Here is a 70,962-nt window from a genome sequence, read left to right as displayed (position 1 = left end):
TCTGATAGAAAGTCAGATGTGAAAAAAAAAACTTTGTTGTTGCAATCAAAGTAATGTTGACGTAAATGGTTTGGAAATGTCACTGATCCGCCGTAGTCCTGGAACAAGATTTTCAAGGAAAGCAGAAGACAATGCAAATAATTACAGTGCTATGACCTCTGGCTCAGGAAATTTAGTAATTTATAGAATTTATTGTTTAAATAAATGCTTCTTGAACCTGCAAGCAACTAAATAAAGTGTATGTTGATCAGTCTACAGGGAAATGCTGTGAAATGGGAGGGATATCGAGCTGCTGGGTATCTCTCTGAGAACACGGCTGAGTTAGAAAAGCATAAGGCTCAAAGAATAAAATAAATTCCCAACGATCGGTGTCCAAACCTACACATTTAGTAAAGCCCAGCCTTTCAGAGCTTCCTCTTTGGGATGCTGGATACCTACTCTCACAATAAAGCTTTGGAATATTCTTGCAAGTGCAAGTTAAGACACCTCATCAAAAAGTGGTCTCATGACTTGTCTTAAGATCCCAAGATTTTTCAAAAATTAAAAATGGCATTACCTACCATGACTAATTTTTTTTTCCCACCAGATCCGAATGATTTTACACCTGTTTGCAAACATAAACCCCACCCTTCGAGAACAAATCCTTGTCACTCTTGAGGAAAATCAACATTGTGAGACACCAGCCTTGAGCCATCCGGTTACATAATTAGATAGGGCTGGACAGCTGGAGTGAAGCCTCGGTCCAGTCCCCTGAAGAGCCCACTCCTGGCAAGACAACATTGGTTTTTGGTGTGAGGGCAGTGTGTTTTCCATACTTCAGCTCTGTGGCCTCTGTTTACACCTGTGTGCTATGTGGTCCACACCCTGAACAGGGCTCTCCCCTCATGTGGGGTTTCTGGAATCTGATCAAGCGAAGGGCAGAAGGCCCTTGAATCTGGACAAAAGGCAGACGTATCTTGCTTCACCCAAGCCATACTTAGCCCTTGTCCCAAGGTCATTTAGAGCCACTGCCCCAAGGTCATATGGAGTCATTCAAGGGGATTCTACTGATCGTGTCTTTCCCCTGAAAGGCGTTCAGGTCACAGGGCCCTGATTCTGGCAGCTCAGGAAGGCCCTTTGGCATCACCAAGGGAAGCAGGGGAGAGAGTCCAGAGGGACCACAAGACAACTGAGCATGACCTTGTGTTTTAAGAACTTCTCAAGGAGCGGGAGCCCTTGAGAAACCCTCCAATTGAAATACCCTTCTGTATTTCAGAAAGACAGGAAGTGTAAGGCAGCTCTGGTTTTTGGCTCAAGGTTAGATTCAGTTCAAGACCCTAATCAGAATAGCTTTTTATTGGGGCAGCTCCATCGGTTAAGCGACCAACTTTTGGTTTCTTTTGGCTCAGGTCATGATCTCAGGGTGGTGGGGTCGAGCCCCAAATTGGGCTCTGCTCCCTGTGCTCGGCTGGTATGAGTCTGCCTGGGATTCTTTCCTTCTTCCTCCCCCTCTGCATTTCCCCCTCTCTAAAATAAATAAGGAAAACTTTAAAAAAAAATAACAACTTTTAATTTACCTTAGATATCTCAATCCAATGCATAAACAACAAAATGACATACGTTTCAACTTAGAAGCCATTCACTTTTTGTGAAGAATCCTCACTCGGAAATAGCTTCTCTTGCCATCGCTCCAAGAATTGACATTTCAGAATGCTTTGCAATGTGTTCCAATGTGGTTAAGGCATAGGCCCATTTGGGATTTTACACTTATTTTTACAAAGAGAAAAGAGGGAGTCCCTTCAGCAGGTGAGTGGGGTGGCAGGAGCAGGGGACAGGGCAGAAACACAGGCGATCAGTCACGCCTCATAGGCCGTTGTCGTTATGATGCCTTGTAACTCACCCATATTTCACATTACCTGTTCTACGCGTTAATAGTGTTTCCAAAGATAATAAAGAGAAAAAAGTAAACATCTTCAATGGCTAAGAAGAAAACACTGAAACACACACACTGAAAATTATTCATCCGTAAAAAAGAAGGCAATCCTGCCATTTGTGACTCCAGGGGTGGAATTTCAGGGCATTACACTGATTGAAATAAGACAGAGAAAGACAAATACCATATGATCTCACTGATATGTGGAATTTTCAACAACAACAACAACATCAATCGCCTGAAGTTAGAGGTACAGAGGTGGTTGTACAGAGGTACAGGCTGGTGGTTGCCAGCGACAAAGGATTGGGGTTGGGCAAAATGAGTGATGTTTAGTCAAAAGTTACAACTTCCGAGTGAGAGAACAAATTAAGTCCCAGGGATATTACAAACAGCATGGAACTGTAGCTAATAATACTGTGTTGCATATTTGAAAGTGGCTGAGAGGGCCAATCCTGGATGTTCTTGTCACGAGAGAAACATTTGTAACTATACATGGTGATGGGTGACAAATGTTAGAAAAAAATTCTTTTTAATTTTAAATAAAAATTGTCATTTTGTGGGGGCACCTGCGTGGCTCAGTGGGTTAAGCCTCTGCCTTCGGCTCAGGTCATGATCTCAGGGTCCTGGGATGGAGCCCCGCATCCGACTTTCTGTTTTGCAGGAAGACTGCTTCCCCCTCTCTCTCTGCCTGCCTCTCTGCCTACTCATGATCTCTCTTTCTCTGTCTCTCTCTCAAATAAATAAATAAAATATTAAAAAAAAAATTTGTCACTTCATGAGAGTCCATTTCACCAGTCACATGATCACCAAGGCCACCTCTGTCCTGCATCGGCAGGTGCTAGCTTCCTGTTGCACAGATGCGGGAACAGAGGCTGGTGTTGAACAAGGCACACAGCTGAGAAAGGTCTAAGGGGAGACTGAGGCTAAGTAGTGTGTGACCCAAAGCCGGCATACTGGCCACCCTCTGTGCCCGCTTTGAGCTGGACCATGTGTGGGAAAAACAGGCTATCAGTGACATGGTTCTGATGTTCTTTGTTGTTATTTTTATGCCCTAGTTGCTGAGCAGTTTTAAAAAGTAAATAACTCTCCCAACACATGCTGTAAACTAAACAGAATTATGAACCAAACTTGGGACAAACCTAGTAATGAAAAAAAAAAGATTTTAAAACAAAAAAGGTAATTAGAATACATGAATAAGATAACTGCACCCATAACTCCTGGTGGTTCTGATTTTTGCATATACTTATACTCCTTTACAGACACTTACACAATTGTGATCACATGTATGTATAATTTTATTGTCTTCTCTTTCAAAAAAGGCCATAGCATGTCTAGCATTTACATAACTTTAATTGCTAAATACCATACTATAAATTTAATATATATATATTTTATATATATATATATTATTTTTAGCTTTTCTGCTACTATATAATATACTATAATGAACACCTTCACATACATGGTATTTTGTTGTTGTCCTTGTTATCTTAAGATAAATTTCCAAGGGGGATGTCAGTCAGCAGCACGGAATATTTCATAGCACCAAGCTACCTTCTCAAAATTATAGGGTCAACCCACAGGGCCATCAGAGCACCACCATGAGCGACGCTCTTTTTATTACAAACTTGCCAACACAGGTGGGCAAACCTTCCGGACAACACCAACAGATTGGCGTGATCGTTAGCTATTCAAGATGCCATGTATTTTCTGAAATGATTACAGTGGAAAACAGTAAAGCATCAAAAGACATATAAAACAGAATTTAGGTATGATTCTGATTACCGAATTTTAGAGCTCACAAAGACCCCAGGAGGAAGGAAAGGCTGGAGACACTTCACTCTCACCCTTTATCTAGCACACGAAAATCTGAGCCTCATTTGCCCGAAGTCACAAATCAGGTCAGTCACAAAACGGGATGGACACCTCGACAGACCTACTGAGGCTTTTGATGCGAAGTCCAGAGCAAAGGGGAGACTGACTCCACCTCTTCCACCCCCTTCTCAGGCCAAAGTCCCAGAAGGAGTCCACCACTGCCTCGGAAAGGGAAGTCCAAACATGTCCCTGTGATTTCTGGGGACTGGAATCCGAGTGTCAGAGCAATTCCAAAGTCACCGCGACAAGCAACGTGTCCCAGACCACTTACCCACTCCGATCCTTCCAACCCTCCTTCCTCCACTCTCCTGCCTTCTGTTTTTAATTAGGCCCTTGGAACTCACTAGGTCAGATCCGAGCAATTTAAAGAATGACTTTCAAGTCGTATCTTTTAAGGCAAATGACTCTTGGTCGCCAGCCTCTATCAGTCAGTACACCCTCAGGGAAATTAGCAACCTGACTCTTCCCCCGGCTATCATTTAAAATAAAAAGCTTTCTTATTTGCCATTCAAGAAAAAGTACAGTAAACCTGGCAGCAGGCGGATAGGGGTAATGAAACATAATTAACCGTATTCAGCAGGTTCCCAGGATCATATGTACCTGCATGTTTCTCGGTGATGCACCGTGGGGACGGTGGGTAGTGACCATTTGCAATCATGCTGCCCCCGCAAGTGTGGAGTTTGCGTGTGACAGAGAGAACAGTGTGTCCCACAAGATGCACTCCGTGTTCCCAGGGCTGTTCCCACTGCCCTGAGGCTGGATACACAGAACCAGCATCTGTGTTCAACACCAAGCCTTCAGCCTTCAGGGTACCCCGCTGCGTCTCTCCTGGGCTCTCTTCACAGAGGCTGTTTGAATGGCACTTATACCTTCTGATGATTGAGTTTCTCTGGCTAAATACAGGGTTTTCCAACCCCTCATTAACCCGTGCTCACTGTGTGCCACACAGTCTTGGGCACTTTCCTGGTGTCCGTGGGGTGAGTCCTCTCAACAAAGTTACAGGAAGATTCTACTACTCTCCTCAGATAAGGAAACTGAGGCACAGAGTGCTAGGTAACCCACCCCAAGTTGGGCAGGAGCCACGGTTTGAAGCCAGGCAATTGGGCTTCTGAGGCTACATCCTCTTCCAAGCCTGGGCCACCTCTTTTTAAAAATATTTATTGATTTATTTGAGAGAGAGAAGGAGAGAGAGAAAGCAGGTGGGGGGCAGAGGGAGAGAGAATCCAGAGCAGACTCCCTGCTGAGCCAAGAGCTGGAGGCGGGGCTTGATCTTCCTACCGGGAGACCAGGACCTGAGCTGAAATCAGGAGTCAGACACAGCCCACTGAGCCACCAAGGGGCCCCCTGGGCCACCTCTTCTACTGGACAGTGTCCGGGCTGAGCCTCTCAGGTAGCTAGCTATGAGTGCCTTCCAGAGAACAGTGGGTACACAGCCTCACCTGGGGGACATGCCCTGCCAGTAATATGCAACCTCTGTCAAAGCCAACCTTTATATGGAATTCTAGAAGCGCAAGTCAAAGAGAGCCACCGGGAAACAGGACGTTCTGTTTAAGCAAAGCATTAAACCTGATCTCTCTCTTTTTTAAAAAAGATTTTTATTTATATATTTATTTGACAGAAAGAGAGAGATCACAAGTAGGCAGAAAGGTAGGCAGGGGCAGGGGGGAGGGAAGCAGACTCCCTGCTGAGCAGAGACATCCCCCCACCATGCGGGGCTCGATCCCAGGACCCTGAGATCATGACCTGAGCCAAAGGCAGAGGCTTTAACCCACTGAGCCACCCAGGTGCCCTAAACCTGATCTCTTAAACACACACACACAGACGCCCATCCCAATGCCATGAGGAAAGAGCAAAAAGCAAGCAGAGGCAAGATGGCTGTTTGAGATGAAAAGGAACTAAGGAGACAGCATGTGTCTTCCCAGATGAAGTTACAGCATCACAGGTACTATAGTTATATGATATCTCAGTCTTGCTCATTCTCTGAGGGGCGATTACAGTGTCGTGTCGTGCAGAAGGGACTTATTTCTAGGAAATGCTTGCTGAGGTCTTTAGGCAGGAAGCATCACGAGGTCTGCAACTTACTTTCAAATGGTTTACAAGGACACACGTACACAGAGACGAGGCAGAAAAGGCAAATACTTGTTAATAACTGTGGGATTCTGGGGCACCTCGGTGGCCCAGTGGTTAAGCATCTTCCTTTAGCTCAGGTCATGATCTCAGGGTCCTGGGATCAAGCCCTGGGAGGAAGCCTGCTTATCCCTCTCCCACTCCCCTACCTGTATTCCTTCTCTTGCTGTCTCTGTCAAATAAATAAATAAAATCTTGAAAAAAATAAAAGTAACTATGGGATCCTGGTGGTAAGTTCATAGTTTTTCATCACACTGCTCTTTCATTCTTTCTGTGTATTGAAAACTTTTCATAATGTATGTTGGAAAAAAAAATAGATCTGGCTAGACTTATTTTGGAGTGTGCTGCCTAAAAGGACAGCCACAACCCAAATCTTCGAACATAAAGTTACAATGGAGAAGGAACCTGAGATAACGCACAGTTCCTCTCATCTTAAAGATGAGAAAGGTGACCACATTGAATAGTCAAAAGCTATTTAAGATACAGTGTTATCAATATTTCCATCAAGTGTTTGTTTATCCTTTTAACCATTTTCACAACGTTAAGGTGGAAAAAATTAAAATGTAAATAAACCATGTTAATTTTGCTAATGATGTTTTTTGTTAACAATTTTTTAAAATGTCTAACATTTTAATAAATTAATATTGCTGGAAAATCATGCACGTAAAGGGCAGTGACTTGCATATCTGGCTCATGTCGCAAATGAAAGTAAAGACTAGAAAGACCCGGGACTTGACCAGACGGGAAAGTGGGGCAGGCAGACCCGGGTTTGGTTCTAGACAACTAGAGTGGAAGAAAAAGGAACGTCTTGAAACCTGGGGAGAAGGGTGGAGAGAGGGTGTAATGTGACGATGTTACAAGTACTTCTACTTTGTTTATACCCACCAGGCAACATGTGGTACAATAAATAACCCTAGAAAGCCAAGTCCAATGTGAAGGGACCAAAGCACATCTGAGGAGCATAAGCCAGGTTTTTCCAGATGACAGCTTCGTGATGGGACCACTGCTGCCTTATTGGACCAGGGCATACGCGTCTGCCTCCAGTAGGGAGTGTGCCCAGCAGGAGGTCCAGGGTTGAGGTGGGAAACCAAGAGCATGGATCTGGAAGTTATCAATAACTCTGTCCCCACATTCATGGTGTTCACCCTCTTCTTCTGCCCTTTTGTTCGCCATCCCCAACCTCAACTGTCTTCCTCCATCCCCCAAATCAGTGACTGCAAGACACCAGGAAGGTCCACCACTCATCTTCTCTTGTTTCCCAACACATGGACTAAAAAAAAAAATTAAAAAAACACACAATCATTAGAACTGTTGGTTTACTAGAATACCTGTCACCCAGGTGTTTCAAAAATTCTCCAAATTGCTCTGTACCTGAGGAACGGGCCACGGGCCCTTGTTGGAATGGGGAGCAAGGGTAAACCTGAGGGCTTCCGGAGCTGCTCCAGAAAGGTTTCTCCTCCTTCGGCATTTTGCTGCCTGGCCCTGGACAGCAAGAACCAACCTCTTAAGCACGCTTAAACAAATACATCATCGGGTCTGGGAACGGATCAAAATCTTCATCTGATTTCCATCACATGATACGCATGTATTTCTTCATGCTCTCGATCTCGGATAAAATATGTTCCAATAAATTAGATTTTAAGCCACTCATACATGTCATGAATTAAATATCCAATTATTTCCATTTCATCTTTGTTAATTGATATGAATCTTTTAAAATTTATACTAACTTGCAGATTTATTTAATTGATCCAGTAGTCCTAGAAATAAACATTCCTGGAAGGTACACATTCGTATAACAGGTTTAGAAAAATTTGTGGCTATTGTTTCAAGTCACCTTGGGTGCTTGATAAAATCCTGTTCTCTGGGTACTGAGTACTAGAGCACCCCAGCAAATTTGTAGCAATTGACTTTTGACACGTCTACCCATTGGACTCAGTTCTGTGGCATTACGCTATTTGCTTGGGCCGTAGAGCATATTAACAATCACTAGAAAGATGAAGTCAGAGGGAATAATGCGGGTCATGGAAACTGCTTGGGATGTTGTACTAAGAGCAACGCCAGCAAAACTTCGTGACCCTGACCTTGAAAGGTGGCTGGGGACCTGGCAACCTATTGTACAAGGTTTGGCTCGGAGGGTAAAACTCTGACCCCGCTGAACGCTGCATTAATGATCTGGGATCTCCTCCCCACCCCCCCCCAGCTCCCAGCTCCCTGCTTAGAGTTTTCCCAGTTACTACATGAATCAAATTACGGGCACCTCTGCTGGGTTTCCTGTGAAATAACCGATCTTACTGTAACCAAATATTACCATCTCGGAAAAACTTTATGCAACTAGCGAGGACTCTTCATTCTCAGGCAACAGATAAAAGCTTCTTTGTTTTGAGCTTGAACACCTGGAACAAGTTATCTGGTGTGGGGGGGCGCTCCCTGGACCCACAGTGGAGAGGGGATTCCAAGACCCAATCACATCCCTGCTTGCTGAAGGCCGGCCGCCGGAATCTTCCTGCCGGCTCCGTGTGGCCCAATTTCATTGGAACTTGCAGTTGGCTGGAACCCCGTGGCAGAGGGACCCCAGCATCCATATGGGAGGATGACAAAGTTAAGGACCACAGAACTCCAAGACAACATGCCACAAGACAGAGAGGAGGAAAGAGCTTAGGATTCGGAGATGGGAAGCATGCAACCTCTCCTCCTGCCCCCAGACCGGTCTGCGGTCCCCTCCCACCCCCCAAAGCAATTACCAACTAAGAATCCCAGCTATGCCTCAGAGAGAGCAGGCAGACATCTGGCACGGGATCGGTCAGCCTGCACATCTGTGCGTGGCTGCCCTTGGAAACCAGCGAAACTCAGCATTTCCACCTTGGCCTCCAACAATTTACTTTCCAGAATAAAATCTAGGGCTGCTTCTTTTATCTTTACACCATGGCTGGTCCAGCAGCCACAGAAGGGGATCCAACTCGGGCCAGTACAGAGGCAGGAGGAAGGGCTGGTATGGTAGGGGTCGGGATAGAAAACCGTGACCTCACCTGCTGTGAGAACGGGATCGCTCCTCAGTGTGGAGAACCCAGGCGACCGTAGGCAAGCCCCCATCCACACGCTAACGTGACTCTTGGAAGATAATATTCCATCTTGGTTCACACCTTTTAGTCTTAATAAAATGTCAGGTCCTTGCGGGAAGGGACTGGCTCTTACCCATCTCGGGGCCACTCACCGAAGACGCCAGGATGAGGTGTGCGGTGATCAACACACGTTACGAGAACTGGTCTTTCAAACCATTATGGGAACAGCAGTGCCCTGGGGACTGGGGCGATGCAGAGTCTGAGTCAGTGGCAGGGTCCGGCCTGACTTGGCGAATTTTTGACTGAGTTCCCATGAGATGCTGGGGCTACTGGCTTCAGGTGACACTGAGTTAAGGGACATCCTGATGACAGTTATTTGCCTACCGAACAGGCAACTTCCCACATCTGGTGAAATTACCATCTTTGACTGTGTATCTAAGATGGTTGTATGAACATAGCTTCTCCCCCAACCAAATAACAACAACGTGTAATTGTGTCTCTGTATTAATTCCTGTGTCATTAATTCAGCCATACGAATGGCGAGAACGTATCTAAGCAACTCACAACACTTTCTTTACTTATTTCTAGAGAGAGTGGGGGGTAAGCCAGAGGAGGGGGAGAGAGAGAATCTTAAGCAGGCTCTGTGCCCAGTGTGGAGCCCAACACAGGATTCTATCTCACGACCCTGAGATCATGACCAACCCACTGGGCCACCCAGGGGCTCCCTAACTCACAGCACTTCACATGAGGATTCAGGAAAACAAAGCTGAGACTTTTTTACGGAGTGGTGGGAACTGTATTACTGTTAAGCTGTTGCTATTTTTAATAATTTAAAATAAATTTTAATCAAAATCATTTAAGAATAAAACCCTGCTAAAGACACAGGTGTGTTTGGACAGGGACAGAAAACCAGTGAAAGCTTCTCTGAAGGCTTTATCCTTTGCACAAAAGTCACTGGGAGTCTATACCTGGTTGATGCTTTAAAAACTCATTCCTTTACTTCTGAACTGTTGATAAAGGACTCGTAGCAGACAATTTCCCTTAAAATGGTAGGGCGACTGTTAATTATTTCCCTCCCAGGGTTCTGTTTCAAGGGACCCGGTGTGCTTTTACTCATCCAAGCTGGTCCTTCCAGCAAAATGCAATTCGGCTGCTCCTTCTGGCTTTAAAGCAAGTTTAATTTACTCGATTAAAAGTACGCCTACGTTCGTCGTGTCTCCAAAGAGCCAGGGGAGACATTCATGAAGACTTTCCCTTTGAAATAAAATATACAGATTTTGTTTCCCGTTGTTTCCATGTTGATCTTCCTTGCTTTGTTAGTTTTCATGTAGTATCCAATATCACAGAGGCTGGCAGCAAAATGACATGGAAAGGCTTCTGATGAGGGCCCATTCTCTAGGCTTGTAGGCATAACATATATTTTACAAGAACAATGAGAAATCAGTGAAGGATCCACTTTGCACGTCCCCATAGAAGGAATGTTCTCCGCGCTAGAGTTGGGGGGGAGGGGTGTTTAAGTGACTCTGAAATAAAGCCCTGGCCAGAAAGACAAGCATCCCCCCATTTCTTGGGATTTTTCTATCACTACATTCTCTTCTACAAAGTTCCCCTGTCTAGGCTGTTCACACAAACCATAGAAATTTATAAAAGAAAAAAGGAACTCTATTAACCAGAATGAATTACCCATTTTTTTTTAAATTTAGTGTTTTATATTTATTTGTATATTTTTATCTTTCAGAGGAAAGTATGTGACATACCTTATTTTTACCATCATGTGCAGAAATTCCTTAAGCAAATATGTGATTAGACCATTTAAAATGGAAGGCGTATTTATTCATAGCTCATACCCACACATTTATTTTTATTTATCCAAAAGATTGAAACTGCACTTTCCTGGCCCTTTCTTTGGTTTCCTGTTAAAATATATAATTAGGTCGATTTTTTAATATACTTAATAGTCCTGAGGAAACTAAGCAGTGATCTTTTTTGAAACTTTAAAAATATCGGTAGGAAGCGGTTCTCTTTTCATTTTTCCCCCAAGTTCAATAGCTCAGCTATCCGTTTCCTGTTTCCAATAGCCAAGGTAATTAGACCATAATGAGAACTCTTTGCTTGGAAGATGACATCTGAAAATTGAAACTATTTGCCGCGCCAACCTTGACACAAGGGGGAGGGGGCAAGGATCGCCTCCTTAGAGAGAGAAAATTCTGCCACTAGAATGTCAATCCTCCAAAATTATTTCTTCCTGGAAAGACTCTGAAGTCTGGGAGGTAAAGTGACAGGCATACTGTGTTTTGTTGATTTGTTCATTTGTTTTTTATGGAGTGATCACTTCTTCATTGTTAAGGAAACATCTCTAAAATCTTCAGAAAGAGCCAGAACATGCAGGAAACCTGTTCACTACATTAACCGCTTTTCTTTCTAGGCACAGCACCTGTAACGGAAAGTGCATGTGTCTTGAAAGTGTATCTTTTTTTTTAATATTTTATTTATTTATTTGACAGACAGAGATCACAAGTAGGCCGAGAGGCAGGCAGAGAGAGAGGAAAGGAAGCAGGCTCCCTGCTGGGCAGAGAGCCCGATGTGGGGTTTGATCCCAGGACCCTGGGATCATGACCTGAGCTGAAGGCAGAGGCTTTAACTCACTGAGCCACCCAGGCGCCCCTTGAGAGTGTATCTTGATGGCACAGCAGAGGGAATACAGTCAATGGTGTTGTAATTGTTGTAATAGTTGTTGTAATAGTTTAACAGTTGTTGTAATAGTGTTGTGATAGTGTATGAGGTATGGTGACAGGTAACAGCTACACTTGTGAGCACAGCCTAAGGTATAGACTTGTCCAATGAGTACACCTAAAACAATGCAAATGTGATTCAACTATATTTCAATAAGAAAAGTGTATCTTGATGAAGTTTTCATCTTCCCTGACACACCTGTGCACCTACTACCAGCATCAACAACTGGAAAATATCCAGCCCCTGAAGGCTCTTAACCCCTTCCTGCCAATACCTACTCCCCAAGGGATCCCCCATCCATCCTGATTCCTATCCCCCGGATCGGTTTTGCCTGGCCCTGGATTTCATGTAAATGCAGCCACGAAGTTCATACCCTTTCTGTCTGGTTTCTTTCTTTCCATTTTGTGTCAGATTCAGCCCCCTGGATCTGCATGCGTGGGGTTCCTGCATTTTCATTGCAGTGTGGTGTTTTCTTCGTGTGGATACGCACACTTTAATTGATTCTACCTTTCACGGACATTTGGGGGTGTCCCGGTGCAATGAACATGGGCCACGTCTCTAAGAGGGGATACACACTTGTCCCCTTGCGGAGGAGAAGAACTCCTGGGGCATCGAGGGTGTACAGCGTCGGCAGGTTCTGTCCAACTGCCTTCCAAGGAGGTTCTAGCCGTCCTCCCTCCCAGTGGGTGCCCACTGAGCACTTTGGGAATGGCAACAGGGGTCTGGTCTTCCTGTTGAAATCAAAGTCCCAACTGTTCCCTAAAGGGATGTCCTAAAGGGAGTCCACTGGGAGTGAGCAAGAGGAGAGGAAGGAAAAAACAATTCACAAAATGAAAACTACTCCCCAGGGAGGAAGCTGGTCCCGGCGATGTGGGCTCTGGTCAGTGTCCTAGGGCCTCTCTGGATGAACCATTTCCCACCCACGCTGGTGGGGTAGTGGGGACCCGTGGCACCAGTCGGGCAGCTCACATCCCCAGGGCTTTGGGTCACATGCACACGGCCAAGGCTCTTCCTGGACAAGTAAGACTGTCTCAGGGAAAGGCTGCCTCTAGCCCCGGCCAGCCTGGTTCCCAGCCCTGGAGAGGGATACTGAGCCTTTCTCAATTCGACCAAATTCCTTATGTTCTCTTTTTCCAGTAATCTTTCTAATGATTGACCAAAGAGTGACTAGTGGGACTATCTAAGGAATAGTCCTTGTGGCCAGTAATCCCCCAACCCGTGGGGGGCCTGCTGCCTTCTATGGGTCCTGCCTGCCTTCTGGGGACAGCACCTCATCCTCTCCCCTTATACACCTTCAGCAGCCCCAGAAGGGAGACTTCATGCTCTGAGCTTTAAGTAGGTCAGAATCCCAGGGGAGGTGAGATTCCTAGCCACCCCCACCCTGCCAACCAGCAATTCTAGAAATAAAGGAGATGGAGGTTCATAAGAGACCATTGCCCCTACTGACAACTTCTCTAAACAGACACTAAGATGTCATTTTAAAAGTTTAATACGCCTGCTGTTCCCTCTCCAAATTGAGAATCCCTCGCTGGCAGGAGCCCTGTGGGTTGTCAAAGGGTGACTTGAGAGAATTTCTACCTGCAGAGGCCAGAGCCTCAGGATCAAGCCCCTGGCTGTACATATCTTGCCTGCCTCTCTCCCCACCACCATCGCTCCATTTGCTGACTTCCTACTGGGTTTCCTCTCAAACCTTCTGCTCTTTCCTCTTGTCTGGAGCCCTGATTAGTTGAAATCTCTGCTGGAAGTTTCACAGGGGCCTGGATGTTCAACAGGCTCTTGGCCTTGAAGTTTCACTTATAACTCAAAGGGTTACATACATGATGGTCTGTCATTTCTCTGTAGCACAGACTTGAACCCAGGCCCTAGGAAGCTTATGTGCTTAGTATATACTGAGCTAGTGAGGGGCCCCAGCCATCTGTGCACCTTCTGCACAAAGGAACATCTCAGAGTGCCTGGGCAGAGACCCCTGACTCCAAAAGGCCAACAGGCCAAAATTCCAACAGTGGCAGAGCAGAGGCTGGCGTAGGCAGAGAAGGGGTAAGAGCAACCTCAAGGACTTACGTATTTCCCTTCTTTCTCTCTCTTTGGCCTTACTCACCAGGAGACCCTTGAAAGGCTTATACTCCTCCCCTCTCCTCCTCTTCCCAGTTGGAGAGAGAGAGGGATAGGCCACAGCTACAACTGAGGGGGGTGCTGAACTGGGGTCAGAATTACTCACAGCTAAGCTTTTCCCAGATTTCTGAGTAAGAAAAATAAATGTCTGTTGGTTGAAGCCACTAAGCTTTGGAGTAATTTGTTATACAGCAATACTTAACTAAAATAGAAAGTTATTGGTACTACTAACCAAATATTTCTGGTCTACCTTCTAGAAACATAAGGAAAGGACATGCCTCCTCACCTTGGAAGTTAAATATGTACGTGTTGATTTTTTTGGTAATGAAATCTCAAAAACTAATGTAGTCACCTCTGTGAAGGCACCTCAAGAACCAGGACACTGTCATCATTTCTTTCTCCCTCTACCAAACCAATGGTCAGTTTTTCCCAATGCTTCATCAGCTTAGAGCCTAGAGTGGAGGTGAGGGCGTGAAGAGCTCTGAGCCAACTCACCGTGGACATGGACATGGTAGCAGGAGAAGAAAAAAGTCTTTGCAGGTTTAAACACCTCCATTTTGGGTGTTTGTTACCTCAGCAAGACTGAACTATACTGACTAATGCAGGCAAGGATGCTCAGGGATCCCCTATCCCTCCACCTCCATTTCTTCCTGCCAACACTTCCATTGAGGTCAGCAGGATTCTACCCTTAATGTGGGATTCCTACCTCCTGCACAGGGAACAGTGCTCTCTCCCCACGGGGAGCCTGGTTCGGGAGTGGCTTGGGACCCTGGGCACAGTTCCCGTGACTCCTGTAGGTTAGAACCCAGCGAATGGGAAAAGCTGGTGTGTGAATTAGAGGAGTTTAAGGTGTTAACGGCCCCTGTGATCTGGTTCTGAAAGTCACAAAGTCAACACTGATTGATCCTTTGCTTTCTTTTCCGGAACCATAGAGAATTTGGGGGAAGTTACTGTCTGGCCACCCAGAAAACAAAGGCCAGTTAGGATTTGTTTTATTTTCTTTTCTTCCCAGATCAATCCCCAGTTCCCCAAGGATCCGGTGTGGTTTTGAGCTTCCTCTATGCCTGTTCTGCTCTTCTCACACACCCCTGCTCACCCCTCCCAGGCCCCTCAACCGTTCTCTCCTTCCCCACAGCCTCCTCTCCCCACCCCAGCCCCCGCCCCCACGGTCCTTGGGCCGTGGCCTCCTCGTTAGGAAGTGTTAGAAAGTTGCTGGAGTAAGAAATGAGCCTGTGAAAGCTCCTTGTCCTAATTAAACTTCAACGAGCAGAGTGACAGGAGGCGACGGGGAGGAAACGGGTGCCACAGGGGTCTCAGACTGGGTCCGCGCTGGGGAGGGACATTGTCCTGCAGAACAAAAGCTGGTGTTTGCATGTGTTAAACCCCATCAAACTTCATCAGACCCAGGTGCAAAAGCCCACATCCCAAATGCCATCCCGGCTTATGCCACCTTCCAGAGGGCTGCTGGGGCCCCAGCCGTCAGCCCTAATCAGGACAGGGCCCCACATCAAAGCTGGGCTCTCTCCACGGACAGCTTTTGCTCCAAGATGCATTGTTGTTAGGACTCCCTACGCGCAGCCCTTGCCCCACGAATTAGGGCACAGAGCCCCCCGTGGCATGGCTGGTCCCTGCTGGCCTTGTTGTTAATGAGGTAGGAAGGGCGGGTTCCTCCTGGCCTGGGACTGACATAATCACATAAAGCTGTTGCTTTGAAACAGACGGAGCTGCCCCAGAGTCAATTTCCCTGAAAGCAACGCAGAGCCGCGCTTCCTGGGAGAAGACACAATGCTGTCTATTGTCTCTGTCACTTCCTCTGCACCCTCCCGGCCTGGAAGCATCTACTCGGGAGCCACAGCCCTTTGCACAAAGCTGTTTGCTGAGGCCCAGCCGCGGTTTCCAAAACCCCCGTGAGAAGCAGTTTCTCTCCGCAGTCATTGTTTCCAGACTGGCCAAGCCGGCTGGGAAGGAGAAGCCAGACCCAGGGAGACTGTCTTCCCGGCCCTGGGAAGAGGCCTGGCTTGCAAAGACACTGGACCCTGGCGGCTCAGGGAGTCTCAAGATCTCTAGAAGCACCCCATATCTGGGCAGAGGCTGGGGAGGTCGCCAGACCCAGCCAGAGACCCCTACATGGGCCGGGCCCTGAGTGAGGAGAGAGCGGGGTCCCTTAGGAGGTTCTCAGAATGTTGCTGGGGCTCCGCAAATGCTCTTCCTGCCAGGACTCTGGGCAGCCACCTGGGCCACCACTTACGCACCCCTCCTTCCTAATTCTGGCCCATTCCAGAGGCACAGGCCTGCTCCCAGATGTGGCCCACCTGGGCAGAAGTTCCCTTCACACCCACCGGATATCCCCACATTTCTCTCTGCCCCCCACCCCGCCCCGCTATGTATTCCAAAGAACCCAAGCAGAAAGAAGATAGGCCTGGGGGAGCCCAAAATGGGCTGAGGAGGGCCTGGGACAAGACTGGGGTATGGAAAGGGAGCAGAACCTGGATGGAGTGTGGGTGCTGGTTCCTGGATGGGGTGTGGGTGCTGGTCTCCACTGAGCACTGGCTAGGAGGCGGGATATTGCAGCTGGAGTTAGGTCTCCGCATCTTCCCGGCTCTGTGTTTGGGGGGTTCTGCCGCATTTACTGGGCCACTGAGAACTCTGGAAGGCACCAAGATTCTAGGGGGATCAAGATAGGGCCCTGTCTTACCAGCTGGGAGAGGGACACGTGAATAGCCAAACCTAACCCAAGGCAGAGTTTACTGAGGGTGTTTGGAAGGTGGCCTGAACGAGGAGGAAAGAGGACGGTTTGGTGTGGGAGGAAGGCAGCCAGCCCTAGAGGGCTGTCCTCACTCAGGCCTCAGTGGCCCTGGGGGACGGTGCAGAGAAGGAGTGGAGCAGTGGTGAGGGGAAGCCCTGACACGTTGATCACAAAGCGGGCTCAGACACTTTCTTTCCCCCCCAGCCCTGCGTTAGCCTTGTCTCCAACCAAGTCTTTGGCATTTCTGGAATGGTGACTTTGTTAACCTGCGGCCAGCCCTCCACATCCTCCTCACCTTTCATTTTCAGTCTGGCACATGTGGCGGGCCCCCGGAGAACACTCGCCCATCCTAGGGGTGAAGCCGTGCTGTGGGGCCCCTGGAAACCGAAAGGGCCCACTTAAGCAGATCACTCTTGGATGCTGGCAAGAGTGAAATCACTCGATAGGTATTTTGTCGTGTGTTTCTTTTTAACTATAAAAAAAAAAAAAAGGGTGGATGTGCAAACCCAGCCCAAGAATACCTTGGCTCAGGCTCAACGAGATGAAACTTTAAAAAATGATTTAATGTTCTGTTAGACTGTTGCATATTAAAGCAATGTAATGCCTTCTAAGAGAGGAGAATCAGATTCTGAAAGCGATGACTTGGACACATTTGAAGAGTTAGAGCTCACTTATTATAAAAGCAACAATAAACATCCCACCACATGCATACAGCAGCGTGGACCTCTAAGGAAGGTACGCAACTGTCCTTTCGTTCCCAGATTATAACACTCCCACCTTCTACTTCCCTTCCAGAGCTGCACTTTCCCAAACAGCAACTGCGGGGGTTGCCGAGAAGCTCCAGGGAGAAGGGAGTCTGTGGGGCTGCGTGATCCCAGAGTTGCAAAGTCAAAGCCCTTTGCCGGGAAACACAAGTTTCCGATGGCTCTCTGGCTGGGCTTGGCGGGGGGCAGGCAGCAACGGTGTGTGTCCGCGATGTTGCACCTCGAGCAGCGCAGCTGTAGAATCTCACTGCAGAGAGGCGTTCATGGAAAATTATTGGGCACTTGGCCCACAGCAGATGTGACGGGAAATCAAGCCAGGAGGAGCCGGGATGCGGCAGGAGAGAAGACATGGAGGGACTTCGAAGTCTTGCAAGGTGACCACAGGCAGAAACCATAAAAAAAAAGCCATTCCCACCAGTGCCAGAAAATGGGGCTAACTTAAAATGCAGTTCCTTTCCTTGAAGTGGGCTTGGCAGGCCCAGTTGTTGAAAGGCAACCAAAAAAAAAAAAAAAAAAAAAAAAGAAGAAAAGAAAAGAAAAAAAAATTAAATTAAAAGAAAAAATCAACATGTTTTACATTTGTCTAGCTTACAGTTCCCTCCAGGCCCCCCTAGCATGCTGAAATGATCTGTGAAATCAGAACAAAAGGAATTTAGAGAAATTCTTGCCACAGGGAGTAGAGCTAAGGAGGCTACACTTTGTAATTTTAAAATATTGTTTCATGCATTTATGATGTGAAATCGTTCAACAGGTAGCAGCATGCCAGGCCCTCTTGGATGTTTCCAGACTCACAGAGCTGGGGCCTCTCCAGCCATGGCTTAGGAGGGTCACCTGTGCCCCTTGCCCCCAGAGGCCATCTCAGCCCAGAAGCCAGAGGGAAGTGTGCTTGTCCCCTTGCGTTCAGAGTTCTTTTGTCCCCATTCATGTTCCAGGACCTTAGGTCCTCGCCTCACCTACCCCCATCCTCCAACTCTGTTCTTCTGTGAAGAATGGAGACTTGTTTATACTCTAGTGTGAATGACAACCCCGACTTTTTCTTTGGATGGATAGGAAGGCTTCTGTTCTCACTGGTCCTAAGCTAAAGTAAGATTTTTTTTTAAGATTTTATTTATTTATATGACAGATCACAAATAGGCAGAGAGGCAGGCAGGGAAAGAGGAAGGGAAGCAGGCTCCCTGGTGAACAGAAAGCCCGGTGCGGGGCTCGATCCCAGGACCCTGGGATCATGACCTGAGCTGAAGGCAGAGGCTTTAACCCACTGAGCCAACCAGGTGCCCCAAGCTAAAGTAAGATGTTAAGCAGATGAGGGAATTATATTTAGGGGCAAAATGTACAAACTGGATTCCTATGAGTCTTCCTTGAAGGCTCCATGAAATTTCGTACCTTTGGGCCTTATGCAGCACTTGGTTCTTTCCATCTGCAATGCTTTCTGCATAATCAATTCATATTTTCTTTCTGCTTAAAGATAACACACTTCCCCAGAATGGTCTTCTGTGATTGCGAGTGTCTCTGTGGCAGAAGCTGCTAGTTGTCTACCAACATCTCTTCCCCTCTCTTCTTGACTAACAGACCCCGATGTTGTTGGGAGCAGCAATGGGGCCAGCCAGAAACAAACAAACAAAATATAAAACAAACAAGCAAACAAACAAAAAACCCTGTATTTCCTAGGTATACAGATATCTGTGGCTGAGGAGATGTAAGTAGAAGACATTGGGGACAGGGGGAAAGTTCTTCAGAGAAAGTTCTTCAAAGAGGGACTAATTAAACCAGGAAGCCAGGTTTCTTCTTTGCCTTTCTCCTTGGAATATGGCCATGATGGCTGGAGCTCCAGCAGCCATCTTGGGACCAACCTGATGATGGAATTAATAAGCCAAGGTGGCTGAGCAGAAAGAAAGACCAAGCTGTCAGGCTTTCTAGTGACTCGGTGTGGAGCTGTCTCACCAGCCCTTGACGTTTCATCTATGTATTTCTTTTTATTTTTATTTTGTATTTCTGTATTTTTACGTGAAAATGAACTTGCACCTTCTTTAAGTCCAGGTTCTGTTACTAGCTGAACTTAACCTAAGTCCTCCTCTCTCTGCACTTCTTCAGATGGTTGTTTACACTTCCAGTTTCTCGTTCTGAGCCTGTCTTCTCCCCAGTCTGTAAGAGCTATGGGGTCAACCATGTATCTGTCCTGAACTTTCACCTTTGGAGCCTCAGTGCCTGCCTTGGAGTCTGGTGCATAATGGCAGCCCTGTACATGTTTGCTGACCGAGGGGCCCCTGAAATACGGCTCTGCCTGTGGGTGGGCCCACTTGGAGCTCCCTTTCCATGAAGTTAACCAAGACTCCAGGATATCAGGAGCCGAGCCCAGGAGAAATCAGTATTTAGACTAATTTGGATTCAGAAGAGGGAAAAGCACCTGTTTACATTTATTTTTTTTTTTAATTTTTTTTAAAGATTTTATTTATTGATTTGACAGACAGAGATCACAAGTAGGCAGAGAGGCAGGCAGAGAGAGGAGGAAGCAGGCTCCCTGCTGAGCAGAGAGCCCGACGCGGGGCTCGATCCCAGGACCCTGGGATCATGACCTGAGCCGAAGGCAGAGGCTTTAACCCACTGAGCCACCCAGGTGCCCCCTATTTACATTTACTTATAACAACAAAATAGCTACTTCTGAGCACCTGCTATGTGCTCCAAAAATTGGCTCCCTCCGTCCCACTTCACCCCCCATTCTTTTAAGATTTCCGCCTGTGCGTCATTATTGCAGATTAAGACGTATTCCCACATGTACGTTGCCTACCTCACCCTCCCTCTCCTCAGCCAGGAATTTTCCCCAGTGAATCTGTACAGGTGCACCAGGAACCAGGGGCCTCCCTGGGTGGGGTGGTCAGGAAGTGGGGGATGGAAACGTGACCCCGGAGCCCGGAAGGAGCCCCCGGAGTTCGGTCCCCACAGAGCTTGCGAGTTTTCCTTTGTCCACCCCTGCATCTATTTCGCCCCAACGTGCTTTGGGGCAAACAGTTACCACGGAAGCGCAGGCCAGGCCCCCTGGCCTCAGAGCTCAGCCTTCAGGGTAGGGCAGAAGAAAGAATGTAATCAGAGTTATGGCTTAATGAAGTGAACCGTGATGACCGTAAACAGACAATTTGGGATTTGGTTTGTTATTTTGTACAAGGCAGTACCTTTCAACAGTGACTGGTGTTCGGGTCGGGCTTAAACATTTTCATGTCACCCACCAAAAAAACCCAACAAAAAACAAAAAAAAACCAAAAAAAACACTGCACTTTTCCACCTTAAAATGGGATTGGTTTTGTGGGTTGGGAAAGTTACCAAAAATAAGTTTCTTCAATCATAGGAGTTAGCACAAAGGAAGTTGCTCGATCATTTGAAAGATGGGAGAGGACCGTAGGTAAGAAAGAGCGCTTACCGACAACAGAATGCCAGACCACCTACACTCTAGCTTTCTTATATTTGATGTATATAATAGATGGTAAATCCAGCATAACTAGAGGAGAAAAAGTAAGTTTGTCTACTAGTTCCTGTAGATGAGGTAGAGCCCAAATAGGTATATGGGACAGCTCCTAGCTGTGTGCTATGTTTTACAAATTAACAAAAAAAAAGTGTCCTCCCTCTTGAGAACCAGCATCTCAAATGCAGCAAGCCCAACATGGCAGTGCCCAGCAGCATGGTGATGTGGCTTCCTGAGGTCAGGATGGAGGGAGATGGAGGGGGTGGGGGGACATGGGCAGCAGTGCCTCCCTCTGCTTTGGAAAAGGGCTCTGCTATAAGTTGGTGGCCTTTATTTTGTGTCCAAACATGTCAGCACTGCCTAGTAATAGCCCAAGTCAGGCCTATTTCTGGCCCTTTCTGAGTTTACAGCCACTCGGGGGTGCCCTGAAGGGGTTGCTCATCTTTTTTTTTTTTTTTTTTTAAAGATTGCATTTATTTATTTGACAGATGGAGATCACAAGTAGGCAGAGGCAGGCAGAGAGACGGGGGGAAGCAGGCTCCCTGCTGAGCAGAGAGCCCGATTCGGGGCTCGATCCCAGGACCCTGGGATCATGACCTGAGCCGAAGGCAAAGGCTTAACCCACTGAGCCACCTAGGCGCCCAGGGTTGTTCATCTTTAAAGCACGCCCCAGAAATGCCTTGTGTGGGAGATGCTGGGAGGTAGGCAGAGATGGCAGGTCTGAAGGATGACAGGATGCCTAGGCCAGACGTCGGGCCAAGGCTTGCCAGCCCTGTGGCCCCAGCGTGATCCTTACACCTCACCCAGGGGTGAGGCTGGGACTCTGGCGCCTTCAATGGCAGCCAAGCCAATGCTGCCAGCTTAAGCGATGACACAAAGGTCCAAGTGTAGGGTCTTGAATATATCATCTTAAAAACTTTCCTTCTACCCTAGAGTACCATCTCTTACCTCTATCTCTCTGGGATGGCAAATCAGGCATTATTCTACCTGGACATGTTTTCCCAACTAAATTAGAAACTCCTTGAAAGCGAAAACCATGTCCCATTTCTCTGTGGTCATCATGCCCAGCTCTTTTAACAAAGCATAAAACTTCACTTGGGATTGACTTTTTTACTTCTTCCAAGATAAAAACCAAGAGAGTACTTTGGCATATGCAAGGGATCATGGTTTCCCACCTGTAGAAGTCACCATAGGTCTGGCAGCCAGGTGGCTGTGAGTTCTAGTCCTGGCTTGGTCACAACTAATGCCCTGACCTGGACAATGCTGGTCCTCCCGAGTCCAGAGCTGATTGGCCTGTGAAATAAAGAAATGGGTTTTGGAGATCTCTGTGGCCTCTTACCAGGTCTACAGCATAGGCTAACCATTGAGAATGACATCTCATCTAGGAACTTCCCCGGAGCTGGTGGGAAAACAAGAGGAACTTGTACTACTCCAACTCAAGGCTTTTAACTTGTTCTAGAAAGAGAATCAATGGCGATGCATTCACGGCAGACCTGCAAATGAACTACCAAACTCACAGTTGATGAAAGTGCGGAATAGGTAAACAACCACTTGCATTTTGAATATTTGGGGTCCTTTTGGAGATCTAGTACCAAGCTGTCCTGGGTCCATGACGCCCCCTGGTGGCCAGTGTGGGTGGTGTCTCTGCAGTTACGCATTTGGATTCTGGATGACTTGGTGTCTCTCTTGACTGAGCATCTGCTTTTGGCTTAGGTCATGATCTCATGGTCCTGGGATTGGGCCCTGCATTGGGCTCCCTGCTCAGCAGGGAGTCTGCTTCTCCCTCTCCCTCTGCGTGCTTTCTCGCACTCTCTCTCTAATAAGTAAAATCTTAAAAAAAAAAAAAAAAAGAAAAAAAAAAAAAAGAAGCAGCAGCAGCAGCAGAAGCAGGAGACCAAACAATAAGCCAACTTGGCAAGGGATGGTAAGTGCTATAAGGGCCGTAGGACAGGATGTTGTGAGGGAAGAATGTTGTGTGCGCTAGTCAGGGAGGCTTTTCTGATGAGGCAACATTTGAGCTGAGACTGTCATGACAGAAGAGGTCACAAAAGAGCATTCCAGGCAGAGGCAACTGCCAGTGCAAAGGCCCTGAGGTAGAAATGAGATGGTCGTGTTTTCAGAAGAGAAAGACACACTGTACAGCTGGTGTCTGGCGAGCATGCAGTGGCGCCTGGATGTGGCACAAGAAGGAGGACAGACCAGGAGAGGCATCGGGGGGTGTGAGGAGTTGATTCTGAGTGGGAGGGGTGGGGAACCAGCAGGGAGAGGAACGTGCTACTCCTATGCTGGATGCCTTCCCTTTCTTGCCCATTCCTTATACTTCAGTCAATTCTACTTCAGACAGTATTTCTTTCTATTCCAGGCTTTATTCAAGTAACTAAAAAAAAAAAAAAAAAAAGAAAGAAAATTCTCTTCCCTTAATCAGCCTTCCTTTCCATCCCATTGAGAGCAAAATGACCCTACCTTTGGCCAATGTAGATCCTGTGGTGTTGGAGGACCCCTCCTTGAGGAGATGAAGACCAACCATACACACAGCCTGACCAGACACCCTCACCTGGAAAGGCCCGTTTCCAGAACAGTCCAGCACCTGAGCAGCAGCCATCCACAGAACCGTGTGCTGCTAAACGGTCCTGTCTTACAGGGTAGAAAGTTGGAGGTTAGAGGTCACCTCAGGTCCCACGACCAACAACTTCCAGATTCAGGACGCTAGAAACTACTAACTTGGATTAAGTCCATAGCATAATACGGAAGCAACGCATGAACTCAAAATTGCGTGATTTTTTTTTTCATATCCACTATGCTAGCCACATATGGACAATGGGGGAGAAACTAGGTAGTGTTCCTGCCCCTAGAGTTCCAGTCTCACAAAGAAGGGATGCCTGGGTGGCTCAGTCGGTTAAGCATCTGACTCTTGAGTTCTACTCAGGTCATGATCTCGGGATCTTGGGATGGAGCACTACGTCGGGGTCCCCGCTCAGTGGAGAGTCTGTTTCTCTTCTTCTTCTCCTCCCTCTTCCCTCCCCCTGCTCCTGCATGCACTTTCCCTCTCTCTCCAAAATAAATAAAGTAAATCTTTTCTTAAAAAAGAAGACCCATATCAAATCAGTGACTACACAAAGAGATGTGTAATTATAATTTTGCATACACAAAATCATATGTATATTATAACGTAGCTGCCCCATGAGTCGGAATATGTACAATGGCGAGAGTTACCACTCCTACAAAGACACCTGAGGCTCGGTGCCATCTCCTCACTCTGGCCTCTCATTTCCTACATTGATTGTCCACTGTCTACACTTGGCCCTTTGCGGTCATTACTTGAGCCATTCTGGGCAATCACCTTGTCAGGACCCGCCACCCCCAGGGGAAAGGGTGGTCTCATGTCCCAAAATGGGCCCCCTGACCTGATAATATCCATCCCAGCCCCTCCAGTGACACAGAACCTAATCTCCAAAGTGCCCTACAGTCACTCCCACCTTCCCTGAGTCTGTGTCCCGTTTCATTAAACCTGCCTTCCTCAAGCCCCAGAATTCGACATCAGTCTAAAGAACAATTTTTGTTCCATGTAATGAACATATAACCTCTTCTTCATAGTATTGCCTTGGTGTTCCTGGGCTTTGATTTTGTAAAACTGATTGATTAAAATTCTGCAAAGACATTCTTTGGGCATAGCTGTAGGGAATCTCTGAAGACTGGGGGGCAGCTGGCTCTTGGCTGGCATGGGTATTTGATTTTCCTTAGGCTTATGGTGAAATGTGGGCCTATGGTGGATCTCCACTTTGAAAAGAAACAGAGAGCTGGAGAGAGGAAAAGGACTCGTTTCAGCCATCGGGACTAGTTGGGCTTCAGCTTGGGGGTGGGGGAAGAGCGTCCCTTCATAGGGTATTGGCCAAGCAGAGACCAGAGCCTGGTGGGCCTCCTCATGCCATGATATGCATACAAAACTCCTGGGGCTCTGGTTCCAAGAGATTCTATCTCTGTAGGTCTCGAGCAGGGCCTGAGAGTCTGCATTTCTAAAAAGCTCCCAGATGAGATGCTGATGCTGACGTTCTAGACAGCACACTTCTTAGATACTTGTTAGTAGCTGGTACGTGGTGCGGAATCCTGAGCCCACCTCAGGGATCGAGTCTGTACATTAACAAGATCCCAAGTGATTCCCGTGTGAAGTACAATGTGAGAAGTCTGGTTTCTAGAGCGGCTCGGTATGTCGTGCCCACGGCAGACATGGCTAATCAATCACCGCACTGATGATGAGTTGAGATCCTTCTCTGCACGGAGCTGCAAGTGCCCTTCTAATGCCTGAGCATCTGCCTTGGGGCTGGAATGCACTAGAAAGATTGGAAGAATCAGCCCTAACATGCGACACATGAAACAAGGGAGTGAAAAACAAGTTAGGGCAAATTTAGGCTTTTCAAACCAAAATGTTTTTAGAAGGAGCCCAGGAAGTGTCTGCATTGTCAGGATGAAGCATAAATACATATGAAGGGGACGTGTTTCAGAAGGGGCAGGCCTGGAGTCAGCCAGAGAAGGGTCTATGTCCCATGGTGTCTGCAGCCGCTGAAAGCTATGACATCCATCAGAGAGAAAGCCAGGAAGAAGGTTCTAGAATGGCTGAAAAGCTGCCCACCCGGCTGGATGTTTCTTGGCTGGGGCTGAAGGAAGGGACTAGGGTGTGTCCCACTGGAATGAGAGTCTCAGGTGGCTTACTTTGGAACATTCACCACACACCAAGCACAAGCAGAGACTGGCGCTGACACAAGCTGTGATGTCACTTAGGTTTCTCTACCTGTGTGGGAGGTCCCAACACCTCCTTCTGACAGATGAGGAAAGTGAAATCCAGGAAGCCTCAAGAATGAGGCTAATAAATGCCTTAATGGGAGTCCTATCCAGTCTGCCTGGCCCCCTGGGCTCATATATATTTATCTTTTGGCATAAAAAAAAAAAACAACAACTATTTCCTGTAGTCTCTTGGCCAATTTCCATTAGAGGGTCCTTGGCTGTCTTGCCTGTGTGAGGGGAAGGAAAGGATGAAGATCAGGCAGCATCCAGAAGGGAGATGCCTGGGAGCTGAGGACGGGCAGGACAGGGCTCTGGTGATGCTGTCAGTCAATTACGATGTGGGTAGAAGTGATGTCTTCCTGTCTCTTTTACCACAGGTGTGCTTGGCATGTCATACCTGTTCTCCTGTTAAGTCCCATGACCTTGCTGGGAAGGAATTGTGACTTTCGTTTTTGGAAGAGGAAGTGGACAAAGGGGTGATATGCGCTTAGTTCATGTGCCAGGTCCAAAGTGCTCCCTGGACAGAGAGTCACACGCACATGGGTCTGATCACAAAGCTAGGACCCCTTTACAGGCTCATGAAGAAGTGAGTGGGATTTTGTGGGCTTGCCTGGGCACGAATCCCCATTCCCATCATGTCTATGATATGGGTAAAGTTTAGGGTACTATCAATAAGCTTTTGGAGCACCATTTATTTGTAAGTTGGGGAATTCCTGTTTCTCACAGTGGAAAAAACCTTAGTGGCAACTTCCTACTGAACTTGGTCCCATGACATCTAGTGGCCACCCGAAGGAGTGCAGTGGGACCACACCGGACATTGGTTAGCAGGTGCAAATGCTGATAAAAGATGGGCTGAAATTCACAATAATTGAAGTATCCATGGAATTTAGAAAATGCCTATTTAAGCCATGTGAAATTTGTAATTCTTGTTTTTGTTCCTACTCTTTATGCTTGCTTACTATCACTGGTAGAAGATACAGCTTATCCAACCCATTGTCTTTTAATTGATAAACTATGTTTAATGATTATAATTTATAGTATGGCATACTAAAATATAATAGAAGCTCAATTCTTGCATTATGCTCAATAATGAAAAACAATATAAAGTTGGAGCTGCTATAGGAGTTCAATTTGTCTATTCCCCTGGGGGAGGGGTGGATGTTTTTGGATCACCATAACGCCCTATCAAAAAAGCCTACAGGGCAATATACACAAATAGGCCTCCCATATGTTATGCCTAAACATATTATAAGATCTGAGGGCTTTACAGAGACTTTCTGATTATAGGGGAACTTCTAGAGTACTGCTCGAGTAACTTCCACGCCACAACGGCACGACAACAGAATCCCCAGGCTATTTCGTGAGAACACAGATTTTAACAGCTCCTCCACTCTCCACCCCCATCTCTACCCCAGGATGCAAATAGTGGCAAACATCCAAAGGAAGATTCTTCCGTAACCGATGCTCCTTTACAGGGAGTCCTGGCTGAAAGGCAAGAGGAAAGTCTTGTCACTGTGAGGCTAGGATAGATGAGTCCAAGAGTGATTCGCCAAACTAACACACTCAAATTAGTTTTCAAACATTTTGGGTTTGGCAAACTGCAACTCGCTAAGCCCCCTTTCCCAACATTTTTATACCCATGTGGATTTCAGGGGAAATTTAATATGTATGTTTCTGATTCACTTGGGCTTAACTCAGCGCCATTGTTTAGCAAAAGCCACTTTTGTCCAAGAATCTTCCAGATCCCTTTTATAAGCCCCTTAAATACCTTTCCTTCTAACCAGGAAGTGTGTTTTGCCAGAATCAATTGAGGTCACCCCCCCACACACACACACAAATAATTCAAATTTGATTCAAAACTTAGAATCCCTGAATTTCGAAGAGGGTTGCAAATTTGGCAAACAACTCCTCGTGTCACTGTGAAAGTCCGGTGGCAATACTGAGAAGTGTGGGATGCTATGAGGGAGACATGATGATTATATGTAGTGACATTTTGTGTACTTTAAAACCAGAAGTCTGACTTCTTGCTGCAAGGATTGAGGGCTGGCCTGGCCAAGCAGCTTCCAGATCTGGGGGGCCCAGGGACCTGAGCTCTCTAAGCATTGGTACCTTACTCACTCAGTAGGCTGGAAGGTGCAGCTAATTCCCATGGGCAATATAGGATGGTGGGCTACCTGCCCAGCCCTATAAAAATTCTCTTTCCTGGGAAGGACTTCAGCATCCAACTTAGGTAATCAAAGCTGTGGATGAACGAGTGGGTTAGCTTCATTTATTCCATCCCAGGGTTAATTTCACCTTTGTTTTTTAATTTACTAAAAACCTGAGCACAGATATTCAGAACATTTAATTAAAACCAGAAAAGGGAGGGATGGTGATAAGATTTCAAACACGCTGCTTATTGCATATAAAGAAAACACAATTATTCTACCAGGGTTTAGAAGTTTGTTTCTTTTAGCCTCAGTGAAATAGTGTGATTTAAGTAGCCAGTTGCATCACTTAGGATTAGATTCAACCACATATAACAGAAAGCCCAAAAAGCAGGCTGTAGTAGGACAGGGATTTCCACTGTGCTCACATGAAAGAAATCCAAGGGAGGAAATCCAGGGCAGAAAGCCTGGTTCTAGGGTCATAGGGTCTTCTTGTGTGTCTGCTCCAAGTTCCTTATCATATAATTTCCATTCTCAGAATTGCTTTATGGTCATAAGATAGCTGCAAGAGCCCCAGCCCTCACACCTCTGTTCCAGGCAGCAAGAAAGAAGAAGAGCCCCTCAGCTAACTCGGCCCCATGAAAAGAGCTCCTTCAGGAGCCAAAACCAAAGACTTTGGCTTTGATCTCATTAGCCAGTCTTGTCTGCAAGAGAGACTGGAAAATATGTTTTATCCAAGCACACTGCTGTCCTCAATAATATGAAATTCTACTGGCAGGAAGGAAGGGATGAATTGGGTGATCAACCAGCTCTCTCTGCTTTACCTGCCATGCCCTCTCCTGGCCTTGTCACCACTTTTAATCACTGGGGTTACTGGTGGAAGACGGACTCTCAGGGCAAAGTTCCAGCAGCCATGAACTGTCAGGCTGAACGTGTGGAAGGCCTAACCAAGGCCTGACCCACAAATATTTTGATGTATCCTCTTTGCTTTTATGTAGTTGCTTCTCTGCGTCTGCATGGTCTGAACCTGATTTACCTCAGACCAATACTGTGTGTGAAGATTTTTCCTCAAGTCTAGAAAGGACCGGAGGAGGAAGTAGCTGAAAACAGTGGTGCCGTGGTCCTTTCAGCTTTGACGTGGTTGGGCAGGGGGGTCCGCTGGCTCATCTTCCTTAGGCACGGATGCTCCTGTCTCTGGTATAATCACTAATGAAAACTCACAGGAAAACAGCTCGGGTGGTGTGTTCCCTGAGGACAGAATGATGGAGAAGCATAGAGCAATCTTCACAGACCTTGACTTATAGTGATTGTGAAAGCCAAGTAGCTCCCTACTCAAGTCGAGGCCACATTGAACACTTCACATGAAAGGGGGAAGCTACCTTATCGACACCAGCAGGGAGATGCTGGCAGTAATGTTCATCTTCTCTCATTTCTTTTTTTGAGATTTTATTTATTTGTCAGAGAGAGAGCGCACAAGCAGGCAGAGTGGCAGGCAGAGGCAGAGAGAGAAGCAGGTTCTCTGCTGAGCAGGGAGCCCAATGTGGGACTTGATCCCAGGACCCTGAGATCATGACGTGAGCTGAAGGCACTGGCCTAAACATATTATAGGCGTCCCACCATTTTCCCTCATTTCGAGGGCACCTCTAAGCCCATTTTATAGCCAAGAAAACTGAGGTTAGGTCACCTGCCCTGAGGCACCCTGCTTCCCAACTTCTGAGAACCACTGTCCTCATGAGGAGCCTGGCTTTCCATGAAAGTGTTCTGAACACCCAGGGGTTCCAGAGCCTGGCCTTGACGTCTAGATGCTGGGTGAGGTGAGTGGCCTTCGGGAGGCAGTTCTGCAGTGAACCACCGGCTATGGGGATGCTGAGGACCTTCAGGAGATCTCTGGGCCCCCCTGCTGAGACTTGAAATAAAGTACAACAAAATGTGGGATCCATGACTATCTCCATCATTATTCATTACATTTGCTACAGACTCTCCCTATCTCCCGCAATGTTTTATAAGTTTAAAATGGAATTAGGTGGAGCTTTCAATGATGGGGGAGGAGTGGAGAGGTCATCTAACTTGGATTTTATCTGAGTTCTTTCTTCACGATTCCTTTTACTCAGTGTTCATCAAACAACCAACCCCTCCACATGCAATGTCTCGGACTCCTAACGAGATACGCCAAGAAGCCAGACCAAAGCAGCACCACAGAGCTGAATACGAAATAAAAAGAGTATTTTTACAATGACAGTAGTAGAGCGACCGCGGATCAGAGACGTTTCCACAAGTCAGAGAAGCCGGGGAGCTCGTGAACTTCCCAGAAGAAAAGTCTGCAGAGAGGAAATCAGTCTCCGAGAGGAATGGCAAAACGGAGAACCAGCATCTAGACAACACTTCACAGTTTAGAAAGCATGCCTTTGCACCGTTCTCTCGCTTGAGTTTCCGCAAACACTGAAGTGGGAAGGAGATCATTTTACAAAGAAAGTACGAGAAGCTCAGAGGGATGGAGTGTCCGACCCAAGAAAACACAGCTGGAATCTAGCCCCGGGATGTGGGCAGAAGGGGCTGGGCCTCTGGTGCCCTGGTGTTCTGTCTGGCGCTCTCTCTGGCACGTGGAAACCCAGCAGCGGACTGTGGAAGCAAAGGGTCCTTCCTCCTCCCTTAGCGACAGCGGCGACTCCCTCAGAGGTCAGGACCTCAGGGTCTGATCCCTAAGGAAGGCACAGCCTCCCGGGATGTGGCCACCATTTTGCACCGGGACCTTCAGTCCGTTCTGTGCTGCTCCAGACGCGTGGGGCCACGGGACACAGGTGCTCACCTTGGTGAGAGAAGAAGGGCAGACCGAAGAAGGCGAGAAAAATCCCTCCTCCACAGTCTGCCCCACCCACCCCCACACAGTCTGGCCCTGATTCCTGCACGGCTGCTGCCGTCTGGGGCAAGTGTCTGCATGCCTCTGTTTACTCACCTGTAAAATGGGGAGAAGAGCATCTTGCCTTCATCCCTCCCACTGGGTGGCCAGACGGGAGCAGCGGTAGCCTGCTGGTCTAGACAAGCCTGGCAGCAGGCTCATCCTCCTGACCTGTTCTCTGGGAGTTCCCTGCTCCGGCTAAGGGCCCCACTCCTATCCCAGGCTCCCAGGACCCTGTGGGTGGCTGTCAGGACGGTTTGCAGGTGAGGTGGTCGGCATCGTTGCAACTGGTTCGCAAGCCCGGATACAGCAGGTCACAATTGTGTCTTTGGGTGGTAGTTGAGGTGGCCTCTCTTCCAGATTTCATGACAAGCGAGGCAGCAGCAGTCTACCTTCGAGCAATCAGACTCCACTCTCTTGGAGAACACAGTTCTAAGTCCCCCCCCCCCCCCCCGTCTGCCTCTCCCCATCCATCCAGCAGTTATTAGCAGAATTTCCTCCACAAATCTTCAGACTTGTTTTTAAGCCTGACACAAACGACATAAGTTCAACCACTCGGAATCCTCCAGAAACTCTTGGAAGGGGAGTTCCGCTTAGAAAGCTTGTCCACTTGCAGCCTTTTCCGGCTTGGTGCCCCCACCAGGCTGGGGGCCTGGCGCTCAGGGCAGGGAAAATCTGCTGCGGGACCCCGCAGGCCTTTGTGGGCCCAGACACCCAGACGCTGGGGCTCAGCATCCAGCCAGGAGCCCTGACATGAGACATCCACCCACGTGTTTCCAACAGGGCTGAATGGGGGCCACGGGCCAGTCCAGCAGGGCAGGGAACCCAGGGGACTGGGTAGGAGCCACTGAAGAAAAGAGGCAGCATTGCCCCGGGGACTCATCAGTGTTAGTGAACACGGCAGGCATCCGGAGGCAGACTCACTGATGCGGGTCAGTGCTAAGCAAGGCAGGGGACCTCGTACCCCCTTTCCCTCCCTCACCTGTGTATTCTAACCCATAACAGCATTGGACCCTTTTACCCCCAGCGGTCGGGTGATCCCAGGAAGGGTTTGCAAACGTTTAAAAGCTTACTTACTCCACTATCTAGAAGGACACCCAGTAGCACTGCAGTGAGGAGGGAGAGAGGGGACAGAGGTGGTCACCATGACGGCAAAACCAACAGAAAGAACATCGTGACAGCGAGGAGTGCCTTCGTTTCCGGTCCCTCCAGTTGAGATGACTCACAGAAGGAAACGGGCTGAGGAGCTGAGCCTAACTGGGGATTAAACCCATGCTTTTGTTGCTCAGTTCGTGCCCCACATCATTGTTCCAGAAACCTGAGGTATGACAAGCACAAGAAACCACGGCCATATCTCAGATGGGACCCAGCGCAAGTCCCTAGGGTTGGTGTAGTGTTTGCCAAAGGGCAAAAGGAGAGGAGCGGGACAGGCCTCTGCTTCCCCGGGAAAAGATGAGCAGCCTACTGGACAAAAGCTTCAACTCTTAAAACGCAAAGCCGCAAAGATCTCCCGTGCGTCCTCTCTCTCTCTCTCTTTTTTTTTTTTCATTCTGTTAAATTGACGTATAATTTATGCATTTGGAAGTCGAAATAATTGCGCCCAGGGCCCCTGCTGAAGGGCAGTCTGCGCCTCCTGAGGTCAGAGGCCCAGCGCGGCATAGGAAGGACCAAACGCTTTTCCCCGGCCTTCTGGCCCTCGGCGTGTGAAGCCCCAGGGCCACGGGGAAAGTCGGGCCATCTGGGCTAGCCTGGCCCTGGAGGCGGTCCCAGCAGGGGCCGAGTGGGGCGCTAGGCGGGCGTCTGTCCTGAGAGCTGGGACGCGGCGGCCGGACTCTAGGCCCAGGCACGTGGGCTGCGAAGCGGGGCCGCCCGAGCGGGTTCGGCGACCCCTGATGCGGCTCGGGGTGGGGGGACCCGGCGGGGGAGCGCGCATTCCCGGAGCGCGGCGCGCCGACCGAAGTCCGGCGAGTGCGCGGAGCCGCGGCGGGCAGGGGGCGGCAGGTGCGGCGGGGCGAGCTCGCCCGCCTTCGGGGAGAGAGCCGGGAGCTGTGGCCCCGGCGCCCCCGCCTGCTACCCTGGCCCGCTGCCCGAACCCTGGCACTTCCGGGGCCCGGCGGCGCTTCGGGGGAGCTCCTCCAAGGGCAGCCTCCGGGGGCGGGGGAGCGTGCGGCGCGGTGGCCGGGCGGGGGGTGGCCGGGCTCCCGCAGGGGCGGCGGGCGGGGTGGGGTGAAGCAGGCCGGCCCCCTCCCCTCCCGCCCGCCCTCCCTTCCTCCGGTCCTGCAGCCAATTAGACGGCCCCCTTGGGCGGGAGGCGTGGGTCGCTCCATAAAGCGGCGCGGAGCTGTCACCCCGCGAGCAGGCTGCGCACCATCCAGGCCGGAGCCAGCGCCGCAGACTCGGGCGCCTCGGGCCGGGGAGCGCAGAAGAGCCATGGCCACTACCAACGGGGCCGTGGAGAACGGGCAGCCGGACAGGAAGCCGCCTGCCCTGCCGCGCCCGGTCCGCAACCTGGAGGTCAAGTTCACCCAGGTGAGGCGGGCGCCCAGCCCACCCGACGGTCGCCTGGCTCCGCGCTGGGCTGTCCTGGCCAGGGTGGCGGGGACGAGAAGCCATCAGGCGGGGAGCCCAGCCGCCCCGCTCCGAGGGTGCGGGGCGCTTCGGGCAGCGCGCCCTCAGCCGAGTTCGTCCCCCCCGCTCCCGTGACCGGAGCCTCTCCGCCCCAGGCCGGTCCTCTAGAAGCCGCGTCCGGCGGCGCAGGACGTCCCGGGCGGGGGCGCGTCCGTCGCGCACACCGAGGGGACTTGGCGATCTGCGCTCCCGGACGGGCTCTCGGGCGGCGGGGCTCAGCGCTTTAAGCTTCCAAGCCTGGCGAGGGCGGCTGCGCAGCGCCCGCTCGGCTCCCGGCTCCCGCCGGCGCGGCCCCGACGTGCCCTTGCCGGGTCCGCTTGCAAGGCGAGCCGAGGTGCGGGCCGCCGTGCCCCTGGCGCGCTGGTCTCCCCGCGGACCCTGCGGCACGGTTTCCGGGGCTCAACGGGTCGGGCCTCTCGAGGGTCAGAAGGTGCCTGAGAACACAGAGCTGGTCTGAGAGCTCGGGCTGCACTGGGGAGCTGCGACTTGGAGATTCCAGAACCAGGTGATCGGGAGTACAGGAGGGACGTCGTACCTTCCGTGCTTGGCCTACCTACCTTACCAGTAGAGCCAGGGCGGGTAGGAAGGTGAGCACAGATGAAACTGCCCTGGAGCCCCGCGGCCCTGGTGTTGACAGAGACTGCGTTCTCAATGGTCTCCGAACCCGGGCCTGGGAAGCCGTGGGTGGCCAGGCCGCAGCGCGCCGCGCACCATGGAGTCTCTGCTATTTTGCGCTGGGCTGGGAGGCTGGAGCGTCTGCAAAGCGGTGAGATCACCTGCCTAGGGCAGAAAGGAAGATGGCGAGGCCTGGAGCCCAGGCTGAAGAGGGCTGCCGGGGGCGCGTCCCGTGGGAGAACCCTCGGAGGCTCTCCGGAGGCTGCGGACTAGGGCTGGGAGTGCGGCCGGGTCGCCGGCCAGCCGAGAGTCTCGGCTGGCTTCTCTTTCCCCAACTTTCCCTCCTTTTAATTTTTTTTTTTAATTTGCATCTTATCCATAACCCTCCCCAACCCCAACTCCAGCTGACACAGCACTGAGAAAATTTCCCCATCAATTTTACTTTCAAAAAGTAGCAATTATGTCTCTCAAATAGTTTTAATCAAGCGGAGAAGGTTGCCGGCCACTATGTGTGGCCTTCAGATTTTGGTGTGTTGGCACTTCATGTCAGCTCTGCCTCTGATCACATGACATTTAAATTAACTGTTTTCAGAGGGCACCGTAATCAACAGAGACACTCCGCCATAAACGCTGGAGATTATTTTTAATGTAGTTTCTGTAGTGGTATCAGCTTCAGAGTGAAAATTCCAATCACCAATTCTGGGAACAGGCAGCAGAGTACCTACTCCTTTTCAGGCCGTTATACTGTTGGTGCTGGCCTGTTGGTGGTGGTGGTGGTGGTGGTGGTGCGGTTTTGTTTTATTTTTGTTTTGTAAGGTTTTTGTGGGTTTTTTTTTTTTAATGCTACAGAAGCCAGAAATTACTATGTTATTGTCCTTTGCCTTTCTACCTTTCTGAGTCCTATCCGAGCAGTGCAGCCACTTATGGGAAGTTTCCTTCTTTCTCTGCAATTCTTTGTGGCCCTTCACAAGTGGATAGAGGGAGGATCTTAGCAGATTCACAGAGCCACAAGTGTCTGTGGTCTTGCTGGGTGCCCCCTCTTCTAGTGGAACAGAAGTGGCTGTGTGATTAAGGCTGGGGAGAGGCGATGAGACCTCCAGCCGCTCCGTCCTTGCTCCCGGCCCTCAAGCCCACCACCGCAGAGGCCTACCTCAGGAGCTGTGGGCCGCAGGCAGCTTGTGTGGTGATGGCTGAGGGACAGGAACCCCAGCCAGCAATGCTTAGGGAGCTTCTGGCCGGAGCGGCAGCAGACAGGGCCTAGGAAAGAGGGAGGAGAGCCAGAACTGCAGAACCGAGACCTGGGGGCAGACAGTGGAGCCGGCAGGGGGAGAGGTGCAGTGTGTGAACCCCGTAAAGTCCTGTTAGTTTTCAAACCTGACTCAGGGAGCTTCTTGCTAATGGAGAACACGCCAGAAATGGTGGGTCTGAGCCCCAGCCTTGGGGATACCATTTCCCAGCAAAGTCCAGTTTTCAGAAGGATGACGTTGTCCCGACTTCTTCATTTCTTCTCATGTTATTTGTTTATGAGAGAGCAAGAGAGAGAGCAAGTGAGCATGGGCCGGGGTGGTGAGGGGCAGAGGGAGAGGGAGAAGCAGTCTCCCCACTAAGCAGGGAGCCCAAAGCGAGGCTGGACCCCAGGACCCTGAAATCATGACGTGAGCCAAAGGCAGCCGCTTAACTGACTGAGCCCCGCAGGCACCCCTGTTCTCTCATTTTAACATTGGGCTTTGCTATGTGACTCCAATAGTGGTGGGGGGGAGGATCCCCTTTTGTATCCTCCCCCGCCAGATCTCAGAGGATAGCAGCCTCTTTCACTTTGGGGTGGTGTGGTGGGGGGGTCCTTTCCTTTCCTTAGAGAATGTCTTCCAGTCACAGAGATTCTCTGTAAGACTTTCTGGTTCACTCAAACACCCGTTTTTCTGATCTCTTTTATAAAAGCTACAAATCGCTCCAATATCCTGTTCTGAAAACATACTCCTTCAGGTTTAGCTGGAGTCCGGTGGAAGTTACTGTAAATGGCATCAGCAGACCTCACTTGTGTGGCCGCCATCTTTACCCCAACCCCCCAGGCACCCGGCTCCTCTGAGAGGCTGTGGTTTTCCGGCTCAGCCTGGGTGACATGCCATTCCACTCGTTCAGTAAAATGTGAATCCCGGAACCTAATTTTTATACCTCTGTAAGGTTTATCTGAAACCAATTCACAAGTCAAGAGGCACAGTTTTGTTTTGTTTTGTTTTGTTTCTGGACCCATTATCCTGAATTGGGGCTCAGAACAGTCCAGGCAGCATAATTGGTAGGCCACACTTACTGACCCCTTCTTTGTGTTTTTGTTTTGTTTTAGTGGAGAGAAAATCAACAGTAGAAACCACTTACAAGATTACTTACCAGCGTAGTATACAGAGAAAAATTTTTGCAAAATTGGCAACCTCGCAATGGGAAAATATGGTCAGAGTTGAGAAGTCTGTTTTTTTTTTGGTTTTTTTTTTTTAAGTTGCTGGTTAGGAGGGACTATGGATCAATGTCATGACCGACCAAATAATTTTTTTTTTTGGAGGAACATGCTTGGAGATGAAGTATAACAGACATCTGATCGTTGCAATCTGTTTCCATCCTCCTTATTTATATTCTCTTCTACCGTCTTCTCACTTTCCCTCCCCCTTGGAATTGATACCAAGAAGGATCTAGAATCAGCAGTTTTCACTGATGGTCTGTATTTTCTAACCCACGAAATTTCATCTTCCGACAAATGGGCCTCTCTCTCTGGCTGCACTTCCCTCCCCACCCTAACTGAACCCTCTCCTCTCCACTTATTAATTTCTCGCTGTTACCGAGCGATTGCTTGCTGGATGGCAAGAGTGAACTCTTGGATTTGGTTTCAGCTGGAAGAATAAACCTGTAATTGTAGCCTGGCCAATTCCACGTGCTTCCCTGGGGGCCTGGCCTCATGGTGAAGGCACTGAGCTTCCAGAAGTCGGATGGGCACATCCTACGGGCAAGGGATGCTCTCAGCTCTGGATTCACGGGGAACAGGGTGCCTCTGCCCACCTGCCCCGTAAGAACTGGCCTTCCATGCTTTGTCCCTGCCCGGCTGAGCCGTCCCTGCTTTCCAGGGAGAGTGATCAAAACGGTCTCCCCCAGCAGCTTCCCAGAGCGAGTTTCTTTCCTGAGAAGCTTTGGAGTTTTTACAGGAGAGCCCAGGACGGAGACCGTAACCAAGCCACACTCTCTCATCTGTCATCACTGGGAAGTCAAGTGTTCCAAATGAATAAAATTCACAGTAATTGAAATTAGCCCTTAGAGGGACACGATTCTTATAAAGGACTCAAAAAGAAGCAAATGATATGCATATAGGTACAGAAATGGAATTCGATGAGCTAGGTTTGTGCTTAGAAATTGTTGATGGCATTTTGTTTGAGGGAAATGCTTCTAAAGCATCTTACTCATGTCTGTGACTGGGGTCTGTGTGATGATCAGCCTGTCCCACACCCATACAGCTGCAGATCGGCTGTCTTCTGGGTAGCCAGGACCTCCACGTTGTCAGAACGTGCTTTGTGTATCATCTGTCACCTCTGTTCCTGGTTTTTTTCTAAAGGTCCTCTCTTTGAATGAAGCACTTTTTTTTTTAAAGATTTAATTTATTTATTTGACAGACAGAGATCATGAGTAGGCAGAGAGGCAGGCAGAGAGGCAGGCAGAGAGGGAGGGGAAGCAGGCTCCTTGCTGAGCAGAGAGCCCCATGTGGGGCTAGATCCCAGGACCCTGAGATCATGACCTGAGCCAAAGGCAGAGATTTTAACCCACTGAGCCACCCAGGTGCCCCTAATGAAGCACTTTTTTAGGGCAATTAGCAGTAAGAGTAAACTAAGAATAAATAGTACACACTTTTCAGCGTGGGAACTCTGTGAATTCCTTTTAGTTCGCTCATGATATCTTTTTATTTTATTTTATTTTTTAAAAAGATTTTATTTATTTATTTGACACACAGAGAGAGCACAAGCAGGGGGTAGTGGCAGGGAGAGGGAGAAGCAGGCTCCTGCAGAGCAGGAAGCACTATGTGCGCTAGATCCCAGGACTCTGGGATCATGATCTAAGCAGGAGGCAGATGCTTAATCAACTGAGCCACTCAGGCGCCCCTGTTTTTATTTTTAACGTCCTTCTTCTCAGCTGTGTTCTAGATAATGGAGGCTCCTGATGAAGTGGTTTTTGTGGATTAATTCTTTGGTTCTAGATATAAATGGTTATTTGCTATATCTGTTCATACAACCAGAACATTTCCCAGACCAGATAGCTTATCTTTCTTTTCCAACACAAGCTTTATTAAGCCCAACATGAAAATAAGCATTTTAAAGGGAATGGGGGAGGAGCTAGTTCTTGGCAATCCAGCTGGGGGTTTCAACAGGGAGGAAACAGAAGGGAGTGCTCTCTACTGACCTATCCTTCAAGGTCAGGAGATCCCTGGGCACTTTGTATATATAAACCTATTTGATCTTACCCCCAAACTCGATTAGGGTGTAGGATTTAACTTATACCCTTTAACTATTTGACTCAGCTCTTCGTGAATCCACGTTAATGATTTAAATGGCTACCTTTGGCTCAGGTAACGATCCCCAGGGTCCTGGGATCAAGCCCGGAAGTGGGCTCTCTGCTCAGCGGGGAGCCTGCTTTTCCCTCTCCCTCTGCCGCTCCCCACTGCTTGTGCTGGCTCTCTCTCTGCATCAAATGAATAAGTAAAATCTTTGAAACAAATAAAAAAGAGAGACAAGATATTTAGAAAAATTCTAAATGACTTTAGTTTCATTAGGACAAAAAGTAATTCTCTGAAAACATATTACAAGTCAGGATACTTGGATTCTAATTCGGAGTGTGTTCTTGGTTGGGCACATGACTCCATCTCCTCTCCTGGTCCCATCTGTAAAAAAGTGGGGAGGGGGGAGGAAGAGGGTGGGGGAAGACAAGACATTACCTAAGGTCCTCAGCATGTTGGAATGATATGATTTTGATTTAAGCCCTAATGCATTACAACTTCCTTTCCTGGTTAGATATTCATCAACAATGAATGGCACGAATCCAAGAGTGGAAAAAAGTTCGCCACGTATAATCCTTCAACTCTAGAAAAAATATGTGAAGTAGAAGAAGGAGATAAGGTGAGTGCTTCCCCTATCCCCACTCGCACCCCCCCCCAAGTAATTAAATTATAGATAACTAGAGGATAAGACAGACCTGGCCCATACTGGGGGTGGGACCTGAGTTTGCTGCTTTTCATACACGTGGCCCAGAATGGGATCAATTAGGGACGAGCCACTGCAGAGTCATTCTCCTTTGATAGAGTTTCCCCATCTATAAGGATGACCTCAGCAATCCTCATCACGTGGCTAAACGAAAGGTTTTTATCAGTGATTTGAACCTGGAGGCACGAAGCCCTCTTTCCAGAAAGCATTTCCGGCTGGTATGTTTCACCAAATGCCGCATTCTGGCAGGAGACACTTGAAAGAGAAGGGCTGGAAGGGGAAAAGACTTGCTAACCAAGTCGTGCAAAGTTAACGACGTCATGCCGTCACCAGATTTCTTTTCTATCAGAACCTGAAGGGATCACGGATAGCTATAGTCTTTATAACTATATATGTAGTTGTGTATATATATAACTTCTGGATGTGTCCTTGATACATTGCAAAGCCACAAAGTATCTTTTAAATATACATGCCTTTAGAGGAAAGGTTGAAGGTAAAACTTTTCTAAGGAGGGAAAGGAAATCTAACCCTCTCTTCCACCCCCAGAATAATCATCTGACATCCTGAAATGTGTAGGGGTAATGTTGAATGGGGACAAGGTGAAAGACATGTCAAAGAGAGGCTTGAATTGGATCCCACTGGTGAGAGTTCCGTGACAGGCAGGAAACACGCAGTGGTTTCACCCATCCAGACCCTCCCATGCACAGTGCTTCAAGCTAAGCTCTATTTGCAAAGATAATAGCATCGAGGAGCTCATCTTTGTATGGTGTGAGGACGTGGGGCGACTGGGCGGGGGGCAAGGTGTGGAACAGGGTTTCCCGTGGGTGGTTCCCAGGTGCAGGACCCAGGAATCAAAGAGGAGAATGAGACCCTGCCCCAGGCTCTGGTTTTTCCCTTGGTCTGGGGAACTGCTCTCAGCACCTGCAAACAGACATGGTCCTGTCCCCTGCAGCTAGAGAGGCCCAGGCTTCCCCACCACCCCAGAGCGTGGGACAAGGAATTCATAGTTGTAATATCTCCTTTGCCAAAGCTTTCACTTGCCTCCAAGCATGCTTTGGAGGCACAGAGTCTTGGTGGGTGTCTCTCTTGACTGCACTGGGCAGCCCTTGCCTATCATACTGCCCCAGGGAAGTGAGGCTCAGAGGGGCCTGGGGGAGGGGCCTGGGAGATGAGGCTTTGTTCCTCAGCAACCAGAGCCTCAAACTCATTTTCCTGCAGTAAGAATGGGTGATATTAAACAACTCTCACTTCTTGCCTTTTAAGAAGAAGGTTCCATTGTAATTCTTCTATGGGTGCACAGAAAATCCAGTTCCTTGCCCGTGGAATGGTGCAACCCTTCTGCCCCCAGGCAGGGTTGGGGGGGGCAGTAGAGATGAGGCTGAAGACAGAGAAGAAGTTCCAGATCCTCCCTGTCTGTAGACTTTTCCAATGTGGTCAGTTCTGAGATCCCCACAAGCGCTCACGCCCCATTCTCACTATGGGACCACAGTCCTCGGCTTGAATAGAACGCCGAGACAGACATGTCCCACCTAACTGATGAACTGTGGGAGTGTGCGTGTGTCCAAACTGGGCGAGCGAGTGGAAAATCTTTTCCTACTTGGGTCACCAAGAAAAATAATTAAGGTCTGTAGTCTTGCAAGCTATTTTAAAATGCTTTTATAATCAGAAGAAAAGTTCATACTTGACCATTGTAGAAATGTTGAAAAAGACCCAAGCTATAAAGAAGGAAAAAGTCACTTGAAAGCCCCAAACGGGGGGCCCAGCAATCTCGAGCCTAGCTGCTACCTTCCTCTGCTGTGCTGATGGACGCAGGTCTCTGCCGTTCTCTGTAAGTGAAGAAAGACTGAACTCTCCCAAAACACGGTTGCGACACAAGGTGACACACTCTCTCTGGTTTTTGGCCGCTCAGCCCGACGTGGACAAGGCAGTGGAGGCCGCACACGCCGCCTTCCAGAGGGGCTCACCCTGGCGCCGCCTGGATGCCCTGGGCCGGGGCTTGCTGCTACATCAGTTGGCTGACCTCGTGGAGAGGGACCGCGCCGTTCTGGCTGTGAGTACATGCCCATGGGTGGGCAGGTGTGGAACCGCCCGGTGCCCACGGGGCTTGGGGGGAGACCCAGGGCTCTGGTTTTGTGTGGAGCTGTATGGCAGGTACTTTGAGGTAAAGCTCTCTGGCAGGAAGCATGTGTCCACGCCATCCGGCTCAAACCCTTTCCCTTTAGAAGTCAGACTTTTGTCCTCCGCACTTCATGTTCTTGACCAAGAACTTGCCTAGAGGAAGTTCAGATGCGTTGGTGGTTCCCATACTCCAGACGGTCCCAGCCAGGCAGATGAGTTAGGCCATATCCTGGTCCTGCCTGTATGTTTAGGAAATTAACTTTTTTTTTTTTTTGATACATGAAATCTCTTTTACTGTTAAGTTGAACTTCATCTTAGGTGACAAAATCCGTATATATTTTTTTGAATATATATTTTGGTATATATTTTTTTGAATACTTATTAAAATAGATGCTGCCTGTTAGCATAGAAAACATTGATCCCGTAGAACTCAGAAATCACCCCTGTGGTGAGCACATGTGGAGTGATGGTGAGGGCAGGGTAACCTGGTTATGGGGAAAAGCTCAGGCTCTGAGAGACCTCAGTTCGAATCCCAGCTCTGTCACTTACTAGCTGTGTGACTTTGGACAAGTTGCTTTACATCTCTGAGCATGTATTTCTTTATGAGATACCAATAATAATGATCTCTCAGTGGTGTGAGAATGATCCATTTAAATCCTTAGCAGAGTCCCTGGCATGCAGTAAGCGCTAACTAGATGATACCTATTATTAGGAACACCGGTCCTCATAATAATGCTGCCCACCCAGCCTCATGCCTTCCTGGCCAGTAATTTCTAGGCACCTTAGTCCCCGTGCAGCAGAATAGGAATGGGAATTCAGCCCGCTCTGTGAGGTTGGGTCACTCCTGCCAGACCGGGCTGTGAAGACATTTATAGGTTGTAAATGCATTATTTACAGGGATCCTAAGACCTTCCTCTGGTCTTGCAATGAGTGAGCAGAGGAAATCCCAGGCCCGCCTCCTGCCTTGAGGTCCTTCTCAACTTGCACACGCGGCCCTCCCACGGCTCTCAGGCTCCTGTTTGGAAAAATTGCTCCAAACCTTGCAGCCCAGGGGGTAGGGGGACTAAATCTCCTTTTCAGCCTCCGATTTGAACAAATGGTTCTTTCCTCTCTTGATCTGATGTCTGGACCGAGCAGTAGAGTAGCGACCTTCCTGGAGACTGTGTCATCCAGGAGGCTGATACTGTTTTTGTGCCTGAATGTGTACTTGGGGGCTGGACAGTGGGGGAGCTCTGTATCTGGGAGTTCGTCTGCCCAGGGAGCTCAGCTCTCCTTCCTTCCTGCCCCGCCAGCCAGGCCAGCATGTTTGCCCCCAAGTCCGGGCACAGATGGCTCCGTCCCAGGGTCAGTGTTTCTGTCCACGGAGCCTCTGGTTTCTTCCTGCAACGAAAGCCAGCCTCAACTCTCAAGCTGCCAGACTGGCTTTTTCAAAAACATTTCTGTTTTCACCCAGCATGAGCTCATCAGTCTGCAATGTCCGTGGGGACTAATAGGCGGGAGAGGATGTGCCCTGGGCACCCCTCCCCACCCTGTCCTCAAGTGTCAGTATCATCTGTGGGAGCTAGTGGCGAGGCTGCCACCTTTGCCTTCAGCCCGCCCCATGGTCCTGGCCAAGACTGGGTCGCGATCGCAGATGGAGCGAGTTGCCTCTTGCCATCGGGACCTCACTGCCCACAAGAAATAAGATCCAGCTCTTTGCCACATCATGAAAGGAACAAGAGAATTACTGGCAAATATGGTTTTTCAAACCGGGACCACATCATAGGAAAGCACCCTCGCCCTCCACCTTGATATGGTTTTCCTGCATTTTCATGCTGCGAAGTGCTTCTTTCCATCATGTTCTCTTGCTGGCTCAGTGGTTTTGACAAAGCTCCGTATTTACTTCTGTATTCGATGTTTAGAAACAGATGTGAAGGGATCCAGCAGCCCTAGCTTTCTCCCCTTCTTGAGGCACCTGGGGTCCAGACTCTGGCTCTGTGGGTGCTCTTTCTGGAAACCCCCAAATAGGGGCCCTTCCTGTTTACTATCTTTTTGACCCAAACCCCAGCTCTGGGCTTCCTCGTTTTAAGATATTGGCACAGTCACTGAGTCTCAGGGCAGGTTCCCTCAGCCCTTGTCTTCACTCTTTCCTATCTGAAGGTTACAGTGTGTTAATTTTTCAGGAGGCATATTTTTTCCTCTTCAGATGTCAAGGGAAGTAAACTGGGGAGCAGCTGTGGTTTGCTCACGGTCCAGCCCCAATAACTGTTAAAAAAAAAAAATTAAAAAGTCCCCATCGGTAGCTAACGATTGATTTCTCGGGTTGAGCCCTATCTGGTCATCTGTGAATCTTTTTTTGTGTTTAAAAAGAATTTCTTGTCTAAATCTATTATGACCCTGATTCGCTTGGATAGCTTCCTGTAGAACCAATCTGGCAAATTCGTCTTGTCACTCTGGGAAGCAAATGCACCCAAGTTAATAACGAAAGCTAGCCAACGCTTGCCAAATAGTCACCATGGGCCGGGCTTATCGTAGCCACTTGGCCTGCACGTTTATTATCCCATTTCAGAGAGGAGGACACTGAGGCCCATAGAGGTTAAGGGACCTAAGGTTATCTAGCCAGAGGAAGTCATCCAGGACTAGAGGCAGGACTGCCGCACAATGCTACGCTAAGGTTCTCTGCCTTTCTCTTCCTCATCTGATCCCAGAAAAGGGCCAAGAATAAACCTCCAGTCCCACAGACAGATCTGCAGATGCTGTCCAGAGTGCCTGGGCCAGGACCTTTCGGCACGATTTGCCACAATTGGGTTTCCCGTGGAAAAATAAGTTTCAGCTTGGAAACAGTAGGAGCCAAAGTACAGTGTACTAGATGTTACCTTGGCCTGACTTGGTCCCTGAACAGCGTCCTGCAGGGGTTAGGATCCATCCCAGACCTAGACCAGCCCTGTCATCTTCAGCAACGCACACTCCTGTCTCCTTGGTGTCCCCAAGTAAGGATCGCCGAAAATGAAGCTGCCAAAAAGGATAATGAACATAGTCATCCCGCCTAAAAATGTCATCATTAAACAGTTAGCATGGTACTTCCTGGGGGTAGGCGCCGTCCTAGCCCTCACCCCAGCCCCATGAGGCAAGTACCACTCTTACTATTACTATTCTCCTTTACAGATGAAGAAACCGAGTCAGGGAGGGATTTTTTTGGTGGCCTACCATTCAGGGAAGTGGTCGTTCCTTCCTAAGAAGGCTCTGCTCCTCCCCAAAGCAAAGTTCTGAGACAGTCACTATGAGCACCCTGGGTAGCCATTCTACAGTCTTCCCAGATGCAAATGTCCTGGGGCAGCAGCCTAAGGAGTAGTCAGTGTGCTGGCCAGAAGTTAGTTGCCACTGAATTCAGTGCCCCTGCTGGGTGACCTTAGGTGACACCTGGCTCTGTTAGCCCTGGTGTGGGCACCTAGAGGTGTCAGGGTCAGAGATGAGGCCGATGCAGGTGCACATGGGGGCGCCTCTCTTCCCCAGTGAGTCACCGTCTCACTACATGGACTCTAAAAGGAGAATCCAGCCCCAGGCTACATGTCCGGGTGGCCACTTCCTGCAGAGATCCATGACAGGCGGTTTCGGCGCCGGGCTCCACTGGGGCCGCTTGTCTGAGGGACAAAGGGGTCCTCTTAAACCCCAGGCTGGAAATAGAAAAGAATCCCGGCCATTGAGTGGCTGCCCACTCGCCCTGGGTAATCACCTCCCTTACCACCGAGGGCGAGCCCGCTCCCTCCCGACTGCGCATCCGGCTTGGGCAGCCCAGTTGGGGAGGACACTGCCTTTTGTGCTGGTGCCCCTACCCTTCGGGGCTCCGTCGCTCTTTCCACAGCCATGCTGGTCAGCCCAGCCAGGAAGGAAGAACCCACAGCATCCCCCCTTTTATTAGAGGATGCGAGCCCTCTCTAGAGCCCCCCTGAAAATCAGCTAACCTCCTGAGAGCTTCCCTGGGATGCCACAAGCCCATGTGGCCAGGTCCCCCAGCTGGGCTCCAGACAGAAGACCAAATGCCACCGTGCCTTCCTTCCCAGGAGGCTCCAGATCACCCTTCCACCTGCCTTCCTTCACGGGGATGCCTGCCCATGCCCTGGCCAAGCCCTCCGCTCCAAACTGAGCACTTTTTTTCCCCCAAGATTTTATTTATTTATTTGACAGAAAGAGAGAGAGAGAGAGGGAACACAAGCAGGGGGAGTAGGAGTGGGAGAAGCAGGCTTCCTGCCGAGCAGGGAGCCCGATTCGGGACTCGATCCCAGGACCCCAGGATCATGACCTGAGCCGAAGGCAGATGTTTAACGACTGAGCCACCCAGGTGCCCCCCAAACTGAGCACTTTTGAAAGCAGAGTAATCCTTGACAGTCTGAGACAGGCCTGACAGGGGGAAACACAGTGGCCTGCTTTTGGAAGGGACACAGGGAACAAGGCAGAAGCGGTGTCCTCGGACTGTGTTCTCTTGCTCCACCCCCGGCTTTAACCCCTGATGGCAAAGAAGGAAACTGTATGTGACACAGATACTCTTTTCCCTGCAGACCCTGGAAACAATGGACACAGGGAAGCCGTTCCTTCACGCTTTTTTCATCGACCTGGAGGGCTGTATTAAAACCCTCAGATACTTTGCAGGGTGGGCTGACAAAATACAGGGCAGGACCATCCCCACAGGTGAGCCAACGTGGGACTCGCAGCCTCATTGGGGGACCCCCCCAGGTGCTCTGTCTTCTCATTGTTTCTGGTAGCCTTTCCAGAGCACCCTTGTTCCCCCCCACCACCACACTCCTCCCCTCGGGGCCCCCTTCCCTGTTGCAAAAGGAAGTGTGCTTGTGCTGATTTCTCCTTTGGAATTTTACTTTTAACATTGAATTAAATGTCCCTTCTTTGTGGACTAGACAAGACTTGGAGCTGACACGTTGGTGGGCTTCTGGGTTTCTTTCTTATCTTTTTGCAACATAAAGCACTCAGCCGAGATTAATCCCATATGTTCTACTCCACGAAACCTCTCTTGCAGATGACAACGTGGTATGCTTCACCAGGCATGAGCCCATAGGTGTGTGTGGGGCCATCACTCCTGTAAGTATGGCATCTTCTCTAGATAGATCCATGTAGATTCTACCCCACCCCCCGGTGGCCTCTGGAACCAGTTTCTGATGTGTTTCGGTCACACTGGCATTAACTGAGTATTTTCTCTGTGGCATGGGGCTGGGTGCTTCAGAGTTATTGGGGTGGGTTAGCTCCCGTGCCTGCTCTCAAGGGGCTGACTCCTGGAGCACAGCAGAAGGCACTGTGGATTCCAGCCGGAGGGCTCAAGAATGCCAGTTTCTCTAGGGCAGGGGTCTTTTAAGAGGGCCTTGAAGGATGAGAAAGAGTCATTCCATAGGAAAATGGGTCTTCTAAGCAGTAGGAATGGCCCCAGTGAGGGTGTCAAGGTGTCTGGGCTACTGGGGGGTGGCTGTGGGGGAGGGAGAAGCAATAGCAGGACAGCTGGTGAGGCCACACTTAGATAAGGACAAAGTGAGGAAGAGGAGGAGCACATGTCCAGTGGTCCAGGCTGGGCACCCAGTAGGGCGTGGCTGCTGAGGGCCTGGGACTCTATTCACTGGACAGTGGGGAGCCTGACAGGTAGCAGGGAATGGAGTGATGCTGCCCATCTGTTGGAGAAAGCCTCGGGCCACTGCAGCACCTGGGCAGGAGGCTGTGCAGAGAGGCAGCAGCGTGGAGAGAGGACTGGAAGTGTGCTCCTTGTGTCCCTTCCGCCAGCCGTTGGGAGTCCACTGTGAGCCAGGCACGGTGTCAGGGTCCTAGGTACTGAGGACATGAAGCCACTGGGCTCAGCCCTCTGAGGGCCCCTGAGGAACCCGCAGGTCAATTAAAAGTCTGCGAAGGGAAGCCCCAAGAAAAATGGTAAGACAGGACCTGTTGGAAGACCAAGGGGAAGCATGGATTTGAAAGCTCCTAAGGAGGTCGAGTTGGTGGAGTTTAGTGTCTCATCAGAGGTCAGGGGTGAGTCATGGCTGGAACTGGGTGGATGGTGTTGCTGGTGGATTTGCAGAAGACTGGGGGACAAGCGGGTTAGGGTGGAGTGCCGTGACAGATGAAGGTCATTCTAGACAGATTGTCATAGAGGGGCTAGTGGAAGAGACAAGCAAAGGGTCCCATCGGACATTTGCATATTTGGCTTGGGGGCGCGAGAGAGGCAAGGCCTGGAGACACCCACAGGCAGTGGTCAGGACAGAGGTGTTTCCTGCCCATCAGGTTGGGAGGGGGGGATCATCCAGAGAGGGATGCAGAGTGAGAGAAGAGGGCCCGGGGCCAAATCCCATATGTTGTTAGGGGATCTGACTGAGAAGTCTGAGCAGCTAGGGTCAGGGGCATCCCGGGAATGGAATACATTTCCAGAAGAAGACTATGGTCAATAAGGTCCTCTCCTTCGTAGCAATTAAAAAAAGACACAACAGTTAGATTTGCTCGCTGCCAGCAGTATGGGGAATTTGGGGTGCAGTGGAAGCCCCATTGCTGGGGCTTACAGAAGGGGACCTAAGCATGTGGGCACAGCTCTTCCAAGAAGCTTCGAGGGGAGAGAAGGGAGCTGCTGGAAGTGGCAGAAGCCAAGGGAAGGTACAGATTTGCTTGTCAGAGAGGAGAGATTGATGGTATTTGTGTGCTAAGGAGTGGGGGTCCAGGAAGAAGAGGGGACCCCAATCATTAGTTGGGGGGTACCCCCAAACAATGCCTGCCATCATTTAGCTGAGCACATTGGCCCTTGGGAATTGAGATCTTGGATTTGTTGTCTCGTGGTAGGAATTCCAGAGGGAACTGGGAGAGAAATTAGAGTGGCCTGATCACGAGGTGGCTACCTTTAGCCAGCCCCGTGCGTATAGCTTCACAGAAAGCTCCTCTGTTTGGCATCCTTGGAACATAAGGAGCCAAAGGGACTGCTTTGGGATGGGATGGTTGGGGGATAGCTAGAGTCAAGCTACCTGCTCTCTTGGAGATGCTCGGTTTCATTGTGCCTCATCAAAGATGATACTCGGAGGGGCAGGGTAGTGGGGGACACAAGGCTCGCTATGAATCCCAGCCTTCACCTGCTAGTTTGTGACCTTGGGCAAGTGACCTCTCCCTTCTGTGTTTCATCTGTAAATGGAGGGGATAATAGGACTATCTCATACGCATTGATAGGGATCAAATGAGTTAAGTGTTCAGTGACTGGAACAGCACCTGGAGCAGAGTAAATGCTCTGTAGCTGTTACCTCTTGTGTTAGGCTTCTTATCACAGTGATTTTGGTATCCCTGCCTCTGTAGTTGAAAGACGACAAGAGACACATTTCCCAACGTGATCTCCACCAAACAGCAATCCAGTGGGGGTTCAGTATGTATTCTATAAGAAGAGAAAAAGATCCTTTAATACCTGAGTTTAGCAGAGGCAGGCCTCATTCCTGCAGTATTTTTCAGATCCTTTAACACGCTGATGGCATCATAAACCTCTAAGAGGAGAAGGTAGTGTGCCTACAGCAGAATCCTCTTTGCAAAGACTACTTACGGCAGGAATGCAGGTCTGATCGTTGCACACTCCTATATTACCTCCAACGCCCCAAATCTAGACCGTCCAAGCAAATTCCTCCCTGGAGACCTTACTGGGCCTCCAGGACAGGGCGGCGGGGTGGATCGGGCTCCCCCCACCCCCACCAAGCTCCTCTATGTTCTGTCCCCAGTGGAACTTCCCTCTGCTGATGCTGGTGTGGAAATTGGCACCCGCCATCTGCTGTGGGAACACCATCGTTGTGAAGCCGGCGGAGCAGACACCCCTCACTGCCCTTTATCTGGGCTCTCTGATCAAAGAGGTAAGGCATCCGAGAAAGAAAAAAATATTATGTGTTGTTGATAACATCCCCACCCCACCACCGTCACCAGATAAAGCTGCCCCATCAAGCCGAGTGGTGCGTGGCAGTGCCAGCCGGCTCACAGCTGAGTGGGAAATGGAATGGCTCCCCGTGTTGCCCTTGGCAGGCACGCGCGCCCTCTCTCCTGCTTGTGGTCACTGAGCTAGAAGAAACTCCATTCCTCCCACAGATCCTAATGAGAAGACTTAGCTCTTATTACGGGTTCAGACCTATGGTTTAGGAGCAAATGTTTTGTCTGGAGGGTTTGCAGGAGGGTCCCTCCAAGTGTCAGAGGTTCTTCGGGGCTGGCCTCTGTGGTGTAGGCAATGGCCCGCGCTGTTCTCCTGGAGGAGTCCTCTTGCCAGCTCCCGCTGAAGGGGCTGTGGCAAGCCAGGCTCATTCACCCGAGCCTCCCTTCCAGTGCTCTGCGCTCGGGCCATTGTCTTGTCCCCTCTACTCCCCGCCCCCTGCAGCCGCCATGCTGGGAAACCAGCAGCCCGACAAACACCTCCTTCCAGACACACCTGGCATCATGCTTCAGCCCTGCCGAGCCCAGCTTGTGTGTTGCCGAGAGGTTAAAAAAGAAACAGGAAGGAATGAGGGATGGGAGGAGAGACCCATTCCTTTCACTTCTCAGCTGGCTCATACGGTTGGGAAGCAGGATCTTTACTACTTAGAAATAATGCTACAGCCGCCAGGAACTGGCCCGTTTCCCACTTTCCTTCGACTGGGGATGTAGGACATGATTACATCATATTAATGAGACTGACAGATTCTAAAATCACAGCCGTGAACACACAGCACCTAGGAAAACGAAAGACTCAAGCACTGTGTCCCAAAGTCTTGCCTTTCTAAAATAGTGTGTTTGCATGAGATGGTAATTGATAAATTGTTCATTAAATAACATCCCCCACCTCATTCATATGTGGTGTTCCTGGTGAATAAAGAGGCCTGGGAGGAGCAGGGCAGGAGGCATGAATGTGAAAGAAGTGACTGTCCCCAGCCTTCGGGATATGCCAGCTCGGGGTGTGGCCCAGGTTCAACAAGCAGGAGCTTTGAGGGCGTGATACCGCATTGCCATTTGGAACATTGAGGGGCAGGTTTAAGAAATGAGAGCTGAAGCCCAGGGAGAGGATATTCTTTTTTAAAGATTTTCTATTTATTTATTTGACAGAGAGAGAGATCACAAGTAGGCAGAGAGACAGACAGGGATGGGGAAAGCAGGCTCCCCGCTGAGCAAAGAGCCTGATGGGGGACTCGATCTCAGGACCCTGGGATCATGACCTCAGCTGAAGGCAGAGGCATAACCCACTGAGCCACCCAGGCGCCCAGGAAGAGGATATTTTGCAGGGGCCTCTGAATCTTGGAGGATGTAACCAGGGTGTCTCTCCTCCCTGAGAATACATATGTGTAGACAGAGCCACATGCACACGCATAGAACGGAGCTCAGCTATGGGGGTTCACTGCCATTTTGCTCCAAGTCCCTTTTGGGTTATGAGGTACTGCCTGGAAGGAAGGGCGTATGTATGCCTCGCCCGGGCCCAGCCTGCACCCTGCCCACCTCGGTCTGGGTCCTCAGGTGGCTATATGAACCGGGCCCTGGCTTCCCAAAGAGGGGAACATTCTACAGCCCTGGTTCCCTCGGCCTGAGCGTGGTCTGTGGCAGACATCTGTCCATTCTCCTCCACTGATGGCCACCTTGATTTCCATCCAGGTCGGATTCCCTCCAGGAGTGGTCAACATTGTGCCAGGATTTGGGCCCACAGTGGGAGCAGCGATTTCCTCTCACCCTCAGATCAGCAAGATCGCCTTCACGGGGTCCACAGAGGTAACCCTCCTCATCCGCGGTCAGCCAGCGTGGCAGCCGCTGTCTGAGCCGAGACCTGGGAACTTTCCCCTTGAGCAGCTGAGCTATGATAATTTCTCCTAAGTGTGGCCACATTTCAGTGCATAACAATCAGTTAAAAAAAAAAAAGCAAATAAATAAAGTCACTGGTTCAGTTTCCAAGCTAAGTAAGTATCTAATAGAACTCAGAAGCCTGAGAAGAAAAGATTGGTAGATAAGATAAAATAAAAATGTAAAACATCCAGAGGACAAACAGTGTCATAATTGAAGTTCACGGATACATGGCAAGCTGGGAGAAGCCCAGTCATGATGTATGCAGCTCTCCAAAGCTTAAAATCCATAATACCCTTAAAAATCAGCGAAAAAGGAAAAACAAACAAACGAACAAAAAACAAGAGCTCTAAGTGGTGGGGCAGTGGGTAACTCAGAGAAGGGAAACATCGAATGTCCAACAAGCTTGACCTGGCTCATTGGTCATCAGGGAAACGCAAATTCCAGTGAAAGTCGGAGTCTTTGTCTGTCAGATGGGTAAAAATCGGCATCTGGTCTGAGGCCGTGGGAAACCAACAGACACTCCCCCATGGCAGTCCCTAGGCACAGGACCGCCTCATAGTATCGATCCCACATTTGACTCAGAAATTCCATTTCAAAGCCACTGGTCAGAGAGAGGGCTTCTCACGAGCCCTCAAGGACATGTCTTCCCGTATACTGCGTCCATTCTGTACGGGGCGTTACAGCCATTACAGTAAGGAAGACTGTTTGCTGTCTGAGTTTGAAGCACACAAAAAAGTAAACCATGAGAAAGTAGCTACAGAATGATCCCACGAGGAAAAGTGTGTGTGGAGAGAAATCCGTAAGGATACCCAAGAAGTTCTTCCTGTGGCCACGTCTGTGCAGGTCCTGGGGCATAGGGGAGAAGGGAGATGAAAACTTTCCCCCTTCGCCCTGACATGCATCTCCATGTGGAATTATATGTAATATTCTTCTGTCCTTGAGAAAGAAACAAATAAATGCTTCCCAAGCACGAAGTATCCCCCCTTACCCCGCCATCTCCCCACAAATTTAGTCCAGTCAGGAGCCCAAGCTGTCTTCTCCCCCAATAGCAGATTCGTCCCTTCTCCTGCCCATGCCCAGCTTCTCTGCAGAGACACCTGAACCTCTCTAGGAGCCTTTAGGGCTGCCCCATGGGTCCAGTGGGGTGGTTTTCTCACTGGGCAGCCAAACTCAGGGACAAGAAAGTGGCCTCTGCCAGTGGCCTTGCTTGGCTGGCAGGCATCTCCGGAAGGGGGACAGGGGTGCTTTCCCACCCTAGGTCTCCCTGCTGCACCCAGCCATGAAAGCCCACCTCAACCCCACAGGGAATTGCTAGTCCATGGCAGACTGGTGTTACTTCTGTTGCTCTCTGGGGACAATCCCTGTCACTGTGGGACTATTCCAAATGTCATTTACTCCATCACCTATGAGCTGGCCAGTATTTAAAATGTACTCACACCTTAGTTTTGGGGGAACAGCCTCTTGCTGGCTGTCTGGTTCTAAGTGTCTGTGTGCGGCTCGGTCTCCTGAGAGTCTGGGGGGCCCGCCATATGATGGTCCAGGCCTCGACTCTGGCAGTGTGTGCTGTGATAGGAGAGACCCTCCGGGTACATGAAGGAGGTTGGTGAGGGGTCCTGTTCCTGCCCCATGTACCGGTTCTCTCCCTTCCCCCTGGGGAAGCCTCGGTCTTGAGTCTGTTGCCAGAGAATTGGCTCTTTCTCCTCCTGAAGGTCAGCTTCCGTATTACCATAAATTTGGAGGTTCCTGCAGATTATACCAAAGAGCCCCACAGAACCCCGTCCCCCATGAGCAAGCGCTGGAACAGCTACCCCTGGGCCCCTCGAGCCCTTTTCCAGACGAGCTGGACCGGCCTGCTTCCAGGAGCCGGCTGTGCCAGGAGCCGGCTGTGCCACTAGCCAGCTGTGTAGCTGTGGGCATATCGCTGGGCCTTCCAGAGGCTCCCACTCTATCCACCCCGTAAGTGGAGCAGCTCAGACCAAGTGATGTCAAGGTCTGATCCGTGAGGAGATACAGGGAGAGGCCGGGGGCTGGGGAGGCAGCCTCAGAGGCCTAAGGCCCCTGGGCAGAGAGGCAGGAGACCCATAGATTTATCTAGAACATGCGGGCCAGGTCTGGCCCCAGCCGAGGTTTCATCTGGTCTGTTTTTCATCCTGAAGGTTGGAAAGTTGGTTAAAGAAGCCGCCTCTCGGAGCAATCTGAAGAGGGTGACCCTGGAGCTTGGGGGGAAGAACCCCTGTATCGTGTGTGCAGATGCCGACCGTGAGTGTCTCCCCTTCTGGACGTTGCTGGGGTTTAGTCCTTAAATCTCTTCCAGATTCCTTGTGCAAGCTCAGAACCAGCTGAGAGAGAGACACACGTATACACACGAAATGGCGATGTTTATCCACCTTGGGTTGTCCTGTCCTAAGCAGGCAGATGAGATCAAAACACCAGCTTTATTGCTCATAGAAAGCTGCCTTGGGGAAATATGTGTCCTGTGTGTGGGCCAAGGGGCTGCCTGTTTCTGCCCTTCAAGATTATGTTTGTGTTCCCCGTCCCTGCAGAGCTGGGGCTGTAAGGAGCCGATCCAGATCCTTCTCCAGACTCCCCTGTGCAGGGAGATGGCCAGGAGAGGGAGGAGCTGGGCAGGTGCTCCCCACTCACAGGCATTAATCACCCCCCACCCCTCTCCGAAACTTGAGATGTTTCTTCCTTCTTTGTCTCAGGCCTGACAAATGAGACGACAGTGGCAGCGGACCCTTAAACATGTCCCCCTAGTCTGGGTCCTATTTGTCTGTCTGTCTCTCGCCACCACTTCTTCTCTGGGCAAGCATCCCCGCCCAGCAGCTTGGGGGCGGTGTGTGTCTTGCTAGAGGTTCCTGAGACGATATGAAACTGTATGCTATTCTTGGCTGCCATGTCCAGAGGAAGGAAGGGCCATGTTGGGCATTCAGTCTCCTGCTGACAGGGTCAGCTGCCAAAAGGTGTGCCTTCCCAGGTACCCCAAAGCACCTTCTAGAAAAGCCTTCCTCACCTGCCCCCTGGAAATTCCTTTCATGGAGAACAAAGCTTTACATTCCACTCTCAGATAAGGTGGGCGCTGCAAATATCCCTGAGAAAAAGGACCCTAGTACAATTTCTTGCTAAAGTGTAAAGGATGGACATCACTTCCTCTCCTTGAAGCTGGCTTTCTGTGGGAGAGCGAGTGGCCTGGGTGAGGCCGCAAGATTCAGGGAAGGAGAAGGAAGCTGGGCATGAGGACAGATGGCTCCTTTGTCGCCTGGGCTGGTGCTCCTTTGTAGAAGCCTTGGTGGTGTTGGTACTGGTTTCTGGAACCACACAGAGCAGTTCTGGGTGTTGCCACATCTGGGGTCCCAAACTCCAGTCCTGAAGAGCCAGGACCCTTGTTTCTCATTCTTGTGCCACCATATCTGGGCACCCGGTCTCCACCTCAGCTCCTCCTCTCTCCCTGGCACTGAAGAACACTGCAGCTAGAACACAAAACTCCCTCCCGTTCGGGGGTTGGTTTTATAAGGCTCATGAATGCCGAGGGCAGCATTCCCCAGAGCTGCTTCAGAGCGGTGCCGGGGTGTCTGGACAGCCTGCCCGTGCCCTGCAGGGGCCATGCGTTTGCCCAGTGCATTTCCTAAGCAGTAGCGTAGCATGCATGTTGGAGGGGGGCGGGGGCGTGCAGAAAAACCAGCTCACTGTGGAGCGCTGGAGACCACACTGTGAGCTGTAAGCGATACCCCACTGAGCATTCTTCTCCCTGAAGCACAGCCCCAAAGGTTTTCCTTACTAAGCACCCTTCTGGTTTTAACCCGATGCCCACTCTCGAGTTTGGATACAGACCTCCTCAGGCAGAATCGGTGCTCTCTTTTTAACCCGTATCTGTCCTACATGGAGTTAACATTACGAAGACTTAATAAGCAAAAGAAGCTGATTTCGTAGGACTTGGTAGTGAAGGAACCTCAAGGAAGACTAGCTCTCACCTGTCGGCCTGCATCAGTACTTACTTATGGAGGACTATTCTACAACTCTCTAGAATGCAGGTCCTCCAGAAAGGGGGAAGATGGGGGTCCGGGAGCAGGTGAACCGGGGAGTGGAAACTCTCTGTGGTCCTTAGAGTAAGGAAGTCCTGCACTAAGGGACTGATTTCCCCCCACACTCAGGTGCACCCAGAAAATCCTTGTTCCCATCCTCTCTGTTGGGAAAAGCCGGGAATAAAATTAATTTCTGCAACGCGGCCGTTCTGGGGCCTGTTTTCTGGCGCGGGCAATTAGGGTTGCAGCTGTCACCCGTCCTGCCCTAACGACTTAATCGCTTCCTCCTGCCCCCGCCACCCCCTCCATCCAGTGGACTTGGCAGTGGAGTGCGCCCATCAGGGAGTTTTCTTCAACCAAGGTCAGTGCTGCACGGCCGCCTCCAGGGTGTTCGTGGAGGAGCAGATCTACGCTGAGTTTGTCAGGCGGAGCGTGGAGCACGCCAAGAAGCGTCCGGTGGGAGACCCCTTCGATGTCAAAACGGAACAGGGGCCGCAGGTAACCCACTGATGCGGCAGAACCCGCAGTGTGCCTCTGGGGGCTGAACCAGGCAGCCCCTCTCGTCCTTGGCCCCTTACAGCTCTGGTGCTTTTCCATCGATTCCCGGGTCCCTCCCAAACAGAAGGGAAGCTGCCTCGCCTTCCACTTGCTTTCGTTTTGACGCCATTCCATCGGGTCTCTGTGGGCTTATAGAGCGGGAGTGGACACACAGAGGTTTTGCTCTTTGTGGCTGATAATGCCAAGCTCAGGGCCCCGGCAAGGAGGGAGGCATTCCCAGTTCAGATGGCGCCATGCCTGCACCCTCCACGAAGAGGACCGTCCAGTCTCTGAGCCACCAGGATTTCCAGAAGAGAGACTCGGGCAGAGGCCGTGTTACCTGGCTGGTCTCCTTGCAGAAGAGGGGTTGTAACCATGGCCGAAAGGCAGCAAAGTATAGGCAGAGGCCAAGTACCTAGAGCCCACGGTCTGAGCCTCCAGGCCCTCCCTGGAGCTCACGTGCACTGTAGGACAAGGTCACTGTCAGAAACCAAAGAATCCCAGTGGAGAGGGAGTGCAGAGGGCTCAGGGCACAGGGCTGCGTCTCTGGGCAGGCGGAGCCCGTCTCCGGAGGCCCGGTTTTCGAAACTAACGACGGGATGAAAATGATCATAACCATGAGGTTTAATAACCTCTTTAAAAGGGCACATCGTGTATCGCTTTCTTACTAATTATGCAGTACAGCAGATGGATAAATATTTAAAAGAGGGCAGCCTGACCATCCATGCATTATTGAAATAGAGCTCGACAGCAACCCACTTTGCTGGGAGCCAAAGTCCTGCCCCAGCCACGAAGTTGCAAATCACATGTCCAGACTCCGTACTTGTGTCTGTCCCGGGAGCTCACTGCTTCCGCACTGCACTGGCACCGCATGTTTACATGGGAAACCACACAAGTTTGGCTCTGTGACTTTGTGGAAGTCCCAAGCTCTTGCCAAACCTCACTTTCCTCATCTGGAAAATGGAAATAATGGATGAATATTGTGAACATTTCAAGGTACCTAATAAGTCTTTATTTTTTAAAGGTGGAGGCAAGGGGAGCATTCAATGACAGGCTCCCTGATCCAGGTGGCAAAAGAAGTGTATGACTTCAGGCCATGTCCATCAGGTCTTGCTTAATCATCCCTGGCCGGGGAAGGGGGAGGACCATGTGGAAAAAGGTGCATTTCTGGCCACTGTGCCCATCCTTGCCTTGCCCCAGCCCACATGCACGGCGGCTCCAATGCCACGTGACCCTGGTGGAGAGAAGCATCCCAGTTGTGGCCCAAACTCTCCACCCTGCCAGACCTCAACTCCAAACCTAGTGGCCAGTGACACGAAGTTGTCTAGTGACCTCGGTTGGATTTCAGGTCTGAATGCAAACATGGCCACAAGCCATTATCAAATCCACCGTGATTGTAAAGTTAATCCAGACTCCATGGGAAATATGCGAGCTGATCCCATACTAAGGAAAACCTTTCACCCCATCATTATTCGTAAGTCTCTTTCCAAGGCTCCAGGCTTGACTTCTGAAGCCAGATACAGAAATCTCTTCCAAGAGAGCAGATTCAAGCAGAATGGGTGTTGATTTCGTCGGTGCTTTTGATGCTGCTGCTAAAAGTCCTTCTGAAAGCTCACTTAAGCTGCCTAACCTCAGCATATTATTTTAGGACGATGTTGGATTTTTTTCTCCCAAAGTGCTTTTTCATCTACGGTAATAAGATTTTTACTCAGAGAGGATTTACAGCTGTCCAAATAGTCCTGTCTTTCTCCTGCCTATTAAAGAGCTAGCTGACCTAGATCAGTGTCCACTGCAGACAGCCAGCCAAATGCTCTAGAATCTTTCAGGTTTATTTGGCAACTGAGCAACGAGGCGCATAAACATTGCACAAGACACCTGGTGGGGGTGGGTCTGGTGCCCTCTCCAGCAGAGCCAAGTGTAGCTTCTGACCTGTCCTTTGGGGTCTGCCTGACTCTGTCCCTGGTGTTGTACCCAGCCACGTCCTTTACTTCTGGAAGGTTCTCCTTCCAGCACAGGAATGCACTAGCTGACATTTCTTGGGGGATTATTAGATTGAGACAATGTGTTCACATGGACTCATCAGGAAGAATGGAGTCTGGATATGCAGGCTTTCCATGGGGACCCAGCGACTGCCCCCAGGGACAGACAGAAAATGGTCACAGCCATTCAGGACCTGTATTTGGTTAAGCGCTTCAAACCCTCTTGGCCTCTGGGGAGGAGGGAAGAGTATCTTGGAACTTTTAACTCCAAACTTGGTTCACCCAAGAGAAGTTGAGAGAACCTTGAGATATTACTAGAATCATTGGAGTTGTTTGAATTACTTGCTTAGGTGGGAGTACATTCCCAGGGGTTAAAACCCAGAACACATAGAGAGGTCAGTGGAGAAAAGGCTTTCTTTCATCCCCCCCTCTCCATTCATAGGCCTGGTTCTTAACCTTCCCTCTATGGGTATCCCACAGTCTTAGTTTCTCATGTATCCCTCCAGAACTTCTTTATGGATATAGAAACAAATATGAATATGTGCTCTCATTTCCCCTGTTTTTTTACCCAAAAGGTAACTGATATCTATCCTGTTTTTCACCTTGGTTTTTGTGCCCTTGTAAGAAACTTGGAAGGGCTTTCTATATTGGCTGGGGGGTGGGGGTACAGGGTAAGGTGGTCAGCTTTCCTTCTCCTTTCTCCTCTGCACCATGGATGGGCAATTTCCAATAACTGTCACCCTCAACCAACATGCCCTGTAAGAAGAGGGCAGGGCTTCCAGATAACCTACATGACACTCAGCTAGACTGGAAGTTTAAATAAGCAAAGAAGACTTTTTTTTAAATCATAAGCATATCCCAAATAAGGAAAGACTTCTTTAGCATAAGCATATCCCAATCATGACTTGGGATATGCTTATGCTAAAAAAGTCTTTCAAAAACGCAAATTTAACTGGGTGCCCTGTAATTTTATTTGCGAAATCTAGCAACCCTTGCAGGATGCAAGAAGTTGGGAGAGCAAAGAATGTGACCATTTCAGATCTCGTTTCATTCACAGGTTTGCTTAATAGCATGGAAGGGGTCGGTGGTAGGATAGAGGGTACACGGGAAAGGATGAGGAGAGCCTATTTCCCCATCTCTCCCCTGCTCCAAAAGGCCTAGACTTGTGCATCAGAGGAATATTCGCATACAAGGCACATCTGTCCCGTGAATTATGACTTGGCAAGAACACTTAGGGGTGGGACAGCTGATCATGTGAATGGCCGTTGGACCCATAAGATGGCAGCCGCCGCCCGAAAGCAATTCAAGCCATACCTTTCCTTGTGTTTTGCAGATAGACCAAAAGCAGTTTGACAAAATCCTCGATCTGATCGAGAGTGGGAAGAAGGAGGGAGCCAAGCTGGAATGTGGGGGTTCAGCCATGGAAGATAGGGGGCTCTTCATCAAACCCACCGTCTTCTCAGAAGTTACGGACACCATGCGCATTGCCAAAGAGGAGGTACTGGAGGTGGCAGGAAAATCTTCATCTCAAGGGGACTCTTGTGGGGTGGGAGGGCGAGAGGAGGAAGTCTTACAAACAGAAGTCTTCTCTAGGGCTCAGGGACCCCGGAAGTCATTGTGAGGGGAGAGTTTTCCTTTCTCCCGTGACTTTCTTCCTCTCCTTTGGTTTCTGAGGGAAGCCATCTTGCCTACCTGCCTTTGGGAACCCCTAGCCCTATATAGCAGCTAAAGAGTTTGTCCTAAACCCCCCATTTTCACACATCTCTGGGGAGCCGCAGTCCCTCTTCTTTCTTCTAACACGTCCTCGGGTTAGCTCATGGTGGAGGGTTCTTGCCCCCTGTGGGTTATACCAGTGGATTCACAGCCCAAAGCTGCCTTCAGCCCTGCTAGACTGAACTAAAACGAAAAGTGTGTTCATTCAAAGAACCATCGGGCTGGAATTCTCTTTGAAGTTTTCTGTCACGAGCATCCTTGGAAATGGTGGAAATTGAGGAGACCCCCCCCCAATAAAAGTGGGATTCTAACTTGGTCTTTCAATCTCACTGTGAGTCTGGATGGACACTGGTTCCCACCTAGGGTTCCAGGGGGTCGGACCCTGGGCTGTGTGGTGTTTTGGGACGCAGAGAAAGTGAATCACTGCTGAGCGCTTCCTGTGTGGGTATTTTATAGACTTTCTCCTGGAGGTTTTTATGGGATTTTTATTTTTATTTTACAATGCGAGGAACAGTGTCTTCCTCCGTCCCATGGGAGTTATTAGGGAGACATTTTATGGTGCCTTTGTTGATGGAAAACGTACCACCAAGAGGCTGGGGCACACAGTCCTACAGCTGTGCCTTACAACCCCCTCAGCAATAACTTTCCACAAAAAACTCGCCAAGTTTTGTCTTGTGGGCACATCAGCAGGCTGGGGCTTCTCAGAAGCCCTGATAACAGTAAGAGAGAGAAGCCTGGAACATGCTTTCGGTTGGTATCTTAAGTTCGGCTTAGTCGTAATCCTTCCCTTCAGATGTCAACTGTCCAGTAGCTCAAAAGATCTCCGCAGGTTCTTTGCTCTCCAGTCCTCGCTCCTCACACGTGTGAGCACTCTGGATGAAACGAAGTCCATACTTGCTCAGAACGGATGCCCTTCGTCCAGACGCCCCTCTCACCGCCGTTCTTGCAATTCCACATAGATTTTTGGACCGGTGCAGCCAATCCTGAAGTTCAAAAATATCGAAGAAGTGATAAAAAGGGCCAACAGCCTTGAATATGGACTCACGGCAGCTGTGTTCACAAAAAACCTCGACAAAGCACTGAAGCTGGCTTCCGCCTTGGAGTCTGGAACCGTCTGGTGAGTAGCAGATGCATGCGTTTCTGCTCTCCGGAGTGGCTGGCTTGCTCGCTTCATCGCCCTTCTATGGACAGACAGCTTCTAGTCCCATGTTCTGGGCCAAGCACTGTCTTAGAGCTTTGGTCCATCCTCATGACCACGTCTGAGACGGACACCATCATTGTCCCTGTTTAACAGAGGAGGAAATGGAGACACAGAGAGGCTGGGTGATTTGCCTAGGGTCACACAGCGGGTACAGAGCAGAGCAGAGCCCAGAGCCGGCCGGCCAGCTCCGCTGCCCCTGTTGCTGACCACCGTGTTGTGCTGTCCCTCGCACTCCACTCCCTCCACCTTTATTTTTTATTCTGACTCTAAAAGCAGTGCATGGTCTTGTCCGAAATGTGAACCAAAGTCCCTGCTTCCCCAGTCATCTTGCCAATGACATTATCCTCACTGGAATGATGATAATGCTTTGGGGCTCAGAGAGGCTAAGTTACAAGCCCAGAATCCTTACAAGCCAAGAAGCAGGAGAGCTTTGAGGTCAGGTCTGGCCGATTTCAAAGCTAAATCTTATTCCCCGATGCCGCAGTTTCCCTCTTCTTTCTTCTCGCCTTGACATTCCATTCCTATCTCAGCAAAAAGCTTTATGCTTAGGAATATTCAGATTTTAGGCGTGCCTGGGTGGCTCAGTCAGTTAAGCACCTGCCTTCAGCTCAGGTCACGATCCCAGGGTCCCAGAATCGAGTCCCACATCGGGATCCCTGCTCAGCGGGGAACCTGCTTCTCCCTCTCCCTCCACCTGTTGCCCTCCCCTGCTTGTGCTCTCCCTCTATCTCTCTCTGTGTCAAATAAATAAATTAAAATTAAAAAAAAATTTTTAAGATTTTATTTATTTATTTGACACAGAGAGAGAGGTCACAGTAGGCAGAAAAGTAGGCAGAGATAGAGGGGGAAGCAGGCTCCCCGCTGAGCAGGGAGCCCGATGCAGGGCTCGATCCCAGGACCCTGAGATCATGACCTGAGCTGAAGGCAGAGGCTTAACCCACTGAGGCACCCAGGCACCCCAAATTTTTTTAAAAAATTTAAGGATTATTTAAATTTTAGCTTCTGGTGGGAAGAATGAGAAGGCAGAAGTTGAAAACCCACTGTTGTCATTACTAAAACTTTGACAGAAAGTCATCCTTTAGGCAACGGTCTGTTTCATGCCCCTGAGAGCCGGGACACCCGTGACCCTGGTCGGCCTTCCCCAGGTAATCATGAGCATCTTTCGTTCTTCCTCTAGGATCAACTGCTATAATGCCATCTACGCACAAGCTCCATTTGGTGGCTTTAAAATGTCAGGAAATGGCAGAGAACTGTAAGTATTTGCTCTCGCACGCCTGCCAGCAGGTGAACAAAACACACCCCAGATTCGCGGTGGGCAGGAGGGCGGGCAGGTGCTCTAGTCCACCAGCCTTGCCCCATGCCCCACTGTGTCAGCCGTGTCAGGATGGCTGGTGCCCCTTTCCCTCTGGGGCTGCGATGGATCTCTCTCACCCTCTCTGTCCCTCCTGCCTTCCCGCTTCTGCTGTCCTCCACCCTCATCCTCATCCCCTGCTCCTTCAGGCCCCAGGACCAACCTCTAGCCTCAGCTTCTTTGTCCTCCCCGGCACCTACCACACATGGAGATGCCAGTAGAGACTTGGCCCAGGCTCCCCACATGAGGACGGGGGCAGAACTGGAAAAGGGCACTTTTTGCCAGACTCACACAAACCCCAGCCCTCAGCAAGGAAGACAGGCTCTCTCCCAGGCTCCGCGGGCAAACTCGGGGTACTCTGATTCCTTCTCCGTGCCTCTCTGGGAGACATACTGTGGTGCCCTTCATGGCTCCCTCAAATCCACCACATGCTCCCAAAGGGCTGCTTTCCATCTTGCCCGCTGGGAAGAGGCACTCCGTGGGCAGAGAGTCATGGACAGGCCTTCTTGTGTCTGGCCTAAGATAAAAGGTCCAGGCACAGAGCCGGACAGAGCATTCCAGGAGTGGACATACTGTCGTTTCCAGCTGGACAAGGCCTTCTCTCCCACGTCCTTCTTGGTGGTTTTTATTAGCCTTTGTGGACAAACAGCTTTTGGGATCCATCTTCCCAGGGGGACCATCTGTGACAACAGGCAGGGCTGCTCCTGGAACATTTCAGAGGGCTCTGAGCTCTTACTCTTTGTTAAACAGTTTGTGTTATTTATATACAAATGCATTACCTCGTACTTGTTTGTAGATCTTCCAATGGGAGAACTCAGATGCTTCCCCTCAGCTTGGGCCTTCATGGGGCCCTTGGGCAGCTCCCCTTCCAGATTCTTCCTAAAGACGTTATGAGAGAACGGGGCTGGCTTCCCTTCCTGAACAAATCCTTTTGACTCTTCTCCGTGGAACTGGGGTCCCTTCCCCCATCTTGGTCTTTCTTTTTGATCCATTCCTGAGTCATGGCAAATATGCCAGAAACATCCAAACATCTGAGGAAAACATGTCTACTGGTGTCCCTCTTATGCCTATGACGTGTTTCCCCTTCAGGGAACCTCAGTAAATTCTCAGCCGTGAGAACCCTTTGTAGAAATCATGTTTCATCCCACATGGCTTGTCTGTTTTCTGTTCTATGTGCCTCTGCTTCAGTTTCTTTCCACACCCTCCTGCTTGAGAGAGGCATGGGGCCTGGGCTGGGGTTACCTGGGTCCCTGTCAGGGCCCACCACCAGCCGCAGTACGGGTGACCGCTGGCCGGTACTCTTGAGCACAGACCGTGCAGGCTCTGTATGAGCACTTCTTCACGTGTGCCTTCACGCCACGCTCATGACAGTCCACAAGATGGTGTGTCTTTGTTCTGCTTGCCATGCCAGAGTACTGTGTAGACGGGGTGGCTTAAACAGGAGACACTGATTGCTCACCATTCTGGAAGCTGGAAGCCTGAGATCCAAGTGCTAGCAGATCTGGGGTCTGACAAGGGCTCCTCTCCTAGTTGATAGAAGGGTGACTTCTCACTGTGTCCTCATGGTGGAGGGGGTGAGGGAGCTCTCGGGGGTCTCCTTTTTAAGGACACTTAACCCTATTGATGAGGGCTTCCAACTCTCCTAACCTAACCACTTCCCAAAGACCCCACCTCCTAATACCTTCCCACTGGGAGTTGGGGCTCCAGTGTAGGAATTTTAGGTGGACACAAACATCGGGTCCATTGTAGATGCCTGCTACTACCACTAACTACCCATGTTTCCGGGTACTACCCCAGGGATGCCAGGGAGGTTCCCTGCCTTTCCCGGGTCACACTGCCAGTAAGGGACAGAGGTGGGGTTGAGCCCTTGGGCCCACCACACCACAACGCCTTGCTCAGCGGGGGTGTCACCTCTGTAAGCCACATGGACTGAAGCCAGACAGGGCATACGTGGTCATTTGTCTCCTCTGATCAGCAGCCTTCAACCAGTCAGGTCATGACTGATGAGGAGGGCAACCAGGACCCCACACGGTCCTCCCCTCAGCAATCAGATGCAGTAAGAATTTGGGGCCCCAAGCAGACGACCTTGGATGTCGAAGCTGCAGGAAGGGTGTGTGGAGCCCTCCTGACTTCTAGTGTGTACTAACTCACACCGACTCTGGCTTATGGCTTTCCTCCCCTGTGTCATTTGCGTCTCCACTCCCCTCCAACCCCAGGTTTTAACGGGCTTTCAGGGCCTCAGCACCCCTGTCTGGCTCAGGGCGCAGAGCGCAGCGCGGCTCTAATCCCGCCGCAGCCGGGACTTTTTTCCATGTGTTTTTTTTTTGACCCTTGGCATATATTTTTTCAAGACTTTTGATAAAGCACTTTAACGTAATCCACAAGGGGCCTGGAAACTGACTTGAAAACCAATTACCATTTGCACTGGTCTCTGATTAATGTCTTCATGTTCCATCGAGTTCTCGTTTTGTGTGCTGGAGCACGGGGAGGGGGATTCCGTGGTTTTCCCCAGCCCCGGCCGCCTGGACCGGGCTGGCTCTCTGCCGCCCACCCACAAGCCCCTCCGGGGATCTGGTCCTGTGCGTGTCTTGGGACGAAGCCTCCAAGTTCTCTTCCTCCTGGGCACTTTTCTTGGTGGTTTTGCAATCACAGCAACAACAAGCAACAAAAATCCACACAGTCGAGAAGGGTGGAAAGCTAGGCCTCCCTCCGCAGATCCTTAATCCCGTTTGTTAGAGATAAGCAAGGTCCCATCACTCATTTTTTTCCCCATTTGTTTACTTAGCCAATATTTAATGAGCACCTTTGGGGCACGTGCTGGGTTCTGAGCCCAGCGCAGCGATCACACCTTCCCCTGCCAACGTTCTGGTGGGGTCCAAGAGGAGAAGGGCCGGGTTCATGATTGGCCTCAAGCGCCAAGACTGTCACGACTGGGCAAGAAACCCATTAGGAGACGCCACAGGGGGTCCAGAACTTGAACTTTGGCAGGGATTGCAGGAATAGGAATAAGGTGATTCGTGTACTTCATCCTACAGGAATGGTTTAAGACTGGACTTGATTAATCAGCTAAGTAACTGAATGTGCTTTCATCCTTTGGTTTATTACTTTTCTTTACGAAGTCGCTAAATCATTAACTCTTTCGCGTTTTTAACGAGGCAATACTAGATATTCACTTTTAGAATTTACTTGTGTATTTTCTTTGTAGTGCATTCTTTTCTGTTTTCTTTCTTTTTTTTTAAGATTTTATTTATTCATTTGACAGAGAGATCACAAGTAGGCAGAGAGGCAGGCAGAGAGAGAGAGAGGGGGAAGCAGGCTCCCTGCTGAGCAGAGAGCCCGATCCCAGGACCCTGAGATCATGACCTGAGCTGAAAGCAGCGGCTTACCCCACTGAGCCACCCAGGCGCCCCATTTTTTCTGTTTTCGAATGAAATGGGAGCGAACTTTTTTGGGGGCTTGAGAATGGGCTTTGGATATCCCTTGATTCTTTTTATTAAGGGTCTCCTGTGATGGACTTTTCTGTTATATCCAAGGGCTTTTCCTATTACGAACCATTCTGGCATAAATCTTTATGCACTTGTGGGAGATTATTTTCAGAATAAATTCCTAAAATTGGGTAATCTGCTCCATGAGAAATGAGCTCCCGGTCTTTTGGTTTGTGTGTCTTTAATTGCAAGGGCGTTGAGCATGTTTTTCACACTTACTAGTAATCTGTATTTGTTTTTCTGTGAACTGACTGTTCATGCCCTTTGTTGATTTTTCCATTTGCTTGTGGGCTTTTTAAATTGGGTTTTAAGAGCTCTTTGTATATGAAGGAAAATGGCACTGTTTCCCACACAGGGTTGTGATTGTAATTTTTTTCTAGCTTGTCATTTGTTTTGGGGGGTTTTTGAAATGGATTTTCCACTCTGCAAAAATTGAATTCAGTGTTCTGCGTATGGCTTTTATATTTTGTGTTATGTTTAAAAAAGATTACAAAATACTTCACTCATTCTCACGGGTTCTTGAACTATTTGTTTCAGGGAACTACCAAAAAAAAAAAATCTCAATGATTTATTAATTAAGAAATAATAATACTTTCTACCCTTTATTTATTTTTGAAAATTTTTTTAAAGATTTATTTATTCGACAGAGACCCAGGGAGAGAGGGAACACAAGCAGGGGGAGCAGGAGGGGGAGAAGCAGGCTTCCTGCCAAGCAGGGAGCCCAATGCCGGGCTCGATCCCAGGACTCTGGGGATCATGACCTGAGCTGAAGGCAGATGCTTAAGGACTGAACCACCCAGGCACCCCTATCCTTTATTTTTTACCTGTACGTAGGAGGTGCTTTATAATAAATCATCTCCAAACAAGATAAGGTCAAGGAGGCGATGGTATGCCCATTTTAAAGATAATGAATTGGAGGCTTAGGAAGGCTTAAGGTACCTGCCTGCGTGGGTCTAAGCCAGTAGTTCTCTAGCTTGAGTGGTATCAGAATCTCCTGGCTTGTTACAGATTTCTGGGCCCCACTTCAGTAGGTGTCTTAGTTTTCTATTGCCGCTACAATAAATTAACACAAAATTTGTGGTTTGAACAACCTAAATGTACTATTTTACACAGTTCTATAGGCTAAAAATCAGACGGTCTCACTGAGCTGAAATCAAGGCATGCATGGGGCTGCATTTCTTTCTGGGGACTCCAGGCAGAGAATATGTTTCCTTGTCTTTTTCAGCTTCTAGAGGCTCCCCACATTCCTTGGCTGGCGGCCCTGTCCTCTGTGCTCAAAGGCAACACCGTTGCAGCCCTCTAAACCCTGCTCCTGCAGTCTAATTTCCCTCTGACTCTCTTCTGCCTCCCTTGTACCCTCTTAAGGATCCTGGTGATTACATCGGGCCCACCCAGATAATCCAGAATAACCTTGTATTTTATTTTATTTTTTTAAGATTTTATTTATTCATTTGATAGACACAGATCACAAGTAGGCAGAGAGGCAGACAGAGAGAGAGGAAGGGAAGCAGGCTCCCCGCCGAGCAGAGAGCCTGATGCGGGGCTCGATCCCAGGACCCTGGGATCACGACCCGAGCCGAAGGCAGAGGCTTTAACCCACTGAGCCATCCAGGCGCTCCTAACCTTATATTTTAAAGCCAGTTAATTGGCAACTTTAATCCCATCTGCAGCCTTAATCCCCTTTTGCCATGTAACCTAACACCAGTTCCGAGGGTTCAGATAGGGTCACCCCGACTCTGGGGCGTTACTCTGTCAACCCTTGGGGAAGGGTAGGGGGCCTGGGAATCTGCATTTGGGGCAAGTTCTGATGTGTCACTGAGGCGCTGAGACCACACTTTGAGAACCACAGATTGAAGGGACGAAATGGGACTCTGCAGACCCTCCAGTGGCCGCCTCAATTTTGAGCTCTTTTCCTCAACAAGGACACATTTGTATTTACCTAACAGCAGATAAAGTGTCGTAGAGGCATTTAAATCTGTCCAAGGCCGCATCTCAGTTCTGGGAAGGGGAGCTGCTCTGAGGAAGGCCCATGATACCTGAGAAGGGGCCCCTGGGCTCTGCAAGACGTAGAGAAAGGACACAGAGCAAAGATGCGAACTCAGAGGTTGTGGCCCCCCGCGTGTCTAGTCTGTGCTCACATCTGCTCCCCTTGCTGCTCTGGGCTGGCCTGACTCCTCCTACAGCTGGTCGCCAGCTGTGGGCTCCGAGGTCCACTCTAGGCCCCTCCATGTCCCTCTTCCTTGTGGATCCTCTGGCCATATCCCCCGGTCCCCTCCTTGTCCACCCATGTGGGCCCTCTTCTCACTCTGTACTCCCCACCCAGGTGATCCACCTCCCCCCTCCATCCCTTTCATTCATTTAAGGCAAATCTTTCTGAATATTTCCAAAGCATCACACACCAAAAAACCTCATATTTAAACTGAAGTTATACATTGATTACTCAAACATACTAATGGTGTGACTGAACTGCATATTCCCCTATGAAGTCATCATAGTCTGACCTTTTGCGCCGACTCCAAGCTGCCCAGCCGAGTAATTGGCCAGCCAAGCGTTAGAACACAGTGGCGACAGAATGGCAAGGTGACATGCCCGTTTTATATTCTCCTCTTTTCTGTGATCGCAGTGGTGAGTACGCACTGGCTGAGTACACAGAGGTGAAAACTGTCACCATCAAACTCGATGACAAGAGCCCCTGAAGGAAAGGCGGGCTCCTTCCTCAAGCATCTGACAGCTGAATGTGGCAGATCAAATTTTGCCGAAGAAAAAAACTGCATTTGCTGCCTTCCCGGGGTTCCTTTGCGCTGGAGACTTTAAATCTACTGGATTTGAATGATTTCCACTTTCCTTTCACACTCCTGTTTTAGTGACCAATCCGTTGTATATGTGGAATTGCAGTCCTGCCTGGGGATGGAGCTCAGGGTCCTTTCCATTTTTCCCTTTCAACCAGGTCCCTCTGGGGACAGTGAAGGGGCTCAGGGCGTGGCCAACAGGAAGTGTTATTTGAAGTCTCCAGCAGTCCCTTAAAAATGTTTGGCCGATTCTGACTTCGGTAAGAACTTGGAAAAACGCCCGGCTTGCTCTGCAAACAGGGCCCTGCACCTGCGGCTTCTCGGGGTTACCTGCCCACGACCCAAGCCCCTCCTACCAGTTAGCGGAAAAGAAACAGAACGAAGTTCAAAACAAACAAACAGGATTGTGAGGATCCAATGGGGGCCGCTTTGGGGAAGCAGGTGCCATGGAAAGGTACTGAAGGTCTTGGGTGTGAAAGGGTGTGGGTTCTTCAAGGACTGCTTCTTGACATTGACCATGGGACTCCTCTTAAAACAAAAATTCCTTTTGGAATATGACCGAATCAGTGCCCAACATGCTTATCTAAAACTATGTCACGGGCGACCTTAACCAAGGCACTTTCTTAGGCAGAAAACATCGCTAGTGTCACCTTTGCTGCTGATGACCCAGTGATGACAGCTTAGCAGCTGCGTTTTACAAACCAGAGCCATAATTCCCTTTTACAAATTCTGAATTTCTGCTACTTGCATTAACGGTTTATGATCCGTCTGTGTAGCTCTCTATGTCTCCAGCTTGGTGATCTATGTTAGATTAGCAAAGCATACACAACTGGAAAGGCTGTTGCTTTAATACCACTTGGTTTTTTAAAGTCCTATTTTGATATTAATGATTAATTAACAAATAACACTGGGACTCCATGGAAGAACTGGGTCCCTCAGTACTAAAGTGGCCTGAGGACTGCACTAACATGTTGTGAATGTTTCTTTTCCTCTTTATATCTGCAAATGCTGTGCAATCCCAAGTTTTAAAGTGTTCCCCGATTGCTTCTAAAAAAAACAAAACCAAATGGAATTGCGCTGTTTGGATACTTCCACTGTTACTAATTAGTTACTTTTCTGAGGGTGCTTCTATTTTGGAATTAAATTATGTTTGAGAATTAAATTGGGGGGAGGGCAATAAGATGACAAACGTCAAAACCAGTGTATGGATAAAAGAAAACCCTGTATGGAATGGGGTTGTCGTTCTTGTCAGAAATAGGCAATATGCAATTCACCTTCTCCGCATCAGTAAACACTTAACCACTTAAACTGTCAGCAACTCGCTAGGTCAGGGGTTGACTTCGTACACTGAATTTTCAGGATTTTATCTCAAGCAACTATAGACACTAACCTTGTTAGTAATACATTAGAGGGTTCTTATTCTCTCGTTGTACAATAATGCCTTTATTATGAAATGCTACATTATTTATAATTGGTATAGTTAATGTATCTTTTTATAGTTGTAAGTAAACAGAGGTAGTATATTCAACCTTCTGTAATATACTGTATTTAGAAATGGAAATCTATATAGTAATAGATTTCACTTCTTTTAAGGTTTACTCCTGTGGTATGGTTTCAGAAAAATCTATTGGCCTGGGAATTCTGACCCCCAACTACCGATTGTGTCCGACAATGCAACAATGATAAAATAAAATCGGATATTTGACAAACATTTTTTTTTTCATTTAAGGACCAAACTCATTTTAATTCTGCGGCAGACCTTTCTCTTTCTCAGAGCTAATGTACAAAATGGCTTGTCATTAAGCAGTATCGGCGGCTTAACATTCAAATTCCATTTGCTCAATCGATCAGGCCTCACATTTAGCCTGAGTGTGAAACCTACTCATCTGTGTTTGTGGGTTGAGCAGACAGGGAGCTCGGCCTCAAAGGCTCCGCGACTTAGCTGGTGAAGTGTAAGCTGTCACCTAAGCTGCCCGAGTGTCCTTTTACTAATGAGCAGGTGAGTCTGGAAAATGGTGGGGAGGATGGCACAGGGGTTTAGAGAAAATACTACATTCTGCTGCTGTCTGCACACGTTTCCATTTTTGTCACGAGGATCTTGGTGTTTGGGTTTAATCCAACCTTGAGTTTCTAACATGCCTCAGTCACCAAGTCATGAGCTGACACTAAAGTTGGATCAAAAGCTTCCCTTGTACTTGGTTAGGTCCATTGAGTTACATCTGTGTATTTGATGTTGATCATCCAAGGTCACTTTGGCTATGGGGTGACAAGGAGCCACCTTTTTTTTTTTTTTAAGAGATTTTATTTATTTATTTGTCACAGAGAGAAATCACAGTAGTCAGAGAGAGAGGGGGAAACAGGTTCCCCGCCAAGCAGGGAGCCTGATGTAGGGCTCGATCCCAGGACACTGAGATCATGACCTGAGCCGAAGGCAGAGGCTTAACCCACCGAGCCACCTAGGCGACCCCCAAGGTGCCACCTTATAAGAGAACACTTAAGAGAGGCCTGGATCAGATCTCTCTTAATGTACCCACTTACATAGGTATTCATTTATTTAGAAACATTTCATTTCTCAATCTCAGTGTGAGCAGAACATTCTAGGAAAATGGCCTTTTCTTTTACTGGTTTATTTATTTTTTCCTTTTTTGGTTTACCTTTCCTTTTTGGTTTACTTATTTTTCCTTTACTGGTTTACTCTCTGAAGGGAACCATTCTGGGGACACACACTGGCTGTCATGGGTGTACATGTGGTGGGGGATGCACAGGAGGGGGGCACATTTTCTCAAAGTGGACCTTATGGAATACCCTAGCTTCTCCTGGTAGTGGACAAAGAATTATTACTGTCCTGCCCCTAGCATGTATCTGACTTGAGCCTAAAATGCAGATGATAAAGGATTTTTTTTATAAAGTAT

The 70,962-nt window shown here is 49.3% G+C and overlaps 1 protein-coding gene across 1 annotated transcript; it reads left to right on the top strand.

The window, feature by feature from the left end:
- The first annotated feature begins 32,867 nt into the window (after positions 1–32,867).
- On the top strand, positions 32,868–69,761 carry ALDH1A3 (aldehyde dehydrogenase 1 family member A3). Its single transcript, XM_032835996.1, has 13 exons — positions 32,868–33,136; positions 38,890–38,994; positions 40,988–41,128; positions 45,732–45,861; positions 46,205–46,266; positions 48,906–49,034; positions 50,788–50,901; positions 53,130–53,232; positions 55,309–55,493; positions 58,845–59,009; positions 60,184–60,341; positions 61,603–61,677; positions 67,885–69,761. The coding sequence occupies exons 1-13, from the start codon at positions 33,038–33,040 to the stop codon at positions 67,955–67,957; spliced, it is 1,539 nt and encodes a 512-aa protein (XP_032691887.1). The 5' UTR covers positions 32,868–33,037; the 3' UTR covers positions 67,958–69,761.
- Positions 69,762–70,962: the final 1,201 nt, after the last annotated feature.

Source organism: Lontra canadensis, unplaced genomic scaffold (assembly GCF_010015895.1).
Source record: "Lontra canadensis isolate GAN:19392208 unplaced genomic scaffold, GSC_riverotter_1.0 scaffold89, whole genome shotgun sequence".
Lineage (NCBI taxonomy): Eukaryota > Metazoa > Chordata > Mammalia > Carnivora > Mustelidae > Lontra > Lontra canadensis.
Note: the sequence above shows the minus strand (reverse complement) of the source record. Positions and strands in the feature narration are given on the sequence as shown.

Coding starts and splice junctions, on each gene's coding strand:
- ALDH1A3 (XM_032835996.1), top strand. CDS start 33,038: ATGGCCACTACCAACGGGGCCGTGGAGAACGGGCAGCCGGACAGGAAG. Junction 38,995..40,987: donor AAGTAGAAGAAGGAGATAAG/GTGAGTGCTTCC, acceptor TTGGCCGCTCAG/CCCGACGTGGACAAGGCAGT. Junction 49,035..50,787: donor TGGGCTCTCTGATCAAAGAG/GTAAGGCATCCG, acceptor ATTTCCATCCAG/GTCGGATTCCCTCCAGGAGT.